The following is a 72,089-nucleotide window of genomic DNA, read 5'->3' on the forward strand; positions in this document are numbered from 1 at the left end:
GCCCTGGCCACATCTGCAGTCCTCATGCCTCCTAGCAGCATGCCTAAGGCACGTTCACGCAGATGAGCAGGGACCCTGGGCATCTTTTTTTGGTGTTTTTCAGAGTCCGTAGAAAGGCCTCTTTAGTGTCCTAAGTTTTCATAACTGTGACCTTAATTGCCTACCGTCTGTAAGCTGTTAGTGTCTTAACGACCGTTCCACAGGTGCATGTTCATTAATTGTTTATGGTTCATTGAACAAGCATGGGAAACAGTGTTTAAACCCTTTACAATGAAGATCTGTGAAGTTATTTGGATTTTTATGAATTATCTTTGAAAGACAGGGTCCTGAAAAAGGGACGTTTATATACATTCATGCTACACACACACACATCACAACTTCTGCTACCAGACTCGTATTATAGTTGCTAAATACTGCACAATTTGGACTATTGGACTATAAATTCCTGTATTATACTTAAAGTGCCTTCAGAAAGTATTCACACCCTTTGACTTTATCTACATTTTGTTGTGTTACAGCCTGCATTTAAAAATGATTAATGTCTCTGGCCTACACACAATACCACATAATGTCAAAGTGTAATTATGTTTTTAGAGATTTTTACAAATTATTATAAATGAAAAGCTGAAATGTCTTGGGTCAATAAGTATTCAACCCCTTCATTATGGCAAGCCTAAATAAGTTGAGGAGAAATATGTTGCTTACCAAGTCACATAATAAGTTACATGGACTCACGCTGAATAACTACCTTATCTCTGTACCACAGACATACAATTATCTGTGAAGTCACTCGGTCGAGCAGTGAATTTCAAACACAGATTCAACCACAAAGACGAGGGAGGTTTTCCAATGCCTCGCAAAGAAAGGCACCTATTGGTAGATGGGTAAATAAAAAGGTGACATTAAATATCCCTTTGAGCCTGGTGAAGTTATTAATTACACTTTGGATGTTGTATCAGTAAACCCAGTCACTACAAAGATGCCGGCGTCCTTCCTAACGGAGTTGCCTCCAACGGTGACTTTAAAACAGTTGCAAAGTTTAATGCATGTGATAGGAGAAAACAGGATGGATCAACAACATTGTAGTGAAAAGAAGGAAGCCTGTAATGAATAAAACATATTCCAAAACATGCATCCTGTTTGCAATAAGGCACTAAATTAAAACTTGTCCTGAATAAAAAGTGTTATGTTTGGGGCAAATCCAACACAACACATCACTGAGTACCACTCCTCATATGTTCAAGCATGGTGGTGGCTGCCTCAGGTTATGGGTATGCTTGTCTAGTAATGATGAACAACCAACTTGACAGAGCTTGAAGAATTTTTAAAAGAATAATGTGCAAATGTTGTACAAACCAGGTATGCAAAGACTTACCCAGAAATACTCAGAGCTGTAATCACTGCCAAATGTGATCATAACATGTATTGACTCAGGGGTGTGAATACTTATGTAAATTAGATATTTCTGTATTTCATTTTCAATACATTAGCAAAAAAAAATCTAAAAACATGTTTAAATGGGTGAGAAAAATCAATTTAATCAATTTTGAATTCAGGCTTTAACCCAACAAAAAGTGGAATAAGTCAAAGTGTATGAATACTTTCTGAAGGGACTGTATGCTAAAATGTTTATTCTATTCTACTGAGCCATTTACTTTATGTTCGTATTCTTATCGTTTATTATTTCTTACTGTTGTTGCATTGTCAAGAAGGAACCTGCAAGTATGCATTTCATTGGACGGTGTATACCATATCTACATACGAATAATAAAACTTGAAACATACCTATTAGTGGGACCAAGTGGCGCAGCGGTCTAAGGCACTGCATCGGAGTGCTAGAGGCGTCACTACAGATTCGAGTTCGATCCCGGACTGTATCACAACCGGCCATGATCTGGTGTCCCATAGGGCGGCTCACAATTGGCCCAGCGTCGTTTGGGTTAGGGGAGTCTTTGGCCGGGGTAGGCAGTCATTGTAAATAAGAATTTCTTCTTAACTGACTTGCCTAGTTAAATAAAGGTTAAATAAAATGAAAAATAAAAACGTGTATGTATATATAAGTAGCCTTCGGAAAATATTCAGACCCCTTCACTTTTTCCACATTTTGTTACATTACAGACTTATTCTAAAATGGATTAAATAATAAACAATCCTCAGCAATCTATACACAATACCCCATAATGACAAAGTGAAAACAGGTTTTTAGAAAAACAGATACCTCATTGTCCTCTTGCTCAGTTGTGCACTGGGGCCTCCCACTCCTCTTTCTATTCTGGTTAGAGCCAGTTTACGCTGTTCTGTGGAAGGAAGTAGTACACAGCGTTGTATGAGATCTTCAGTTTAGTGGCAATTTCTCGCACCGTCATTTCTCAGAACAAGGATAGACTGATGAGTATCAGGAGAACGTTTTTTGTTTCTGGCCATTTTGAGCCTGTAATCGAACCCACAAGTGCTGATGCTCCAGATACTCAACTAGTCTAAAGAAGGCCAGTTTTATTGCTTCTTTAATCAGAACAACAGTTTTCAGCTGTGCTAACATAATTGCAAAAGGAATTTCTAATGATCAATTAACCTTTTAAAATGAGAAACTTGGATTAGCTAACACAACGTGCCATTGGAACACAGGAGTGATGGTTGCTGATAATGGGCCTCTGTACACATATGTAGATATTCCATAAAGATCAGCCGTTTCTAGCTATAATAATCATTTACAACATTAACAATGTCTACACAGTATTTCTGATCAATTTGATGTTATTTTAATGGACAAAAAATTTGCTTTTCTTTCGAAAACAAGGACATTTCTAAGTGACCCCAAACTTTTGAATGGTAGTGTATATAAATAAAATTAAAATATAGGACAAAACACACATCACAACAAGAGAGACAACACAAGACTACATAAAGATAGAGCTAAGACAACAACATAGCAAGGCAGCAACACATGACAACACAACATGGCAGCAGAACAACATGGTAGCAGCGCAAAACATGGTACAAGCATTATTGGGCACAGATAACAGCACAAAGGGCAAGAAGGTAGAGACAGCAATACATCACACAAAGCAGCCACAACTGTCAGTAAGAGTGTCCATGGCTGAGTCTTTGAATGAAGAGATTGAGATAAAACTGTCCAGTTTGAGTGTTTGTTGCAGCTCGTTCCAGTCGCAAGCTGCAGCGAACTGAAAAGATGAGCGAACCAGGGATGTGTGTGTTTGGGGACCTTTAACAGAATGTGACTGGCAGAATAGGTGTTGTATGTGGAGGATAAGGTTTGAGGGTTTTATTAGTAAGCATCAACCAGTGGGTCTTGCAATGGGTATACAGAGGAGTATAGAGTGCAGTGTCCTATAAGGAGTGTTGGTGGAAAATCTGATGGCCGAATTGTAAATAACATTTAGCCGCTCGAGAGCACCCTCACCCTTTACTTAAAAATGATGTCTCCGTAATCTAGCATGGGTAGGATGGTCATCTGAATTAGGGTTAGTTTGGCAGCTGGGGTGAAAGAGGAACGATTACGATAGAGGAATCCAAGTCTAGATTTAACTTTAGCCTGCAGCTTTAATATGTGCTGAGAGAAGGACAGTGTACCGTCTAGCCATACTCACAAGTACTTGTATGAGGTGACTACCTCAAGCTCTAAACCCTCAGAGGTATTAATCACATCTGTGGGGAGAGGGGCATTCTTCTTACCAAACCACATGACCTTTGTTTTGGAGGTGTTCAGAACAAGATTAAGGGTAGAGAAAGCTTGTTGAACACTAAGAAAGCTTTGTTGTAGAGAGTTTAACACAAAATCCGGGGAGGAGCCAGCTGAGTATAAGACTATCATCTGCATATAAATGGATGAGAGAGCTTCCTACTGCCTGAGCTATGTTGTTGATGTAAATTGAGAAGAGCGTGGTGCCTAGGATTGAGCTTTGGTGTACTCCCTTTGCCGACAGGCAGTGGCTGAGACAGCAGATGTTCTGACTTTATACACTGCACTCTTTGATAGAAATGGTTAGCAAACCAGGCCAAAGACCCCTCAGACACCAATACTCCTTAGCTGGCCCACGAGAATGGAATGGTCTACCATTCAAAGTGCAAAAATTCCCAAAATATAATTCAACCCCCTAACATATGGAGTCTTAGCATGAATTAAAAAGTGCTTATATTTGTTTCCTGAAAGCTCTATAGACAAGTCAGTAAAAATAGCAGCACAACATTGATTAGAATCAAGGGCAATGGTAACGTCATTGAGGACCTTTAAGGTTGCAGTGACACATCCATAACCTGAGCGGATACCAGATTGCATACCAGAGAGAATAACATAGACATCAAGAAAGCCAGTCAGTTGATTATTGACAAGTTTTTCCAACACTTTTGATAAACTGGGCCAAATAGAAGGCCTATAACAGTTAGGATCAGCTTAATCTCCCACTTTAAATAAAGGACGAACTGTGGCTGCCTTCCAAGCAATGGGAACCTCCCCAGGAAGGAGAGACAGGTTTAAAAGGTTGAAGATAGGCTTGGCGATGATAGGGGCAGCAACCAAGAAAGGGTCTAAACCATCTGATCCAGATGGTTTTTTGGGGTCAAGTTTCAGGAGCTCCTTTAGTACATTGGACTCAGTGACCACCTGCAGGGATAAACTTTGTTGTGGGCAGGGGAAAAAGCGGGAGAACCGTCAGGGCTAGTCGCATTAGAAGGCATGGGAGATGAGGAAATGTTGGACGGGCAAGGAGGCATGGCTGAGTCAAATAGGAATCCTGACTTAATGAAGTGGTGATTAAAGTGCTCAGCCATGTGCTTCTCGTCAGTAACAACCACATCATCAACATTAAGGGACATGGGCAGCTGTGCGGAAGAGGGTTTATTCTCCAGGTCTTTAACTGCTTTCCAGAACTTCTTGGTTAGACCCACAAAGAGAGAACTGCTCCTTAAAGTAAATAACTTTGGCTTTCTGGATAGCCTGAGTGCAGTTATTTCTCAATTGTCTGAACGAGAGCCAGTCAGCCTGAGTATGCGTGTGCCGAGCCTTTCGCCAAATGCAATTCTTGAGGTGGAGTAACTCTGCAAGATCACGGTCGAACCAGGTGCTGAACTTTTAAAAAAATCTCAATTTCTTTATGGAGGCGTGTTTGTTAACAATACCACTGAAAATATCAAAAAAGGAAGTCCAAGCTTCTTCGACAGAGGGGATCAAGCTGATTCTATACCATTTTACAGATCCCACAGTTGACAGTGCATGTCAGAGCAAAAACCAAGCCATGAGGTTGAAGGAATGGTCCGTAGAGCTCCGAGACAGGATTGTGTCAAGGCACAGACCTGGGGAAGAGTACCAAAAAATGTCTGCAGCATTGAAGGTCCCCAAGAAAACAATGGCCGCCATCATTTTGAGATTAGAGAAGCTTCCAGAAGGACAACCATTCTGCAGCACTCCACCAATCAGTGCTTTAATGTAGAGTGGCCAGACGGATGCCACTCCTCAGTGAAAGGCACATGACAGGCCACTTGGAGGTTGCCAAAAAGCACTTAAAGGACTCTCAGACCATGAAAAACAAGATTCTCTGCTGTGCCAAGCTTGTAGCATCATACTTAATTAAGGATCGGCGTCCCGTCAACGGACAGTTGTAAATCATTCAGCGCGTTATGTCAAGATTGCTGATTTTAGAGTAACAACAAATGTCTGTACATAGAAGTGTCTTATATCGGCTGAAAGCTTAAATTCTTGTTAATATAACTGCACTGTACAATTTACAGTAGCTATTACCGAGGGGAAAAAATGCCATGCTATTGTTTGAGGAGAGCTCCTAACAACAAAACTGTTTTTTCACCAAGATAGGTTTGATAAATCCACCTCTGAAGGTGAAATGTGTACTTACATTCTGAAATATTGCTCTGATTTATCATCCAAAGGGTCCCAGAGATAACATTAAGTGTCGTTTTGTTAGATAAAATCATTTTTCATATCCTAAAAAGGTCCATATAGCATGCACGATTGATTTTGTATTTCCACTCGTTCAATTTGCAAAGAAAGGAATCTGTGAAAATCTCACCCTAAACGTTGTTTCAAAGAGACAAATCATGTTCGTATCTATTCCTCTGAGATCCTAGAAGGTAACAAGACTTCACTTATTCATTAGGGGTATAGTATATCCTATAGGACATCATATTTGGTCAGAGAGCGACACCTTCATGGCACGCCGATGACACGGGCGGCCATCACTTGAACGACTGTATCTTTATCAAACAAAGCTAGCTAGATAGCCAATGCGCTGGGCTTCACGGGAGTATCCGTAAACCATGTATAAGTCGTAAAATGTAGCTTCTAACCTTGTACGACAGCATGCCTTTTTATTTTGGACATTATGAGGATATTCAGAGTTCTGAAGTTATGAAAACTGGTTGTTTTACAAATGTTGAACTTATAATATGGCTACTAATACTTGGAAAGCTAAATCAAAGTCCAAGTATACAGATTTGACAATATTCTTGCAGAAAAATGGAATATGAATGCGAATGTCTCCTTCACGGTTTGCACTAATGTACCTGGGGACTTCAAGTTATCCATCTGAAACTTTGCACATACACTGCTGCCATCTTGTGGACACTATCGGACTTACAACCAGAGTGATGGCTATGATTGTATCCGGCGCAGACAGAGATGGCCGCCTCGCTTCGCGTTCTTCGCGTTCTTCGTTTTTTTAACTTCTCTAGGATATGTGGGACGCTACCATCCCACTTGGCCAATAGCCAGGGAAAATGTAGAGCGCCAAATTCAAAAAAATTATATAAAATCAAACTTTCATTAAATCACACATGTAAGATACCAAATTAAAGCTACACTCGTTGTGAATCCAGCCACCATGTCAGATTTCAAAAAGGCTTTTCGGCGAAAGCATAAGATGCTATTATTTGATGATAGCACAATGTCAACAAAGAGAGAGTAGCATATTTCAACCCTGCCGGCGCTACTCAAAACGCAGATATAAAATATAAAACATGCATTACCTTTGACAAGATTCTTTTGTTGGCACTCCAATATGTCCCATAAACATCACAAATGGTCCTTTTGTTCGATTAATTCCGTCCATATATATCCAAATTGTCCATTTATTTGGCGCGGTTGATCCAGAAAAAAACAGCTTCCAATTTGCGCAAAGTCACTATAAAATATCTCAAAAATTACCTCTAAACTTTGCCAAAACATTTCAAAGTACTTTTGTAATACAACTTAAGGTATTTGTAAACGTTAATAATCGATCAAATTGAAGACGGGTCTATCTGTTTTCAATACAGGAGAGCAACAAACTAACTCTACTTTTTTTAGTCTTGCGCAACTCTCAAACAGTACACATGACGTTACACTGCTTCCTGATGGCCTTCTTCTTCATTGCACAAATGAATAACCTCAACCTATTTCCTAAGACTGGTGACATCTAGTGGAAGCGGTGGGAACTGAAAACAGAGTGATTAGAAATCCAGTATTCCAATGAAACTCATTGAACAGACAGTGACTTAAATTTTTATTTTATTTTTATGGTTAGTCCTCTGGGTTTTGCCTGCTACATAAGTTCTGTTATACTTACAGATATGATTCAAACAGTTTTAGAAACTTCAGAGTGTTTTCTATCCAAATCTACTAATAATATGCATATCTTATATTCTGGGGATGAGTAGAAGGAAGTTGAAATTGGGCACGCTATTTATCCAATAGTGAATTTGCTGCCCCCTATACTAGAGAGGTTTTAATGTATTTCTTACACTGTTACCCCAGGAAATCTTAAGACTTATTACATACAGCCGGGAGGAACTATTGGATATAAGAGCAACGTCAACTTACCAACATTACGACCAGGAATACGACTTTCCCGAAACGGATCATCTGTTTGGTCCACCACCCAGGACAATGGATCTGATTGGGGACGGAGCGGTCTTCTGGTCAGGCTCTGTAGACGGGCACATTACCCACCGCTCCCGAGTATACTACTAGCCAATGTCCAGTCTCTTGACAACAAGGCAGACGAAATCCGAGCAAGAGTTGCCTTCCAGAGAGACATCAGAGATTGTAACATTCTCTGTTTCACGGAAACATGGCTCACTCGGGATACGTTATCAGAGTCGGTACAGCCACCTGGTTTCTTCACGCGTCGCGCCGACAGAAACAAACATCTCTCTGGTAAGAAGAAGGGAGGGGGTGTATGCCTTATGAATAACAAGTTGTGGTGTGGTCATAACAACATACAGGAACTCAAGTCCTTTTGTTCACTTGACCTATAATTCCTTACAATCAAATGCATTATCAATAGCATTATCTACCAAGAGAATTCTCTTCGATTATAATCACAGTCGTGTACATCCCCCCCAAGCAGACACCTCGACTGCCCTGAAAGAACTTCATTGGACACTATGTAAACTGGAAACCACATATCCTGAGGCTGCATTTATTGTCGCTGGGGATTTTAACAAGGCTAATCTGAAAACAAGGCTCCCTAAATTATATCAGCATATCGAATGCGCGATCCGGGCTGAAAAAATTCTGGATCATTGTTAGTCTAACTTCCGCGACGCATACAAAGCCCTCCCTCGCCCTCCTTTCGGCAAATCTGACCACGACTCCATTTTGTTGCTCCCAGCCTACAGACAGAAACTAAAACAGGAAACGCCCGTGCTCAGGTCTGTTCAACACTGGTCCGACCAATATGATTCCACGCTTCAAGATTGCTTCGATCACGTGGACAGGGATATGTTCCGGATAGCGTAGGACAACAAATTTGATGTATACGCTGATTCAGTGAGCGAGTTTATTAGCAAGTGCATCCGTGATGTTGTAGCCACGGCGACAATTAAAACCTTCCCCAACCAGAAACCGTGGATTGATGGCAGCATTCGCGCAAAACTGAAAGCACGAACCACTGCTTTTAATCAGAGTAAGGCAACCGGAAACATGACCGAATACAAACAGTGTAGCTATTCCTTCCGCAAGGCAATCAAACAAGCTAAGCTTCAGTATAGAGACAAAGTAGAGTTGCAATTCAACGACTCAGACACGAGAGGTATGTGGCAGGGTCTACAGTCAATCACGGACTACAAAAAGACAACCAGCCACGTGGCGGACCACGATGTGTTGCTCCCCGACAAACTAAACAACTTCTTTGCTCGCTTTGAGGACAATACAGTGCCACCGACACGGCCCGCTACCAAATCCTGCAGACTCTCCACCGCAGCCAATGTGAGTAAAACATTTAAATGCGTTAACCCTGCCAGCCCAGACGGCATCCCTAGCCGTGTCCTCAGAGCATGCGCAGACCAGCTGGCTGGTGTGTTTACGGACATATTCAATCAATTCCTATCCCAGTCTGCTGTTCCCACATGCTTCAATAGGGCCACCATTGTTCCTGTTCCCAAGAAGGCTAAGGTAACTGAGCTAAACGACTATCGCCCCGTAGCACTCACTTCCGTCATCATGAAGTGCTTTGAGAGACTAGTCAAGGATCATATCACCTCCACCCTACCTGACACCCTAGATACACTCCAATTTGCTTACCGCCCCAATAGGTCCACAGACGACGCAATCACACTGCACACTGCCCTAACCCATCTGGACAAGAGGAATACCTATGTAAGAATGCTGTTCATCGACTACAGATCAGGATTTAACACCATAGTACCTTCCAAACTCGTCATTAACCTGTCTAGGATAGGGGTTCCGCTAGCGGAACTCCTCCCACATTCCACTGAAAAGGCAGAGCGGGAAATTCAAAAATATAAAAAAATATTTTTTGAAATATTTAACTTTCACACATTAACAAGTCCAATACAGCATTTGAAAGATAAACATACAATACAGCATTTGAAAGATAAACATCTTGTGAATCCAGCCAACATGTCCGATTTTTTAAATGTATTACAGCAAAAACACCACGTATATTTATGTTAGCTCACCACCAAATACAAAAGAGGACAGACATTTTTCACAGCACCGGTAGCATGCAGGTAGCATGCACAAAGCCAACCTAACTAACCTAGAACCAACCTAACTAACCTAGAAACAACTCCCTCAGATGACAGTCCTATAACATGTTACACAATAAATCTATGTTTTGTTCAAAAAATGTGCATATTTGAGCTATAAATCCGTTTTACATTACTGCTACCATCATAGCTACAGTCAGAAATAGCACGGGAGTAGCCAGAGTAAGTACAGACACCAACGTCAACTACCTAATTACACATCATAAAACATTTCAGAAAAATATATGGTGGATAGCAAATGAAAGACAAAGATCTTGTGAATATAGCCAATATTTCCGATTTTTAAAATGTTTTACAGCGAAAACACCACGTATATTTATGTTAGCTCACCACCAAATACAAAAGACAGACAGACATTTTTCACAGCACCGGTAGCATGCAGGTAGCATGCACAAAGCCAACCTAACTAACCTAGAACCAACCTAACTAACCTAGAAACAACTCCCTCAGATGACAGTCCTATAACATGTTACACAATAAATCTATGTTTTGTTCAAAAAATGTGCATATTTGAGCTATAAATCAGTTTTACATTACTGCTACCATCATAGCTACAGTCAGAAATAGCACGGGAGTAGCCAGAGTAAATACAGACACCAACGTCAACTACCTAATTACTCATCATAAAACATTTCAGAGAAATATATGGTGGATAGCAAATGAAAGACAAAGATCTTGTGAATACAGCCAATATTTCCGATTTTTGAAGTGTTTTACAGCGAAAACACAATATATCGTTATATTAGCTTACTACAATAGCTATCACACAACAGCATTGATTCAAGGCAAACGGTAGCGATAGCACAGTTCGACAGATATATGAAATAGCATCCCAAATTGGGTCCTTATCTTTGTTGATCTTCCATCAGAATGTTGTACAAGGGGTCCTTTGTTCAGAACCGTCTTTGTTTGGATCCAGAACGAACTATTTCCCTCTTGAATTAGCAAGCACACTGGCCGTGCGGCGCTAACCTCTCCTTCTTGAACAAATTCCTCCAACGCATCACGTCTAAAGTCCCGAATAAATTTCAATAATATAATTAAACTATATTGAAAAAACATACTTTAGGATGATATTGTGACATGTATCAAATAAAATCGAAGCCGGAGATCATATTCACCTATAACGACGGTTTTCCAGGAGGCGATTCCAGGTCCAACTTCGCGCCTTCCAAAAAAAAATAATGGCGGACCTCTCACTCCAAGAGGTTGTATTCAATCCCAGAACGAGATAATCAAGTCATTTCTGCTCTCACTTCCGCATGACACCCAGGGGAAGGTGTATGACGTGTTTCTACAGTCATAAGTGACATGCCCTTTTATAGACAAGCTCTTGAAGAGAGACCTCGCTTTTGGAAATCTCACTTCCGGATAGGAAATGGGCTGTAAAAAGAGTTCTGTTTCACTTAGAGAAATAATTCAAACTGTTTTAGAAACTAGAGAGTGTTTTCTATCCAATATTAATAATAATATGCATATTGTACGAGCAAGAATTGAGTACGAGGCCGTTTAAATTGGATACGATTTTCCCCAAAAGTGAAAACAGCACCCCCTGTCCTTAAGAATTAAGCTCGAGACCCTGGGTCTCGACCCCGCCCTGTGCAACTGGGTCCTGGACTTTCTGACGGGCCGCCCCCAGGAGGTAAGGGTAGGAAACAACATCTCCACCCTGCTGATCCTCAACACTGGAGCCTCACAAGGGTGTGTTCTCAGCCCTCTCCTGTACTCCCTGTTCACCCATGACTGCGTGGCCATGCACGCCTCCAACTCAATCATCAAGTTTGCAGACGACACTACAGTGGTAGGCTTGATTACCAACAACGATGAGACGGCCTACAGGGAGGAGGTGAGGGCTCTCAGAGTGTGGTGTCAGGAAAATATCCTCACACTCAACGTCAACAAAACAAAGGAGATCATCGTGGACTTCAGGAAACAGCAGAGGGAGCACCCCCCTATCCACATCGATGGGGCAGTAGTGGAGAAGGTGGAAAGTTTTAAGTTCCTCGGCATACACATCACGGACAAACTGAAATGGTCCACCCACACAGACAGCCTGGTGAAGAATGGGCAACAGCGCCTCTTCAACCTCAGGAGGCTGAAGAAATTTGGCTTGTCACCAAAAACACTCACAAACTTTTACAGATGCATAATCGAGAGCATCCTGCCGGGCTGTATCACCGCCTAGTACGGCAACTGCTCCGCCCACAACCGCAAGGCTCTCCAGAGGGTAGTGAGGTCTGCACAACGCATAGTCCATTTTAGAATAAGGCTCTAATGTAACAAAATGTGGAAATAGTCAAGGGATCAGAATACTTTCACAAATGCACTGTACATTTGAGTTGTCAACGAACGCAAATTTAAAGTGAAATAAACAAATATGTTAACCATCTCATTGGATTTAGGGTAGAAATGGGTGAAAAAAATATCCAATCACTTTGATTCAATGTCATCACATTGAATTGTATTGTTGAAATGACATTGATTCAACCAGTTTGTGCCCAGTGGGTTTCTATTCTGAGTTGTATTGTTTTACTTGTGCACTAAAGTGCGGACAGAGTGGAATCATGTTAATTCCTGTGAGTCAGAACTTTCCAAAGAAAGGCATCCTTCTATGGAACTCCTGTCTAAAAAATCAGTCAGTTGTGTATTGCATTTCCTGCAGTTAAAAGTGCAATATGGAGAAATTGTCATTTCCTGGTTGCTAAAATTCTAATAGTTCACCTTATTTCAGTTTCTGTGACAAAACAAGTGTAGAGAATCATTGTACCATGTAAACCGCTGCACTAACCCAAAATATAGTATTTTATTTTTAGCTGTTTAAAGCTGGTATAAAAAACGAAAGTAAAAGATAAAAAAACTGAACTTAAAAACAGGATGCATAGAAATAGTGCACATAGAACAGATCTACCGCTTCATAGACTTTAATGTGAAGATCTATAACTCACGTTTCTATGTGAATTTGGTCTGTCATCTTAAAGTTACATATTGCAGCTTTAAGCTGAAACTTAGCACACTCTGACATAATGGACTTTATACAGTAAATTGCACATTATATTGGACTATTTGTTTCGAAAGGAATACTTTGGGATTTTGGCAATGGATCCCTTTATCTACTTCCCCAGAGTCAAATGAACTCATGGATACCATTTTTCTCTGCATCCAGTATGAAGGAAGTTCATTTCACGAGCCAATGCTAACTAGCGTTAGCGCAATGACTAGAAGTTTATGGTATCTATTAGCATACTAGCAGTTTCCATATACTTCCAGTCATTGCGCTAATGCTAGTTAGCAATTGCGCTAATGCTAGTTATCAACTTCCTTCAAATTGCACGCAGAGACATACAAATGGTATCCACAAGTTCATCTGACTCCAGGGAAGTAGATATTAAAGTGCTTCATTGCCAAAATCCTGGAGGGAAAAAATATGGATAGATTTCAGAGTGATACCCGTAATAAGCAGATTGCTGAAGGTGACCAGAGAGAGAGAGAGAGAGAGTGAGGGAGGAAAAGAGAGAGAGAGAGGACATAGAGAGAAACTGGGACAAAGAGGCACAACTTTGGGACTTCTAACTGCACAAAGTAGACCCCCACCCCCACTGGAGCCTAAGGGGCCATAAACTTGCACTTCACACCTCTGTTGCCAGGCCAGGTTGCTAGGATTGCCTTATTCAACTGTGGGGTCAGCCAATCACAGCCAGTCATCTGGGGTCACAGATACCCAATTCCTGCCACTTTCTCTCAGTCTTCAGCAAGCAGTGGCAGAGTGAGGAGCTCTCTTATAAACCTCTGCCCTGCACACCAACAGCTGGGCCACAACCAACTAATCTTTTTCCTGAAGCCCTGGACTCTGACAACACACGCTAGTGTTAGTGGGTGCGTCCATGATATAGTAAGTGGACTTTGCTGGGTGTGGGTGTATTGAAAACTGCTTGTTTATGTTTAGGCCAGCCAGTAGGTCTACGGGAGTGTAGTCATTATGGAAACCGTTTACCGTTTAAGAACCAAATGGAAGCAAACAAAGCCAAACGAGTTTCTATTAGACAAATTCAGGTAGGTCCATCCCTGTTTCATTCTGCTTGCTTCCGCTTAAGGTACAATTCAAACTACAGAATTATAAATATTTAACTTTCACTCAGGAGGAGTTCTGTCTCCTAGATATTAACGTACTTTGGTGCGAAAAGTGCAAATCAATCCCAGAACAACAGCAAAGGACCTTGTGAAGATGCTGGGGGAAACAGGTAGAAAAGCATCTATATCCACAGTAAAACAAGTCCTATATCGACATAACCTGAAAGGCCGCTCAGCAAGGAAGAAGCCACTGCTCCAAAACCGCCATAAAAAAGCCAGACCACGGTTTGCAACTGCATATGGGGACAAAGATCATACTTTTTGGAGAAATGTCCTCTGGTCTGATGAAACAAAAATAGAACTGTTTGGCCATAATGACCATTGTTATGTTTGGAGCAAAAAGGGGGAGGCTTGCAATCCGAAGAACACCATCCCAGCTGTGAAGCATGGGGGTGGCAGCATCATGTTGTGGAGGTGCTTTGCTGCAGGAGGGACTGGTGCACTTCACAAAATAGATGGCATCATGAGGGTAGACAATTATGTGGATATATTGAAGCAACATCTCAGTACATCAGTCAGGAAGTTAAAGCTTGGTCGCAAATGGGTCTTCCAAATGGACAATGATCCCAAGCATACTTCCAAAGTTGTGGCTTAAGGACAGCAAAGTCAAGGTATTGGAGGGGCCATCACAAAGCCCTGACCTGAATCCTACAGAAAATTTGTGGGCAGAACTGAAAAAGCGTGTGCGAGCAAGGAGGCCTACAAACCTGACTCAGTTACAGCAGCTCTGTCAAGAGGAATGGGCCAAAATTCACCCAACTTATTGTGGGAAGCTTGTGGAAGGCTACCTGAAACATTTGACCCAAGTTAAACAATTTAAAGGCAATGCTACCAAATACTAATTGAGTGTATGTAAACTTCTGACCCACTGGGAATGTCATGAAAGAAATTAAAGCTGAAATAAATTATTCTCTCTACTAATGGGACCCCATTTAAATTTCAGGGGACACCACATGGGTCCCCGGACCCATGTTTGGGTACCACTGTGACCTCTATCTGCTTGCTTCCTCTCTCTGTGTCTTCTCTGCCTCCTCCTGCATTGCAGCCTGCCTCAGCATCACCACTGTCTGCCTCACCACTGTCTGTGTCACTACTCTCTGTAAAACAGTTTTTTTTTCAATTGATTTTTATATACTTGAGAATAATATTGAATTGTCTTTTTTATTTAAATTGTCTTTATATTTCAATAAATGTTAGGTCCCACATGCTGTCCCAAAACATAATGGCATAAAAGTGCATTCTAACAGTGTAAAAGGCCCTTAGTTGACTCTAATAATTTGTTTCTCTTCACATAGGTATAGAATACAACATTTTAATCTGTTATTTAAGATAAAAAAATTCTCTCCGGGGTCCCTATATATATTTCAGGGGACCCCTCAAGCTAGGAAACCCTGTACTACTAACCTCTCTCTCTCTGCTTGCATCCTCTCTCTGTGTCTTCTTTGCCTCCTGCATTGCAGCCTGCCTCACCACTGTGTCTCACTACTCTCTGTAGCTAGGTTTCCATCCAAATGGCGACAGATTTTCATGAGAATATTTTAAAATCTGCATTAAAACAATATGCACATGTGTGTGATGACGTACTGCACATAAAAATACTGTTTACAGTTAAATTCCCATGTAACGAATAAAAAATACAAGTTAAATAGGTTTCCATTGCATTTTCAACTCTACTGATGGTTTTCGTGAAAAAATGGTGCTATATAGCGAGTGTGCCCACTCTGGTATTGGCGCGTGTGTTCTAGCCAACAGTGCGGCAGATAAAGTACTCTATCTGCATGTTGTTAGCTAGAGCGCACATATAGCCGTAATGAGATTATCATGGACAAAAGAGTGAGATGGGTATAGAATACAACATTTTAATACAGTATGTTTGATAAGATAAATAATTCTCATAAAGATGGCACCAGAGAAGAAGGCTGACGTTTTAGGTGTTCCTATCCAATTGTGTTTTTTTGTTTGTTTCTTTGCGTTGTTTGTAACTTATTTTGTAACTTATTTTGTACATAATGTTGCTGCTACCGTCTCTTATGACCGAAATTAACTTCTGGACATCAGAACTGCGAGTACTCACCACAAACTGGCAGAATCCTTTTTTTCCTTTAACAAGTCCGACGAGCCTGACGTGAATGACTTACTGCTTTCCCGGGAACAGGCTCAGATCCCTGTCGTTTGCGTGAAGTGAAGGCGAAGAAAAAGGGGCCAGAGGGCGGGCTGCCTTCTGAAAATTTGTAGACGATCGAATAAACCCCCACTGACTTCCATTTTGCTAGACAACGTGCAATCTTTGGAAAATAAAATCGATGACCTACGCGGAAGATTAAACTACCAATGGAACATTCAAAACTGTAATATCTTATGCTTCACGGAGTCATGGCTGAACGACGACATTATCAACATACAGCGCGCTGGTTATACGCTGTATCGGCAGGATAGAACAGCGGAATCTGGTAAGACAAGGGGCGGAGCACAATGTATTTTTGTAAATAACAGCTGGTGCACGATATCTAAGGAAGCCTCGAGGTTTTGCTCGACTGAGGTAGAGTATCTCAAGATAAGCTGTAGACCAGACTATCTACCTAGAGAGTTTTCATCTGTATTTTTTCGTAGCTGTCTACATACCACCACAGACCGATGCTGGCACTAAGGGCGCCCTCAATGAGCTGTATTCCGCCATAAGCAAACAGGAAAATGCTCACCCAGAGGCGGCGTTCCTCGTGGCCTGGGACTTAAATGCAGGGAAACTTAAATCGGTCTTACCAAATGTCTATCAGCATGTTAAATGTGCAACCATAGGGGAAAAAAACTCTGGACCACCTTCACTCCACACACAGAGACGCATGCAAAGCTCTCCCTCACCCTCCATTTGGCAAATCTGACCATAATTCTATCCTCCTGATTTCTGCTTACAAGCAAAAAATTCAAGCAGGAAGCACCAGTGACTCGATCAATAAAAAAGTGGTCAGATGAAGCAGATGCTAAACTACAGGACTGTTTTGCTAGCACAGCCTGGAACATGTTCCGGGATTCCTCCGATGGCATTGAGGAGTCCACCACATCAGTCATTGGCTTCATCAATAAGTGCATCGATGACGTCGTCCACACAGTGACCGTACGCACATACCCCAACCAGAAGCTGTGGATTACAGGCAACACCCGCACTGAGCTAAAGGCTAGAGCTGCCGCTTTCAAGGAACAGGATTCTAACCCGGAAGCTTATAAGAAATCCTGCTATGCCCTCCGACGAACCATCAAACAGGCAAAGCGTCAATACAGGACTAAGATTGAATCGTACTACACCGGCTCTGATGCTCGTCGGATGTTGCAGGGCTTGCAAACCATTACAGACTGCACAGGGAAGCACAGCTGAGAGCTGCCCAGTGACTCAAGCCTACCAGATGAGCTAAACTACTTCTATGCTCGCTTTGAGGAAACTAACACTGAAACATGCATGAGAGGACCAGCTGTTCCGGACGACTGTGTGATCACACTTTCCGCAGCCGATGCGAGTAAGACCTTTAAACAGGTCAATATTCACAAGGCCGCAGGGCCAGATGGATTACCAGGACGTGTACTACGAGCATGCGCTGACCAACTGGCAAGTGTCTTCACTGACATTTTCAATCTCTCTCTGTCCGAGTCTGTAATACCAACATGTTTTAAGTAGACCACCATAGTCCCTGTGCCCAAGAACACTAAGGTAACCTGCCTAAATGACTACCGACCCGTAGCACTCACGTCTGTAGCCATGAAGTGCTTTGAAAGGCTGGTCATGGCTCACATCAATGCCATTATCCCAGAAACCCTAGACTCCAATTTGCGTACCGCCTCAACAGATCCACAGATAATGCAATATATATTGCACTCCACACTGCCCTTTCCCACCTGGACAAAAGGAACACCTATGTGAGAATGCTGTTCATTGACTACAGCTCAGCATTCAACACCATAGTGCCCTCAAAGCTCAACACTAAGCTAAGGACCCTTGGACTAAACACCTCCCTCTGCAACTGGATCCTGGACTTCCTGACGGGCGGCCCCCAGGTGGTAAGGGTAGGTAACAACACATCCGCCACGCTGATCCTCAACACAGGGGCCCCTCAGGGGTGCATGCTCAGTCCCCTCCTGTACTCCCTGTTCACTCATGACTGCATGGCCAGTCACGACTCCAACACCATCATTAAGTTTGCCCATGACACAACAGTGGTAGGCCTGATTACCGACAACGACGAGACAGCCTATAGGGAGGAGGTCAGAGACCTGGTCATGTGGTGCCAGGACAACAACCTCTCCCTCAACGTGATCAAGACAAAGGAGATAATTGTGAACTACAGAAGAAAGAGGACAGACCACGCCCCCATTCTCATTGACGGGGCTGTAGTGGAGCAGGTTGAGAGCTTCAAATTCCTTGGTGTCCACATCACCAACAAACTAACATGATCCAAGCACACCAAGACAGTCGTGAAGAGGGCACGACAAAACCTATTCCCCTTCATGAGACTGAAAAGATTTGGCATGGGTCCTCATATCCTCAAAAGGTTCTACAGCTGCACCATCGAGAGCATCGTGACTGGTTGCGTCACTGCCTGGTATGGCAACTGCTCAGCCTCCGACCGCAAGGCAATACAGAGGGTAGTGTGTACGGCCCAGTACATCACTGGGACAAAGCTTCCTACCGTCCAGGACCTCTATACCGGCGGTGTCAGAGGAAGGCCTTAAATATTTTCAAAGACTCCAACCACCCTAGTCATAGACTGTTCTCTCTGTTACCGCACGGCAAGCGGTACCGGAGTGCCAAGTCTAGGTCCAGGAGGCTTCTAAACAGCTTCTACCTCCAAGCCACTCCTGAACATCTAATCAAATGGCTACCCAGACTTTTTGCATTGCCCCCCCCCCCCCCCCCCCCCCCTTTACACCATTGCTGCTTTCTGTTGTTATCATCTATGCATAGCCACTTTAATAACTCTACCTACATGTACATATTACTTCAATTACCTCGACTAACTGGTGCCCCCGCACATTGACTCTGTACCGGTACCCCCCTGTACATCGTCTCGCTATTGTTATTTTACTGCTGCTCTTTAAAACCTTTTCTCAATAGGGGGTGCTGTTTTCACTTTGTAAAAATTTCGTTCCCAAATTAAACTGCCTCGTACTCAATTCTTGCTCGTACAATATGCATATTATTATTACTATTGGATAGAAAACACTCTCTAGTTTCTAAAACCGTTTGAATTATATCTGTGAGTAAAACAGAACTCAAGTTGGAGCAATTTTCCTGTGAGGAAGTGAGAAATCTGAAATCAGGCAGGCTGTTCTGAGGTCAGTTTATTAATTTGCATGTCTTCTATTGGTCGAGATGCACTGCATACGCCTTCCCCTAGATGTCAGCAAATAGTGAGAATTGGAATGGAGTTGCTAGGCAGATCTGAGGCCATATAAAGGGTCTGGGAACGTGGGGTCCAGTCTTTTCATCATTCGCCATGACGCAAGACAGACCTCAGGATTGCGTTCTGGAAAGCTCCCGTTATAGGCCTTAGATATATCCGGCTCTGATTTTATTCGATATAGGTGTTAAAGACATCATAATGTTGTTATTTTAAACCGAGTTATATCAGTTTATATCAGTATATTGCGATTTTTGGATATTTCTTAGTGCTGCGTTATAGTGAGTTGGACACGTCTTCGCCACATGGCTAATGTTTACTGCTAATTCCAAAGTTGAAGGCGACAATCTACAACCGAGCAACGATTCCTCTGGACAAAGGACAACTTGCCCAAGATTCTGATGGGAGCTCATCAAAAAGTAAGAAGTATTTATGATGTTAATTCGTTGTTCTGTTGAAAAATGTTGACCTACTATTCCGCCATTAATTTCGGTGCGGTCTCGCTTTATGTCCTAGTAACGTTAATTTTAAAAATCTAACACAGCGGTTGCATTAAGAACTAATGTATCTTTCATTTGCTGTCCAACCTGTATTTTTTTAGTCAAGTTTATGATTAGTTACTGATTAGATTAGGTGCCTCTCCCAAGATTTCTCCCGACATTTTGTTGGCAGCTTGGCTACTATTCTCATTGTATAACCACGATTTGTGCCGCTAAATATGCACATTTTCGAACAAACTCTATATGTATTGTGTAATATGATGTTATAGGACTGTCATCTGAAGAAGTTTGAGAAGGTTAGTGAAAAAATTTATATCTTTTGCTGGTTTATTCATTATCGCTATTGTTGGCTTGAATCAATGCTGTTGTGTGGTTGGCTATTGTAGTAAGCTAATATAATGCTATATTGTGTTTTCGCTGTAAAACACTTAAAAAATATGAAATATTGGCTGGATTCACAAGATCTTTGTCTTTCATTTGCTGTACGCTGTGTATTTTTCATAAATGTTTTATGATGAGTATTTAGGTAATTCACGTTGGTCTCTGTAGTTATTCTAGTTGCTTTGGTGAGAGTTGTGATGGTGGCTGCAATGTAAAACTATGATTTATACCTGAAATATGCACATTTTTCTAACAAAACATATGCTATACAATAAATATGTTATCAGACTGTCATCTGATGAAGTTGTTTCTTGGTTAGTGACTATTTATATCTTTATTTGGTCGAAATTGTGATAGCTACCTATGCAGGAAAAAAATGGTGGGAAAAAAAAGTTGTGTCTTTTGCTATCGTGGTTAGCTAATAGAAATACATATTGTGTCTTCCCTGTAAAACATTTTAAAAATCAGAAATGATGGCTGGATTCACAAGATGTGTATCTTTCATCTGGTGTCTTGGACTTGTGATTTAATGATATTTAGATGCTAGTATTTACTTGTGACGCTATGCTAGGCTATGCTAGTCAGCTTTTTTACTGATGGGGGTGCTCCCGGATCCGGGATTGTGATGAAGTAGAAGTTAATTACTTGTTACTGTTATTTCTCTCTGTTTTTAAACTGCATTGTTGGTTAGGGGCTCGTAAATAAGCATTTCACTAAGGTGACACCTGTTGTATTTGGCGCATGTGACAAATAAAATGTAATTATTATTTTTTTTAAACATTTTATATGTCAAATGGCAGCCAAGCATCGATGAACATGTCACCAGAATAAGACCCTCAATGTTTATTGGAAAGGAGCATCTAGCTCATCATCTAGCACTTTCACCACCTTGTAAAGTTAATCATAACTTATTTCATCTTTAGCCTTATAAGACGTCTCGTAGTGGGAGGACCACACGTCATCACGTGACTCCAAGTTTACTTCGATATGATGGTTATTATATCAATATTTGCACATTAAAAGCATTTCCACTGACATTTCTCGCATAATTAATTTCACCCACACAAAAAGATACTACCTTGTCTGGCTATTTTGTTTTTGTCAACATTTGTAAATTTTAACAAAAATGTACTGTTTCCATCAGACATGCCATTAAAAAATTTTTTATCCGGCATGTACTTTACTCGCATAAAACGATTGGATGGAAACCTGGATAGTAAAGCAAATTTATTCTGTTATGAGAATCTTTTGTTAAGATTATAGCTATCTTAATTTCAGTCAACTGCTCCTGCTTAGGTCAGGCTCCTTTTAAAGTTAGGTTCTAACTTCATCCTTCTAGCCAGCTAGTTATAGCTAATGTTAGCTAGCTATCTGGCTAACAGTAGCTAGAGCCCTTGCACTAGCTAGCTAGCTAGCCACCTGACTGAAATATATATATATTTTTTGAGGGATGTCTGTTGACAAGGCAGGAGTCGATGGACATTTTGCCAGCTTTGGCCTGGGCTGAGGTAGTTTGTTTCACGTCTCGGCCTGTGCCGTGGGCAGTTTTCTGTTGGTGAATGAATGCGCTGCTAACAATGCAAATCTGGGGGTATTAGGCAAACATTTGTATTTGTATTTACTATGGATCCCCATTACTCTTCCTGGGGTCCAGCAAACTTAAGGCAGTTTATACCATTTTAAAAACATTACAATACATTCACCGATTTCACAACAGACTGTGTGCCCTCAGGCCCCTACTCTACCATTACCACGTATCTACAGTACTAAACCCATGTGTATGTATAGTACGTATCTTATCGTATATGTGTGTGTGTGTGTGTGTGTGTGTATGCATGTGTCTGTGCCAATGTTTGTGTTGCTTCACAGTTCCCGCTGTTCCATAAGGTGTTTTTTATCAGTTTTTAAAAAATCTAATTTTACTGCTTGCGTCAGTTACTTGATATGGAATAGAGTTCCATGTAGTCATGGCTCTATGTAGTACTGTGTGCCTCCCATAGTATAGTCTCTTCTAGACTTGGGGACTGTGAAGAGACCTCTTGTGGCATGTCTTGTGGGGTATGCATGGGTGTCCGAGCTGTGTGCCAGTAGTTTAGACAGACAGCTCGGTGCATTCAACCTCTCATAAATAAAAGTAGTGATGAAGTCATTCTCTCCTCTACTTTCAGCCAGGAGAGATTGACATGCATATTATTAATATTAGCTCTCTGTGTACATCCAAGGGCCAGCCTTGCTGCCCTGTTCTGAGCCAATTGAAATTTTCCTAAGTCCTTTTTTGTGGCACCTGACCACATGACTGAACAGTAGTCAAGGTGCGACAAACTAGAGCCTGTAGGACCTGCCTTGTTGATAGTGTTGTTAAGAAGGCAGAGCATCGCTTTATTAAAGACAGACTTCTCCCCATCTTAGCTAATACTGCATCAATATGTTTTGACCATGACAGTTTACAATCTAGTGTTACTCAACCTGCTCAATTTCCACATTATTTATTACAAGATTTAGTTGAGGTTTAGGGTTTAGTGAGTGTATTGTTCCAAACACAATGCTTTTAGTTTTTAAAATATTTAGGGCTAACTTATTCCTTGCCACCCACTCTGAAACTAACTGCAGCTCTTTGAGTGTTGCAGTCATTTCAGTCGCTTTAGTATAACAAGCATAATGGAATCATGATTCCATTCGTTGACAGAGGCAGGTGTAATTAGAACTCAGATCAATAATATTAGCGTTCAGACCATTGATAAATGCTCGGAACGCAATAATATGTGGGTAAACGATAATTAACTAAATAAAAAGGTGAGTAAATTCAATTTCACAAATAAAAAGGGGCATAAATGGCATTTACTCTTCCACTAAGTCCCTGGCTGCAACTACCAAACACTTGCTCTGTCTAATTTGTAGACATACTGTATCAACTGTATTAAATTGTACCTTTTTCAATTACACAAATGAACACCCATCAAAATAAAGTTATTTCTTCTCTTTCTTGTGATGTACAGTAAGTGTCGAGACGGTGTGTTAATCTTAGACGAAGCTTTAGCGTTCTTATAGATTCAACTGAAAGCCAATGTATCCCACAAAACCCATTTTTTTTGACAGATCATTACTTAAACATTTCCGAGGTCGTAACGTTAACAGGAAAAAATGACAGCAAAAGTATGAAAGAGTCGCAGGAGTAAAATGAAAGTAATCAGTCCAGCAAGATTTAACTGACAAGTGGATTTGGCACCCCTAAACACAGGAAAAGACAGATCCTCAGGTGGGCAAGGCATGCATGTTATTTTTATCATGCCTCAGTTTATCGATACATCACACCAGTTTATTGAGTTTGGTTGTTGTACAGTCAAATCTTTAATGTTATCAAACTAGTCTAGAAGCTGGCCATATTTGTAATGAGTGCGCTGAGAGTTGGGAAGCAAGTACAGGAGGTGAGTGTTTTTAAAAAATAAACAAAACACTTCACACAACTCAAACAACACACCGACATGAAATAGAGTCAATAACACCTGAGGAAAGAACCAAGGGGAGTGACAGATATAGGGAAGATAATCAAGGAGGTGATGGAGTCCAGGTAAGTGTCATGTGGCGCTGGTGCGCTTGACGATGGTGACAGGTGTGCGGGATAATCAGCAGCCTGATGACCTAGGTGACCGATGACCGAGGCCGGAGAGGGAGTATACGTGACATATTGAACGTATAGGTCAGAATCCTCAAGGAAATTGACAAGGGGATTTAAATGGAGGCTTAAAGGCAAAATCCTTAATTTGTTGGGGGGAAAAATCTGCCCTGCCACTTGGTTTGCTCCAAAGCAATGGGATGAGGATGGAGAAATGTCACCACACTTAAATTCATAAATGGAGCTATGGTTGTAATAACTGGCACGCAAGGACTAAACATATTTTTATGCTATACATTGTTTATTTACAAATGCATTGTTTGCAAACAATCCCAATGTCAGCTCTGTCCCAGCAGGAGCCATGATTCCTGTGACGGAGTTCCGGCAGTTCTCAGAGCAGCAGCCACAGTTCCGGGTTCTGAAGCCCTGGTGGGATGTGTTCACAGACTACCTCTCTGTGGTCATGCTAATGATCGGGGTGTTCGGATGCACCCTACAGGTTAGTGCACAGACTACCTCTCTGTGTGTGGTCATGCTAATGATCTGAGTGTTCGGATGCACCCGACAGGTCAGTAGCATCAGACAGCTTCAAAATCTCTTCCATAAAAGTATGTATGAACAAGCAATTGTTTCTATGAGGTGCATACACATTCTAAACATTTTGTAGCATAAGCCTATACCCAGAGGGCAAAACTGGTTGAAGTTATGTTATGTTTCAGATTTCTGGTTGTAATTATGTAGTTTTAAGTTTTACTCTTGTAGTTCACATAGTCTGCCTTATGTTCTGTGTATAGTACAGTCATGTTTTTATAGCATATATTATGTTTACTTTATCTGCTAGTACCACCTAGATATAATTAGAGATATGTTGAAATGGTTAAATCAAGTCTTTAAAGTGACTTGCTGAATAGCAGATATTAAAATAAATGGTAAATAAGAAGTAATTAGGGTGACAGCTCTAGACCTTTTATTGTGGCCGGGCCTGCAGTGACAAACAACCCAATGTTGGGTTCATGTTAATCTCACCCACCAGCTGGCTCTCTCTGGCGAGACATCTGGTTTCAGAGCGCCTCAGAACGGGGCTTAAATGGCAGTCAATGGCAGGCGTGGAGAAAACATCTGCAGGTTTTAATTGGCTGATCTTTCACTCCAGCACCATCTAGAACCTCCCCCTCTTTGTGGATTTCAATGTGCGAGCATAGCAAAGAATGTGCTAAACAAGGAAGTGAGTTTGGGAAATCAGAAAGTTTTCAAATATAAACTTTATATCCCCGAACTAAGAATCAATTGTGCACTGCAAAAATAGTATGTTTGCTGTGATAGAACATTCATTTTGATGGGTGATTTTCATTTTTTTTTTACGTCCCGTCAATTCAAGCCTGGGGAGGAGGTTAGGTTCATATAAGCAGCAGTCTGGCTGGAGTTTACCAGCGGAAGGGGAAGAAATTTCTGCACTCCACAAACACACAGAAACACACACAGACTGCACCGCGCACCAAAAATGGCCCCCCCACCTGCCCCACCTCCTCTTCATAAACACATGGGGAACACATGGGAAACACACACTGCACCGCACACCAAAAATGGCACCTCGCCTGCCCCACCCCCTCTTCATAAACAAATGGGTTTGTCCAAAATGGCACCCTATTCCCTAAAGTGCACTGGTCAAAAGTAATGCAATAAATACAGAATAGGAGGCCATTTGGAATGTAGTCATGATTCCAGCGGCCCATAACCTGTCACTTCTCTTCACCACTCTGATCAATTGGAGATGGTGGAGCTCGATCTGCTGATTCTGGGCTGCGTCCCAAATTAACCCTATTCCCTAAGTAGTGACCTACTTTTGACCAGTGCCCATAGGGGCTCCATCTATATATAAACCCCTGTAGATTAGAACAAATACTTTTTTGAAACCACCAAACACCATTGATAGGAACTTTGTTAGGGTAGAAATATCCCCTGTTGTCCCCTTGAGCTGAGGGGAAGGATCTCTACAAAAAGACAGAATGAGTGTTTAGAAAAGGTGCTTTCACTGTTTGTTAATTTTGTGCAATTTCAAAACAAGCCTGGCCTCAGAGCCACATGAAACATACAATTGGTATTTCTGAGCACCTCGAAGACATATGATATGCACTAAAGGTTAGTTAGAAAACAACAGTAGGGAGGTTGGTCAGGGAGGATGAAAGCCCTATCTATTGAAAGGTTGCGTGTTCGAGCCACGTCAGGGACAACTAGCATTTTAGCTTCCCCTAACCCTTATTCTAACTTTAACCCAATTCACCTAACCTGCTACATAAATTATCTAAACCTTTGGTGTTTAGGAGAACTAATGACAATGTAAATTCTGCCCGAAACGCTCCTTTGTTGTTAGGACACAACAAGCAACCTGGTCTCAGAGAAAGACGTATGATACTATACGTTCTCCAAGATGTATGTTATATTAACTCATCCAATTCGTATGTTATTGAATGACTGGTTAAGATGTTTGAGACTATACGTCCTCTAATTCGTATGATATTGTACGATCGCTATTCTATTCATAATGTAACCTAACGTAATATTTCATACTAAATGGAGGGAACAGATTCACTTACCACATCTTGCGAATTGCCCTGCGACCAGTGGTTGAAAAAGTACCTAATTGTCATACTTGAGTAAAAGTAAAGATTCATTAATAGAAAATGACTCAAGTAAAAGTGAAAGTCATCCAGTAAAATCCTACTTGAGTAAAAGTAAAAAATATTTGGTTTTAAATATACTTAAGTATCAAAAGTATAAACCATTTTAAATCCCTTTTATTAAGCAAACCAGACAGCACAATTTAATTTTACTGTCAGCCAGGGGCACACTCCAACACTCAGACATAATTTACAAACAAAGCATTCGTGTTTAGTGAGTCCACCAGATCAGATGTAGTAAGGATGACCAGGGATTTTCTCTTTAAGTGCGTGAATTAGACTATTTTCCTGTCCTGCTAAGCATTCAAAATGTAATGAGTATTTTTGGGCGTCAAGGAAAATGTATGGAGTAGAAAGTACATTATTTTCTTTGGAATGTAGTGGAGAAAAAGTAAAAGTTGACAAAAATATAAATAGTAAAGTAAAGTACAGATACTCCCAAAAATTACTTAAGTAAAAAATACTTTAAAGTACTGCTTAAGTACTTTACACCACTGCCTGGGACCAGTTTGTCAAAACACCACCCATGTGATAACTTCCATCCGTTTATATTGGCGAACTGCAGCCTTGTCAAATAAGACAGTGTACTAGCTCTAATTAATACATTTCCTGCCTTTATGGGACTGTGTGTCTGAGTTTAGATTAGTGAAGGTTAACACTGGCTCGGCCAAAGGGACATTATAACAGAGAGAAGCCAATGAATAGCTCTACACACTAGCTACCACATATAGGGAGAGAAGGAGGGAGGGCAGAGAGAGACAGAGCAGGAGAAGGAGTGAGAGTAAGCAAGGGGAGAGAGTGAGAGGGAAAGGGATAGTGAGAGTGAGAGAAAGTGAGCAAGAGGAGAGATTGAGAGAGAGAGATAGAGAGTATATATAGAAAGAAATATTTCTGCTGCTCCTCTCTCCAGAGATTATACCCAGCAGGCCCGACTGTGTTTCTCCTTTCCTGCCCTGTACTGCTGCAGCACAATCATGAGCCTAATTTCCTCTGTCCCATAAACCACACTGATCTGGATCTATGTAAAACCTTTCGAAGCTGAAGAAGAAAAAAATGATATTTTGTTTTCTCACTGTAATTACATCACCACAACTTGGGTCCATGATTCATCTATGATTTCAATAGAAAAAAATATCTATATGTTTTAATTGTTTATAAAAGATGCAATGGCAGGTCAAAGCATAACAAATAATTTTTTTGGTACAGTATTGCATTAGAGTGAGTGTCTCCCTCTTCAGTCTGCGGTTGGCTAAAGCACTAATTGGTTATTTCCTGTCTGAGTCACATCTCTACCAGTGACGTCAGAGCAGAAAATGAGACATGGCCTGGTTTCCTGATAACAATGGAACTTAGGCTTACGAGTGTTTTAACGATGCATCATTCCTACAACAGCTGAAGATGTAACATGCGTTTCCCAAACACCACGTAGAGAGAATGTTCGCTAAATGTGTCGTTAGACCATGTGTCGATACTGATAAGACCAAAAGAAAAGCAGCGCTGCTCTCGAATCAGCTTACTCCATTCAAATTTTCCCATAACATTAGAATTACGCTGCAATACTGATGACGGATCAGCTCCTAGAGCTTACCACATATGGCTTCAAATATTGAGGCAGCTTATAATGCTTACCTAATAAGAATGCGCTAAATTACCGATTGGGCACATCCTTGTGCACATGTTACACATGCAATACACTGAGTCATAAATTATAGACAGTAGCCTATTGTCAAAATAGAACTCAATTGATTGAACATACTGTAGAATTTATTTCAATATGATTGAAATTTATAGGCCCATGTAACCTATATATAACCTGTATGGGATCGGTGTCCCCTCCACAGGACGGTTGAGCTAACATAGGCTAATGTGATTATCATGAGGTTGTAAGTAACAAGAACATTTCCCAGGACATAGACATATCTGATATGGGTAGAAAGCTTAAATTTGTGTTAATCTAACTGCACTATCTAATTTACAGCAGCTATTACAATGAAAGAATACCATGCAATTGTTTGAGGAGAGTGCATAGTTATTGTCAAGGACTTCTGCCGAAGTCGGTCCCTCTCCTTGTTCGGACGGTGTTCGGCGGTCAACGTCACCGATCTTCTAGCCATCACTGATCTATTTTCCATTGGTTTTGTCTTGTCTTCCTTCACATCTGGTTCCAATCCCATCAATTACATGTTGTGTATTTAACCCTCTGTTTCCCATCATATCCTGGTCGGAGATTCTGTAATAGCGTGTGTGTAGGTGGCAGGGAAGTCAGGCGCAGGAGAATCGAACTTGGTATAAATGGACTTGTTTAATAGACTTAACAAAACTCCATAACCAAAATTACAAGATAAATAAAAGTGGGTACAAGAACCCGTCGCGCACCAATACATAATACACGAACATACAAACAAACAATCTCCGACAAGGACATGATGGGAAACAGAGGGTTAAATACACAACATGTAATTGATGGGATTGGAACCAGGTGTGAAGGAAGACAAGACAAAACCAATGGAAAATGAAAAATGGATCAGGGATGGCTAGAAGATCGGTGATGTCGACCGCCGAACACCGCCCGAACAAGGAGAGGGACCGACTTCGGTGGAAGTCGTGACAGTTATGTACCAATTAGGCATATTTGGGCAGTCTAGATACAACATTTTGAACAGAAATGCAATGGTTCCTTGAATCAGTCTAAAACTTTGCACATACACTGCTCCCATCTAGTGGCCAAAATCTAAATTGCGCCTAACCTGGACTAGCACATTATGGCCTTTCTCTTGCATTTCAAAATGATGGGACAAAATAAATATTAAAACACATGTATTATCTTTTACCAGTTTTAATGTGTTATATTCTCCTACATTAATTTCACATTTCTTCAAACTTCAAAGTGTTTCCTTTCAAATGGTATCAAGAATATGCATATCCTTGCTTCAGGTCCTGAGCTACAGGCAGTTAGATTTGGGTACATGTGTAACAGTATAACTTTAAACCGTCCCCTCGCCCCGACACGGGCGCGAACCAGGGACCTTCTGCACACATCAACAACAGTCACCCACGAAGCGTCGTTACCCATCGCTCCACAAAAGCCGCGGCCCTTGCAGAGCAAGGGGAAACCCTACTTCAGGTCTCAGAGCAAGTGACGTAACCGATTGAAATGCTATTAGCGCGTACCCGCTAACTAGCTAGCCATTTCACATCCGTTACACTCACCCCCCTTTCAACCTCCTCCTTTTCCGCAGCAACCAGTGATCCGGGTCAACAGCATCAATGTAACAGTATAACTTTACGTCTGTCCCCTCGCCCCGACACGGGCGCGAACCAGGGACCCTCTGCACACATCAACAACAGTCACCCAAGAAGCATCGTTACCCATCGCTCCACAAAAGACGCGGCCCTTGCAGAGCAAGGGGAAACCCTACTTCAGGTCTCAGAGCAAGTGACGTAACCGATTGAAATGCTATTAGCGCGTACCCGCTAACTAGCTAGCCATTTCACATCCGTTACACATGTATGTCATTTTAGACGGCTTTCATTTGAAGCATATTTGTATCCTTCATTTGGTTGTAATTGAAGTAATCAGCATCATTTTCAGACAGATAAACATCTTGATCTTCTGTGAATAAAGTGACGAAGAAGGCAAAAAAGCATCTAACAATGCACTTAGCTGTAAATAACAAGTGTTTTCAAATGCAACTTTAGTAACTATGGTTTTGGGAAACAGCTCAGAGGTTTAATTATCCTCAGACAAAAGGTTCTAATGATGAACCTTTGGGAAACCAGGCCAGATTATCAGATATTCCCCCCGTTGTTTGTATGATCACTGTATCTAACTAACTTAATGTAATAGACTAGTTTCAAGTTCCAAGTTTTGATGTTGCTGTGTTGCTAGCTTGATTCTTCACAGAAAACCGGGAACATTCCCAGAACATTAGCTAAGGTTCCCATTAAGTTTTAGTTAGGGGTTTATCTAACATTAGGATGATAACTTCCCAATAACATTCAAGGAATGTTTTTGATAACAAAATGTATTTTTCATTCAGATTTTTTTTAAAATGAAATAACATTGTAACAACATCTGTAACAAGCACCACAGAACATTCCCCAAACATGCTCATTAGTTTTTGAGGTAATGTAATAACACAATGCACCAGTAATGTTTTAGAACATACTGCTGCATCAAAAGTTGAGAGCAACTTTCTGTCGACATCAGTCAAATGTTTTCTACAAACATTGTATAATCATCAGCACAACTAGACAGTTTTTGTGTTATGAGAACATTTGTCGTGACCTAACGAATGTTCTGGGATCTTTCACAGAAACAATTTTGGCTTGCGGAGTTATTGTTTGTTCTTTGTTTTCTTTCAGGTGAGGCAGGACAAAATCATCTGCCTTCCCCAAAAAATGACCATGTACAACCAAACAATACTCTTACCAAATAAAACTGCTGTGCAGCCGGATGTGCACGAGATGATGGGCCGGAAAACGAACCTGGACTTCCAGCAGTATAGCTTCATCAACCAGATGTGCTATGAGAAAGCTCTGCACTGGTACGCCAAGTACTTCCCTTACCTAGTCCTCATACACACCCTCATCTTCATGGTGTGTAGCAATTTCTGGTTCAAGTTCCCAGGCTCCAGCTCTAAGATAGAGCATTTCATCTCCATCTTGGGAAAGTGCTTTGATTCCCCTTGGACTACCAGAGCTCTGTCCGAGGTGTCTGGAGAGAACCCAGAGGAGAAGGTATTGTTGGTATGTGTTTGTATGTACTGTATTTATGTATGTATTTACTGTGTGTGGGTGTGTGCATGTGTAAAATTATGTTTTGTCCAGGACTAGGCTCAATCTGTATCCCTGAAAACAGCCCTATATTGGATATATTTTAAATAAAATGCATTAATCCATTCATTCATGAATTAATTCAAGGACATCAAGAAGAGTAGAGCGATCCTCAATGTGTCTGTAGAGGGGAACCTGGACAGCCTGGAGAAGACCCAGTCCCTCAAATCCATCCCAGAGAAGATCGTAGTGGACAAGCCCACAGCCAGCGCCCTGGATAAGAAGGAAGGAGAACAGGCCAAAGCTCTGTTTGAGAAGGTGAAGAAGTTCCGCCTGCACGTCGAAGAGGGGGACATCCTCTATGTTATGTATGTTCGCCAGACTGTTCTCAAAGTGTTCAAGTTCCTCCTCATCATCGCGTATAACAGTGCTTTAGTCTCTGAGGTGCAGATCACAGTGAAGTGCAGTGTGGACATACAGGACATGACGGGATATAAGCATTTCTCCTGTAATCACACCATGGCCCACCTGTTCTCTAAGTTGTCGTACTGTTACCTGTGCTTCGTGGCTGTGTACGGATTCACCTGCCTCTACACTTCCTATTGGCTCTTCTACCGCTCGCTGAAGGAGTACTCCTTTGAATATGTGCGGCAAGAAACGGGAATCGATGACATCCCAGACGTGAAGAATGACTTTGCCTTCATGCTGCACATGATCGACCAGTATGATCCACTGTATTCCAAGAGGTGCAAAACTTTTTCTTTAAATTAGACAATTGTAAATTCTTTCAAGTGATTCAGCTCTTTGTTGTTATTGATAAGTATGTAATGCCTCCAATTGTAAAACAAACTATTCATGTGCCAATGTATAGCTGCCCTCTGCTCCAACCCTTCGAAGGGGTTATTGTGTTACTATTTTTCCTTTAGTTTATTTAGCACATTTTTCAAACTTACTTTTAAATACTCTGCATTGTTGGTTAAGGGCTTGTAAGTAAGCATTTCATGGTAAGGTCTACACTTGTTTTATTTAGTGCATGTGACAAATATGATTTTGATTTGAATAAAGCAGAAGACAAGTTTCCATTGCACATCCTTTTACATTGTTTTTTGGACAATAAAGTAATCTTCTTATTCTCTCTTTCTTTTCTGTCTCTCTCTCAGGTTCGCAGTGTTCCTGTCTGAGGTCAGCGAGAACAAACTGAAACAGCTGAACCTGAACCATGAATGGACGCCAGAGAAGCTGCGTCAGAGACTGCTGACCAACCACAACGACAGACTGGAGCTGCAGCTGTTCATGCTGTCTGGGCTCCCGGACACCATCTTCGAGGTGACAGAGCTCCAGTCCCTGAAGCTAGAGATCATCAACAACGTAACCATCCCAGCTTCCATCGCCCAGCTGGAAAACCTCCAGGAGCTGTCTCTGTATCAGTGTTGCTTAAAGATCCACACCACAGCCACTTCCTTCCTCAAGGAAAAACTCAAGGTAGGCTATTCTGGTAGTCATTTGGTGTGGCATGTTTTTTGTATTTCTCTTGACTTTGTATTCTGTATTCTGTTTTTGTCTCGTACAGTATGTGGGTCAGCATTCCGGGCTCAAATCACCCAGTTTATAATGTAGTATATACTATAGTAATTACTGTAGTGTTTTGCGGACTGTATTGTTTTTGATGACATTATGGTAGTATTTACTGTAGTGTTTTTGGAGTCAAGTATTGTTATGACCCCAATAACTAGCCTATGGATATTGATGCACTCGCTTTGTCTAGAGGTCCTAAGCCTAGTTACAGAGCCTTCAAAAGTTATTCACACCCCTTGTCATTTTCCACATTTTGTTGTTTTACAAAGTGGGATTAAAATTTATTTAATTGTCATATTTTGTCAACGGTCTACACGAAATACCTGATAGAAGAAAAATTCTAACATTTGTAAAAATAAAAATAAAAAGTTAACATTTGCCCATTATTCTTTTCAAAATTCAAGCTCTGACAAATTGGTTGTTGATCATTGTTAGTTAACCACTTTCAGGTCTTGCCATTGATTTGTAAGCAGATTTCAGTCAAAACTGTAACTCGGCCACTGATGAACGTTCTTCTTGGTAAGCAACTACAGTGTAGATTTGGCCTTGTGTTTTAGGTTATTGTCCTGCGAAAGGTCAATTAATCTCCCAGTGTCTGGTGGACAGCAGACTGAACCAGGTTTTCCTCTATGATTTTGCCTGTGCTTAGCTCCATTCTGTTTTTTTTTATCCTGAAAAACTCCACCGTCTTTAACGATTACAAGCATACCCATAACATGATGCAGCCACCGCTATGCTTGAAAACATGGAGATTGGTACTCAGTAATGTCTTGCATTGGATTTGCCCCAAACATAACACTTTTGTATTAAGCACAAAAAGTGAATTGCTTTGCCACATTTTTTGCAGTATTACTTTAGTGCCTTGTTGCAAACAGGATGCATGTTTTGGAAAATGTGTATTCTGTACAGGCTTACTTCTTTTCGTTCTGTCAATTCGATTAGTATTGTGGAGTAACTACAATGTTGTTGAACCATTCTCAGTTTTCTCCTATCACAGCCATTATACTCTGTAACCGTTTTAAAGTCACCATTGAGTGGTTTCCTTCCTCTCCGGCAACTCCGTTAGGAAGGATGCCTGTATCTTTGTAGTGACTGGAGGTATTGATACGCCTATCTAGCAATAGGTGCCCTTTTTTTGCGAGGCATTGGAAAACCTGGCTGGTCTTTGTGGTTGAATCTGTGTTTGAAATTCACTGCTCGTCTGAGGGAACTTACAGATAATTGTAAGTGTGGGGTACAGGGATGAGGTAGTCATTAAAAAATCATGTTAAACACTATTATTGCCATGCAACTTATTTTGTGACTTGTTAAGCACATTTTTACTCATGAAATTATTAAGGCTTGCCATAGCAAAGGGGGTATATACTTATTGACTCAAGACATTTCAGCTTTTCATTTTTTATTAATTTGTAAAAAATGTAAAACATAATTTCACTTTATGGGGTATTGTGTGTATTTCAGTGACCAACACATCTTAATTTAATCAAGTTCATGTTCAGGCTGTAACACAACAAAATGTGAAAAGTCAAGGGGTGTGAATACTTTCTGAAGGCACTGTACATCGTCTGTAACCTGTAGGAATGTGTGCATCTATGTGAGTAATCACCGAATGCGCCTCGGTGTTGAATGTACACTACCTTTCAAAAGTTTGGGGTCACTTAGAAATGTTCTTGTTTTTGAAAGAACATCTCTTTTTTTTTGTCCATTAAAATAACATCAAATTGATCAGAAATACAGTGTAGACATTGCTAATGTTGTAAATGACTATTGTAGCTGGAAACGGCAGATTTTTAATGGATTATCTACATAGGCATACAGAGGCCCATTATCAGCAACCATCACTTCTGTGTTCCAATGGCATGTTGTGTTAGCTAATCCTAGTTATTCATTTTAAAAGGCTAATTGATCATTAGAAATCCCCTTTGCAATCATGTTAGTACAGCTGATAACTGTTCCCCTGATTAAATAAGCAATAAAACTGGCCTTCTTTAGACTAGTTGAGTATCTGGAGCATCAGCATTTGTGGGTTCGATTACAGGCTCAAAATATCCAGAAACAAAGACCTTTCTTCTGAAACTAGTCAGTCTATTCTTGTTCTGAGAAATGAAGGTGCGAGAAATTGCCAAGAAACTGAAGATCTCGTACAACGCTGTGTACTACCTTCAAAGAACAGCGCAAACTGGGTCTAACCAGAATAGAAAGAGGAGTGGGAGGCCCCGGTGAACAACTGAGCAAGAGGACAAGTACATTAGAGTGTCTCGTTTCAGAAACAGACGCCTCACTAGTCCTCAACTGGCAGCTTCATTAAATAGTACCCACAAAACAGCCGTCTCAACGTCAAAAGTGAAGAGGCGACTCAGGGATGCTTTTAAAATTCAACATTTGTGTACAATTTCTACTTAAAATATCAAAGGGACTCAAAAAGGCACTCATTTTATTGGAACAACCCATGTGTATTTTGTCTGCTGTTGTTGACATTTAATTTCTACGCAGGGATTAATGAAGTATCTATCTCTATCTAAGGTGCTCAGGGTGAAGTTTGATGACAGCAGGGAGCTGCCTCATTGGCTGTACCACCTGCGGAATCTAGAGGAGCTCTACCTCATTGGCTCACTGAGTCCTGACGCTTCGAAGAATGTGGGTCTGGAGTCCCTGAGGGAGCTGAAGCATCTGAAGACCCTCTCGATCAAAAGTAACTTTACAAAGATCCCCCAGTCCATCGTAGACGTGTCCAGCCACCTGCAGAGGCTGTACATCTACAATGATGGCACCAAGCTGGTGATGCTCAACAACCTGAAGAAAATGGTGAACTTGACTGAATTGGAGCTGGTGCACTGTGACCTGGAACGCATCCCACATGCTGTCTTTAGCCTCACAAACCTACAGGTATGATATACCATACTATGATTGCCTGATATGATCGTCTACAGTGTCTCAAAACTCTGAGTAGTCAGCCTACAGGTGTGCTTTGCTGTAACTGCCTGCTATGATTGCATACAGTTTCACACAACCCGGGTTGCAAAAAAATATATGTATGGCCAATTGCTGTAATATTGTGGAATGACACTTATAATAAAAATGTTTTACTCTTAACTCTACAGGAGTTGGACCTGAAGGAAAACAACCTGCGCTCCATTGAGGAGATAGTCAGCTGCCAGCACCTCCACAAGCTGACGTGCCTGAAACTCTGGCACAACAGTATCTGCTACATCCCTGAGCACATCAAGAAGCTGGGCAGCCTGGAGCGCCTCTACTTCAGTCATAACAAGGTAGAGATCTTGTCCCCGCACCTGTTCTTATGCAACAAGCTTCGTTACCTGGACCTGTCCAACAACGACATCCGGTTCATTCCGCCGGAGATTGGCGTCCTACAGAGTCTTCAGTATTTCTCTGTCACGTGCAACAAGATCGAGAACCTCCCAGATGAGCTCTTCTTTTGCAAGAAGCTCAAAACCCTCAAGCTGGGCAAGAATACGCTGTCATTGCTCTCACCAAAGATCTCATACCTGGTTCTATTGACACACCTGGAACTGAAGGGCAACCATTTTGAGCTCCTGCCTCCAGAGCTGCGGTTCTGCCGGGCGTTGAAGCGTGGCGGCCTAGTGGTGGAGGACGTCCTGTTTGAAACCTTGCCTTCGGATATCAGAGACAAAATGAAGGCTGAGTGAAATGCCTTACAGAATCTATGCAAAAGGCCCTGCCATACACTAGCGTCCTTTCCAAGGGTTGTACTTGTACATTAAGCTGCCTTACATAAACAGGAGATTGGCTTCTGCCATAAGGGGCCATTCTGGCTTGGACAAGCCAATTTACATGTCTGTGCAAAAATAAAATGCCAATTATGTCTTAATCTGACAATCATAGTCGACCAAAATGGTAGATTTTACTGTATACTTAGCTCATCATGATCAAACTCTAAACACTATACCCTCAGTTCGTAATGGGGAACAGTTATGATATTCATGGGTGTATGTTTTTGAGTATTATGTCTAAGTGTTGCTATATAACAGAAGGAAATGTAGCTTTATGTTGTAATTTAATGGTTCTTAACAATATAATTAGTCACAGGCAAGGTATACTTAGCCCTGGTACCAGCCTATTTGTGCCAGGGGACAACAAATGCCCACTTTCATTGAAGCCACGGAAGTTCATGGCTGACTGCGGTTTTGCAGGCATTGATAGCAAAAAACAGGATCCCCATTATAGTGAATGAATAAATGACAATCTTCGTGGTCAATGCGCTATTGCATCTTCACATAGGAAAGGAATGGTGTCATGTGATGGATGTCTTTGTCCATTCATATATACAGTCATTGATTTGTGCTAACATTCGACTGCTTGTACTCGTAATGTTTTGCATGACATGGAGTGGCAATGAGTGGGATGATAGCATAAACAGATATGGGACCAAGCTAAGGTATACTGTCCATCAGAAGATATCAATTACTAGATTGCTTGTTCTTGTATTGTCGATACTGTTATTTATTACACTGTAATGTATTGTGCAGTTTGTCTAGCACGCTTTTAATTAAACATAAACTGGATAGAATGCAGGCTTATAATCAGAAAGATAGAATGGAAATTGTTAAGAATTCTCTAGTCTGTGGGGTAAAAGTGGGGAGAAGCATTCAAGGACAAATGGCATTCAGACAGGTGTGCCATCTAACCAGCTCTATGGCCAGGTACAAAAACGGGCAGGTTTGAAGGCACCTCCTTTCTATTCCGGCAGAGACGGTAGAGAAGCGAAACATCCCACACCCACATTTTTCCTGATCGAGGCGGGGCCACTCTGGTCTACTTATTGCCCTGACCCTGCGGAAGGGGTGCCCCAGAGACTGTAGGGAAAGGAGATATCTCACTGGCTTTTTTTTTTTTTTTTTCGGGGAGGGTGGAGCGAGTGGGAAGGGGACAATAAGTAGACCAGCGACAGCTGTTCCCTCTTTCATGTGAGTATGCCAGATATTATAGAGGCAGTGAGCTCACACTGGAAAGCATGCTTAAAGTTTACACAATTTACAGTAGCTATTACAGTGAAAGAATACCATGCTATTGTTTGAGGAGAGTGCACAGTTATGAACTTGAAAATGTATCAATAAACCAATTAGGCACATTCGGGCAGACTTGATACATTTTGAACAGAAATCCAATGGTTCATTGGATCAGTCAAAAACTTTGCCCATACACGGCAGGTAGCCTAGGGGCGGCAGGTTAGAGCGTTGGGTCAGTAACCAACAGGTTGCTGGATCAAATCCCAGAGCTTACAAGGTAAAAATCTGTCGTTCTGCCCCTGAACAAGGCAGTTAACCTACTGTTCCCTGTTGGCTGTCATTGTAACTAAGAATTTGTTCTTCACTGAATTGCCTAGTTAAATTAAATAAATACACTGCTGCCATATAGTGGCCAAAATCTAAATTGCGCCTAACCTGGAATAATACATTGTGACCTTTCTCTTGCATTTCAAAGATGGAACACATTTTTTTTATGCATGTTTTTTTTCTTTGTATTATCTTTTACCAGATCTAATGTGTTATATTCTCCTACATTAATTACCCAATTCCACAAATGTAGTGTTTCGTTTCAAATGGTATCAAGAATATGTATATCCATGCTTCAGGTCCTGAGCTACAGGCAGTTCGATTTGGGTATGTCATTTTAGGCAAAAATGGAAAAAAAGGGTCTGATCCTTAAGAGGTGTGTGTGTGCACCACATTTTTTTAAATTATCCTTTAAACTACTACTACTAATTTGATGGTTGTAGCCATCAATTGACCCATTAACAATTACCCATATTAGCAAACCTATTTTATTTTCAACTTCACATTTCTGTAGTATAGGCTACTTCTCGTAATGAACGACATCAGCAAAATGCCTGCGATAAGAAGTTGGTCATTATTAGTGAATGTGCATTATGCATGGTTCTGGTCAAATTTGTAACAACAAGATCATTTTCATAGACAGACTTGAAAGCCAGATCAGTGAGTATTGCAAAAACCCAGGTTAAACTATTTCGATAAAATACTGCATTTATTAGTGGGTCTTATGGTTGTGGAAGGCTTATATTGAGCCTAAATATAATTTTGCAAGCCCTGAATTCATTAGAGTATTGCTGACTGTTTAAAATGCAGTGTATTTTACCGTTAATTGTACAACAAAGCATATTTAGAGAAAACATTTTAAAAAAATTTAAAGATATATCGGGAATCACCCACAAATTAAAAAAAATCGAGATATAATTTTTAGACCATGCCCAGCACTAACTTCAAGTAGTAGAAGAAGAAAATGTACTACTTTAAAATGGAGATGCCCTCAATGGCGCTGCCCATAGTCCACTCTTCAGTACATGACGCACTCACATCAGGCAAGGATGCACAGGATTCTTGGAGGCAGAAAGACCCCATCGTCAACTGCGCCCATTTTTGTTTAGAAGTAATATCTAGATTTACGTCTAAACAAAAACCCTAATTTGGGTTCTTGTATGCTTACAATGTTGTTTTGATTATTGCATGAACAGTCGTTAAGATTATATTTTTTTGTGACCTTTGCAAAAATACCTATTTTGGATCCAGCAGTTGTTACCTTTTGAGCGTTTGCTTATATTATGCTAATTAAGGCCTCTTTTTTGTGGCTATTGCTTTGCTGCTTGAAATCTTTTTGTGAGCTTTATATTGTTTGATTGCCTGCCATATGCTATGCTATGTAGCCACCGCTAGCTTGCTCTAGCTTTTGTCTTCTATGCCACATGCTCTTGCAGCCTCTTTGCCATGAGATTTGTTGCATTGCTGCACTAATTATGTATAGCTTTACTCATTTACATTGTATTTGTATATTGTCATTGCATTGATATTCATATTATATAAGTTAACAGCCACATAATTATGCACATTATTGCGTGTTATTATTTGTACCTTTACTTTTGTAGATAAACCACACATACCTACGTACCAGTAACTCGAGACCTCGGGACTATAAGGTTCTAACTGTCATTTTGGTTAAAATAAATTCAGCAAAAAAAGAAAAGTCCTCTCACTGTCAACTGCCTTTATTTTCAGCAAATTTAACGTGTAAATATTTGTATGAACATAACAAGATTAAACAACTGAGACATAAATTGAACAAGTTCCACAGACATGTGACTAACAGAAATTGAATAATGTGTCCCTGAACAAAGGGGGGATCAAAATCAAAAGTAACAGTCAGTATCTGGTGTGGCCAGCTGCATTAAGTACTGCAGTGCATCTCCTCCTCATGGACTGCACCAGATTTTCCAGTTCTTGCTGTGAGATATTACCCAACTCTTCCACCAAGGCACCTGCAAGTTCCCGGACATTTCTGGGGGGAATAGCACTAGCCCTCACACTCCGATCCAACAGGTCCCAGACGTGCTCAATGGGATTGAGATCCGGGCTCTTCGCTGGCCATGGCAGAACATTCCTGTCCAGACTGACATTCCTGTCTTGCAGGAAATCACGCACAGAACGAGCACTATGGCTGGTGGCATTGTCATGCTGGAGGGTCATGTCAGGATGAGCCTGGGAAGAGGATGTCTTCCCTGTAACGCACAGCATTGAGATTGCCTGCAATGACAACAAGCTCAGTCCGATGATGCTGTGACACATCGCCCCAGACCATGACGGACCCTCCACCTCCAAATCGATCCCGCTCCAGAGTACAGGCCTCGGTGTTACGCTCATTCCTTCGACGATAAACGCGAATCCGACCATCACCCCTGGAGAGACAAATCCGCGACTCATCAGTGAAGAGCACTTTTTGCCAGTCTTGTCTGGTCCAGCGACGGTGGGTTTGTGCCCATAGGCGACGTTGTTGCCGGTGATGTCTGGTGAGGACCTGCCTTACAACAGGCCTACAAGGCCTCAGTTCAGCCTCTCTCAGCCTATTGCGAACAGTCTGAGCACTGATGGAGGGATTGTGCATTCCTGGTGTAACTCTTGCAGTTGTTGTTGCCATCCTGTACCTTTCCCGCAGGTGTGATGTTCGGATGTACCGATCCTGTGCAGGTGTTGTTACACGTGGTCTGCCACTGCGAGGACGATCAGCTGTCCGTCCTGTCTCCCTGTAGCACTGTCTTAGGCGTCTCACAGTACGGACATTGCAATTTGTTGCCCTGGCCACATCTGCAGTCCTCATGCCTCCTCGCAGCATGCCTAAGGCACGTTCACGCAGATGAGCAGGGACCCTGGGCTTCTTTCTTTTGGTGTTTTTCAGAGTCCGTTGAAAGGCCTCTTTAGTGTCCTCAGTTTTCATAACTGTGACCCGAATTGCCTAACGTCTGTAAGCTGTTATTGTCTTAATGACCGTTCCACAGATGCATGTTCATTAATTGTTTATGGTTCATTGAACAAGCATGGGAAACAGTGTTTAAACCCTTTACAATGAAGATCTGTGAAGTTATTTGGATTTTTACGATATATCTTTGAAAGACAGGGTCCTGAAAAAATGATGTTTTTTTTGTTGCTGAGTTTAGTAATTCACATAGAGTTGATATTTTAGAGTTCCTTCACATGTGAGATATGTCAGATTTGTGAAAAAAGTCAATTTACGTTGGAAAAAAAACATCTATCTGCACAAACACCTTTGAACTTGGTGCTAAAAGGTACTAATCTGCAATCCAATCACACAATGCTGGGTTGTCAATAAAAAAATATTGTTTGTAAGGTGATGTACTTTTTGAGTCATGAAAGAGGAAGAAATCACAAAGCAGTTCTAAGATCTGGGACTTTAAAAATAAAATCTCTAAACCATCCATTTTGCAGCTAGAATCTTAGTCTTTGATTTTTCATATTTTTGATTTATTTAAATGTAACTACGCAAGTTGGTAAAGAACAAATTCTTATTTACAACAACGGCCTACCCCAACGACACTGGGTACCATCAGTATTATACACTGCTCAAAAAAATAAAGGGAACACTTAAACAACACAATGTAACTCCAAGTCAATCACACTTCTGTGAAATCAAACTGTCCACTTAGGAAGCAACACTGATTGACAATAAATTTCACATGCTGTTGTGCAAATGGAATAGACAACAGGTGGAAATTATAGGCAATTAGCAAGACACCCCCAATAAAGGAGTGGTTCTGCAGGTGGTGACCACAGACCACTTCTCAGTTCCTATGCTTCCTGGCTGATGTTTTGGTCACTTTTGAATGCTGCCGGTGCTTTCACTCTAGTGGTAGCATGAGACGGAGTCTACAACCCACACAAGTGGCTCAGGTAGTGCAGCTCATCCAGGATGGCACATTAATGCGAGCTGTGGCAAGAAGGTTTGCTGTGTCTGTCAGCGTAGTGTCCAGAGCATGGAGGCGCTACCAGGAGACAGGCCAGTACATCAGGAGACGTGGAGGAGGCCGTAGGAGGGCAACAACCCAGCAGCAGGACCGCTACCTCCGCCTTTGTGCAAGGAGGAGCAGGAGGAGCACTGCCAGAGCCCTGCAAAATGACCTCCAGCAGGCCACAAATGTGCATGTGTCTGCTCAAACGGTCAGAAACAGACTCCATGAGGGTGGTATGAGGGCCCGACGTCCACAGGTGGGGGTTGTGCTTACAGCCCAACACTGTGCAGGACGTTTGGCATTTGCCAGAGAACACCAAGATTGGCAAATTCGCCACTGGCGCCCTGTGCTCTTCACAGATGAAAGCAGGTTCACACTGAGCACATGTGACATACGTGACAGAGTCTGGAGACGCCATGGAGAACGTTCTGCTGCCTACAACATCCTCCAGCATGACCGGTTTGGCGGTGGGTCAGTCATGGTGTGGGGTGGCATTTCTTTGGGGGCCGCACAGCCCTCCATGTGCTCACCAGAGGTAGCCTGACTGCCATTAGGTACCGAGATGAGATCCTCAGACCCCTTGTGAGACCATATGCTGGTGCGGTTGGCCCTGGGTTCCTCCTAATGCAAGACAATGCTAGACCTCATGTGGCTGGAGTTTGTCAGCAGTTCCTGCAAGAGGAAGGCATTGATGCTATGGACTGGCCCGCCCGTTCCCCAGACCTGAATCCAATTGAGCACATCTGGGACATCATGTCTCGCTCCATCCACCAACGCCACGTTGCACCACAGACTGTCCAGGAGTTGGCGGATGCTTTAGTCCAGGTCTGGGAGGAGATCCCTCAGGAGACCATCCGCCACCTCATCAGGAGCATGCCCAGGCGTTGTAGGGAGGTCATACAGGCACGTGGAGGCCACACACACTACTGAGCCTCATTTTGACTTGTTTTAATGACATTACATCAAAGTTGGATCAGCCTGTAGTGTGGTTTTCCACTTTAATTTTGAGTGTGACTCCAAATCCAGACCTCCATGGGTTGATAAATTTGATTTCCATTGATCATTTTTGTGTGATTTTGTTGTCAGCACATTCAACTATGTAAAGAAAAAAGTATTTAATAAGAATATTTCATTCATTCAGATCTAGGATGTGTTATTTTAGTGTTCCTTTTATTTTTTTGAGCAGTGTATGTTGATTCTCAACATAAACAAGAGAGCTCTCATTATTTTTTTGCTCAAAATGGTAGACATAGTGAATGTATGCATGTGTTATATTTTTCTAGTTGCACAACTGTCTGACAAGGATGTAGTCTGTTCACAATAATTCCCATCAAATATATTTTGACACACATGGCTAGGGAAACCCCTTATCACCCAGTAACTTTCCCTCTGACCACATCCGCCTCCTTCCTCAGGCTGATGATATCCGTACCCTGTTGATGTACACAATGCCCTCAGACGCAGAGAAGAAGGATCACCAGCTCATCAAACTGTCCATTCTCGGGACAACATACATTGTTCGATCGGTACATACATTGCTCGATCGGTACTTGATTGGCCCATTTGCCACCTAGCCAAACAGACTGATATTTTAATGCAGAAATCCATTACCTATTGTATTTTAACATTTTGTGTGTATTTCTTAGAAGCTGGCAAGCTAGTGGCGGGCTGTTCTGAGGTTCAAACAGTTTAATTGTGTTTAATATCTGCTTATAATCAGTTATCAGTTATTACACATGAAAAGATTAGCTGTGGAATTTTCCACTCTATTAGGATATTATTGCTTTGTAACTCATGTAAAGTGGAGTGCCTCCTCCACCAGTCCTTTAGGGTTGCAATATTAAATGTAAAACTCTATTCTCTTATAAGCTAAGGTGAAACAACAGACAGTAGACCAGCAGCAGTCGGTATGTAACCTGACACAACTGGAGGTCATGATGGTATTTGTTTAGAACAAGAAAGAAAACAAGTAGTTGGCCACTACGATGCAGAAAACTATATATTTACAGCGGCTCCAGTTCCAAACACAGTAGTTAAGTGCCACTGGAGGTCTTTATGGTGTTGAAGAACTCTTGGAAGTGATCCAGGCTGAGCTTGTGGGTGAGCTTGTTGTTCAGTAGTTGGGGGAGCTGGGCTGTACCAGGCTGTCGTTTGAGCTTGACGAGGCCCTCCCAGCGAGGACACGTAGTCTTATGCCTCAAACAGGAAGGAGTAGAGTACACAGTAGTCATCATGGAAATGACTTGGGTGCCATATACGGAACTGGGTGGAGTCTTATGCAACTGTGTTGACTCCACAGAGCTAATGTTTCAATACAGAAGAAAACAAGGGAGGAGAACTATTAATTGCCTTATCGCTTTACAACTTAGGCCCATAACCTATAGTTAATTATATTGGTTTTGAGTACCACCTTGGCTCATATATCCAGCAGGGCCCTTTCTGAAATGAGATGGGATAAAACTATTAGTTGTTTTAGCGGTGTAATGGCTCAAACTGTATTGTCCCAGATGTTCATTTTGTTACATGTAGGGCTAACATAATACAGAATAATTTAGTTCTTTATTGCACCGCTCTCTGCTTGACACACTGCAAAGTGGGTCAACTATCGTAATCATCTCCTTTGATTTGACATATAAAAATGTCTCCATGTTTTTATTTGTTTAGTTTTGTCAGGTGTACCTCAGTTGGTTGAACATGTTGCTAGCAATGCCAGAGTTGTGGGTTTGAGTCCGGCCGGGACCACACATACCAGATTTAGCTGGTCTTCTCCTCAATTACTCTGCAGCGCCGGTCGAGAGCATCCAGGTGGAGCAAGATTAACAAAACACGGCTATTGTGAACAATGTGCTGGCCATATTTGTTCGAGCTTTGGGTGGGCACTGGGTTAGGCATCCTCACATAAAACAAAACATGATAGCCCTGGCCTATTTCTGTGTGACCGAGTTCATTACACCCCTTTGGGGAAGTGTTTTTTAGATGCCATACACCATAGTCTTTAACAGTTGTTATAGAGGCAGCATATAATAGGCCAGGGCTTTATGTAAGGAATGAATATGATTGAACCCACTCTTACTCTGATGCAGCACTTATTGAATGTTTTGAATAGCAGGACAGAAATCAACTACCTCATGCTGTACTCATGTTGAAAAGACAGGTCTAGGGCCTCCCGGGTGGCACAGTGGTCTAGGGCACTGCATCGCAGCGCCAGCTGCGCCACCAGAGTCTCTGGGTTCGCGCCCAGGCTCTGTCGCAGCTGGCCGCGACCGGGAGGTCCGTGGGGCGCCGTCCGGGTTAGGGAGGGTTTGGCCGGTAGGGATGTCCTTGTCTCATCGTGCTCCAGCGACTCCTGTGGCGGGCCGGGCGCAGTGTGCACTAACCAAGGGGGCCAGGTGCACAGTGTTTCCTCAGACACATTGGTGCGGCTGGCTTCCGAGTTGGAGGCGCTCTGTGTTAAGAAGCAGTGCGGCTTGGTTGGGTTGTGCTTCGGAGGACGCATGGCTTTCGACCTTTGTCTCTCCCGAGCCCGTACGGGAGTTGTAGTGATGAGACAAGATAGTAATTACTAGCGATTGGATACCATGAAAAGGGGGTCAAATTTAGGGGGTTAGAAAGGATGGTCCCCCTACAGGTACAGCAAACACTATGTTGGTTTGACATGAACAATGCTCCTTCTTTTAAAGCCTGAATTACTGTGACAGTAATTTCAGTGGCTCTGAAAATACATTATATTGAGCATCTTATAGAATCGTTGAGTTGGTATATTATACTACTTACATGAATATTTTTATCAACTTCCAGTGCGTGTTTACTGTGAACACTGAGGCTGTATCAACAGTTTCTGACGTTGGTCAAGTAGGCAACTGTGGCTATTTGATCACAATGTAGGCCTTCCAGAATGACCAACCATCAAAAACAATAGATAAAATACATGCATTAAACTTTTTAACATGGAAAAAGCTGTTATTGAAGACAAAAAGCTCTTTACCAGACTAGCTTTTCAAAGATATCTAGATATGTAAACGTTTAGAATTATTGTAGGAAGCAATCACTCGCGATTACTGACAACACATTGTCTATAGCTGGGCTAATAACTCACTAACTAGCAAAGAACATGAACAGGATATGAGGATTGAGCTTTGATCTCAAAACAAACATCTTGGTTATTCTGCACCGGTCTATGTAGAGTATGGTTGAGTTATGCATGTCAATGTAATAGAATCCTACTCCGATGCGTTGTGCCTACAATAAAATATCTTGCATAGTTAGTTTTACATACTAAGTCTTGCATAGTTCGTTTTGTTTCGGTATGTTGCATAGAAAATTGCTAATATTGCGTTGATTCGATCACACAGTAAAGGGAAACGTTGATATTGTTAACGGGGAAAACTAGAAAGTTGAGTCAAGTTCAATCTCGTGCTTCTCTTCGCTGGCTGATATTTGTTCTGCATTCAATCAATCAATCAAGTTTATTTTATATAGCCCTTTGTACATCAGCTAATATCTCGAAGTGCTGTACAGAAACCCAGCCTAAAACCCCAAACAGCTAGTAATGCAGGTGTAGAAGCACATTGCAGTCTCCGGGAGCTGCGCGCAGTTTAGAGGAAACATTGCCTATGACCACATATATATAGTTCAGTAAATAAGCTCCCCAAAAATGCCATATTGTTCGATTTGGTATTGAAGCGTGAAAATTGGCATACTTGTATATTTTTTTACGTTGAACATTACCTGATAGTGCCATTTCAACAAGCCTCAGGTTGGCCTGTAGCTCTCCCTATAGGTCAATAGTGAAAATGCATTTGCCTGCTCTTACAGATCTACATGGTCCCAAATGTATATGGACACATGCTCCTCGAATATCTCACTCCAAAATCATGGGCATTAATATGGAGTTGGTCTCCCCTTTGCTGCTATAAGAGCCGCCACTCTTCTGGGAAGACTTTCCACTAGATGTTGTAACATTGCTGCGGGGACTTGGTTCCATTCAGCCACGAGCATTAGTGAGGTCGGGCACTGATGTTGAACGATTAGGCCTGGCTCGCAGTCGGTGTTCCAATTCATCCAAAAGGTGTTCGATGTGGTTGAGGTCAGGGTTCTGTACATGCCAATCAAGTTCTTCCACACCGATCTTGACAAACTATTTCTAATGGACCACGCTTTGTGCACGGGGGCATTGTCATGCTGAAACAGGAAAGGGCCTTCCCCAAATTGTTGCTACAAAGTTGGAAGCACAGAATCGTCTAGAATGTCATTGTATGCTGTAGTGTTACGATTTCCCTTCACTGGAACTAAGGAGCCTAGTTCGAACCATGAAAAACAGCCCCAGACCATTATTCTTCCTCCACCAAACTTTACAGTTGGCACTATGCATTCATGCAGGTAGCGTTCTCCTGGTATCTACCAAACCCAGATTCGTCCGTCGGACTGGCAGATGGTGAAACGTGATTCATCACTCCAGTGAACGCGTTTCCACTGCTCCAGAGTCCAGTTGTAGCGAGCTTTATACCACTTCAGCCGATACTTGGCATTGCACATGGTGATCTTCGGCTTGTGTGTGGCTGCTCGCCCATGGAAACCCATTTCATGAACGTCCCAACGAACAGTTATTGTGCTGTCATTGCTTATAGAAGCAGTTTGGAACTCGGTAGTGAGTGTTGCAAACGAGGACAGATGATTTTTACGAGCTTCGCGCTTCAGCACTCGGTGGTCCTGTTCTGTGAGCTTCTGTGGCCTACTACTTCGCGGCTGAGCCGTTGTAGCTCTTAGACATTTCCACTTCACAATAACAGCACTTACAGTTGACCGGGGCAGCTCTAGCAGGGCAGAAATTTGACGAACTGACTTGTTGGAAAGGTAGCATCCTATGACGGTGCCATGCTGAAAGTCACTTAGCTCTTCAGTACGGGCCATTCTAATGCCAATGTTTGTCTATAGAGATTGCATGGATGTGTGATTGATTGTATACACCTGTCAGCAGCAGGTGTGTCTGAAATAGCCAAATCCACTAATTCGAAGGGTTGTCCACATACTTTTGGCCATGTAGTGTAGATTAAAATGTTTGTATTGGTTTGGGGAACAACCAAAACCACATGGTCTTTGCGTTTACCTTGATGATCGCAACAATGATGAAAAGCAAGTATTAAATACAAAATTACCTTTTACACTCCAAAAAAGGTATATACATCATCCCTGAAGTCTACTGGTTACAATGATATATAATATATTATATACTGTGTCACTTTGAGGAAATTTGACAGGAAATATGTCACGTACACATCACTATAGATAAAATCCCTTTAGGAATGCATTATATCCAGCAGGGAGATACAGTACCAGTCAAAAATTTGGACACACCTGGTGCCACATCGCAGCAGACCGGGAGAGGCGGCACACAATTGGCCCAGCGCCATTCGGGTTAGGGGAGGGTTTGGCCGACTTGGTTGTCCTTGTCCCATCGCGCTCTAGTGACTCCTGTGGCGGGCTGGGCGCAATGAACGCTGACACGGTCGCCAGGTGTACGGTGTTTCCTACGACACATTGGTGCTGCTGGCTTCCGGGTTAAACGAGCATTGTGTCAAGAAGCAGTTTGGCTTGGCGGGGTAATGTTTCGGAGGATGCATGGCTCTCGACCTTCGCCTCTCCCACATCCGTAAGACTGTAACTACCAATTGGATATCACAAAATGTGGGATTTATTTGGGGGGGGGACACACACCTACTCATTCAAGGGTTTTTCTTTATTTTTACTATTTTCTACATTGTAGAATAATAGTGAAGACACCAAAACTATGAAATAACACATGGAATCATGTAGTAACCAAAAAAGTGTTAAACAAATCAAAATATGTTTTCTATTTGAGATTCTTCAAAGTACACACCATTTGCCTTGATGACGGTTTTGCACATTCTTGGCATTCTCTAAACCTGCTTCATGATGAATGCTTTTCCAACAGTCTTGAAGGAGTTCCCACATATGCTGAGCACTTGTTGGCACTTGTACGGTCCAACTCATCCCAAACCATCTCAAATGGGTTGAGGTCGGGTGATTGTGGAGGCCAGGTCATCTGATGCAGCACTCCATCACTCTCCTTCTTGGTCAAATAGCCCTTACCCAGCTTGGAGGTGTGTTTTGGGTCATTGTCCTGTTGAAAAATAAATGATAGTCACACTAAGCACAAACCAGATGGGATGGCGTATCGCTGCAGAATGCTGTGGTAGCCATGCTGGTTAGTGTGTCTTGAATTCGAAATAAATCACTGACATTGTCACCAGCAAAGCACCTCCACACCATCACACCTCCTCCTCCATGCTTCACAGTGGGAACCACACATCCATTCACCTACTCTGCGTTTCACACAGACATGTTAGAACCAAAAATCACAAATTTGGCCTAATCAGACCAAAGGACAGATTTCCACCGGTCTAATGTCCATTGCTCGTGTTTCTTGGTCCAAGCAAGTCTCTTCTTCTTATTGGTATCCTTTAGTAGTGATTTCTTTGCAGCAATTCAACCACAAAGGCCTGATTCACGCAGTCTCCTCTGAACAGTTGATGTTGAGATGTTTCTGACCTCTGTGTAGTATTTATTTGGGCTGCAATCTCTTCTGCAGTTAACTGTAATGAACTTATCCTCTGCAGCAGAGGTAAGGCTGGGTCTTCCTTTCCTGTGGCGGTCCTCATGAGAGCCAGTTTCATCATAGAGCTTGATGCTTTTTGAGACTGCACTTGAAGAAACATTCAGAGTTCTTGAAATGTTCCGCATTGACTGACCTTCATGTCTTACTGTAATGATGGACTGTTGTTTCTCTTTGCTTCTTTCAGCTGTTCTTGCCGTAATATGGACTTGGTCTTTTACCAAATAGGGCTATCTTCTGTATACCACCCCTACCTTGTCACAACACAACTGATTGGCTAAAGCGCATTAAGAAGGAAAGAAATTCAACAAATTAACTTTTAACAAGGCACACCTGTTAATTGAAATGCATTCCAGCTGACTACCTCATGAAGCTGGTTGAGAGAATGCTAAGTGTGTGCAAAGCTGTCATTAAGGCAAAGGGTGGCTACTTTGATTTGTTTAACACTTTTTTGTTACTACATGATTCCATTTGTGTTATTTCATAGTTTTGATGTCTTCACTATTAGTCTACAATGTATAAAATAGTAAAAATAAATTAAAACCCTTGAATGAGTAGATGTGTCCAAACTTTTGACTGGTACTGTAAGTAACCCATTTGAACAAAATTCCTTTATGATAACACAACATGTCTAAGTATAGTAACAATGCAGATTTAATCTATTACACTGTAGGGCAGCTGTTTTCCAATATGGCCAGCAACCAGTTCCATGGCACCAAATAGGACAGGATTCACATGGCTGTATTTCCATAAATAATTGCTATATAATGCCCAATGACTGCTTAAATGTTTGAGGTGGTGTGGAGAGATATGGCATATATAATTATGTGTCCTTAAAAAAAAAAGTGGAAAATGGTGAGAAAGTGCTCCAAAATCTAACCGGATTACGTATGTATGTAAAACAACATTTAAACTAGAGTGAAATCATTGACAAAAAATGTCAATGATTTCACTCTAGTTTAAGTTTTGTTTTACATTCAAACCCTTAAACATTTTCTTTAATGTTATCTGAAGTCTACTGGTTACAATGATAGATAATATTACATACTCTGTAACTTTTAAGGAATGGGACAGCAAACCTGTCCAGTATATGTCACTATAGGTAAACTCCCATAGGAATGCATTATAATCCAGCAGGGAGATAAGTAACCCAGGGCAGATAAAACTCACCTCTCACTAAATCCAATAGTTTACTATCGCCATCTACCGGCCGTAATTAATCCCTACCACATGAATGTGAACTCCTATTCTTTCCTAGATCCCTTTCATCCTTTTCTTTCCTCCTATCCAAGCTCCCTTTCGTTCCTCCTTTCCTAGCTTCCTTTCTTACTTCATTTAATATTTTCCAAGCTTCCTTTCATTGCATCCTATGATAGCACCCTTTCCTTTCCTCCCCTCCCCAACAGTGCTTTCCTAGCTCCCTTTCTCCCTTTCCTTTCCAAGGTCACCTTATATTTTTTCCTAGCTCCTTTCCTCCTTTCTTAGCTTCTTTTCCTATCTTCATTCCTCATTTCCTTTCTTCCTATACGTTCTAAGCTTCCCTTCCTTGAACCCTTTCCTTCCCTAGCTTCCTTTCCTCCTTTCCTAGCTCCCTTTAATTTCCTCCTTTCCATTCCTCATATCCTCCTTTCCATTCCTCCTATTCTACTTTCCCATTCCTCCTATCCTTTCTGGGATTTGTTTTCTTTCCTCCTTTTCTTTCCTAGCTCCCTTTTCTTCCCTCCTTTTCTAGATCCCTTTCCTTCTTTCCTCTCTAGCTCCATTTTTGCCTTTCCTTTCCTAATTTCCTTTCCTTCCAAATGTTAACTGTCAAGGCTAAGGAGAAGAACCAGATGCAGACAGTTTCGAAGTAACAAAAGTTTATTACAAAAACAGGGGGGCAGGCCAACGACAGGTCAAGGGCAGGCAGAGGTCAGTAGTCCAGAGCAGAGTCCGAAAGGTACAGAACAGCAGGCAGGCTCAGGGAAGGCAGGCTCGGGGAAGGCAGAATGGTCAAAACCCAGGAAAGCTTGAAAACAGGAACTAACGACAGACAGGAGCACAGGAAAAGCCGCTGGTATGCTTGAAGAAACAAAACGAACTGGCAACAAACATACATAGAACACAGGTATAAATACACTGGGGATAATGAGGAAGATGGGCGACACCTGGAGGGGGGTGGAGATAAGCACAAAGACAGGTGAAACAGATCAGGGTGTGACGTTGTCACGCCCTGACCGTAGATTGCTTTGTATGTTTCTATTTTTTGTTTGGTCAGGGTGTGATGTGGGTGGGCATTCTATGTTTGTATGTCTAGGTTTTGTATTTCTATGTTTTGGCCGGGTATGGTTCTTAATCAGGGACAGCCATCTTTCGTTGTCTCTGATTGAGAACCATACTTAGGTAGCCTGTTTTCCCACTGTTAGTTGTGGGTGGTTATTTTCTGTTTAGTGTTGGTTGCACCTTGCAGAACTGTTTCGGCTATTCTTTTTTTGTTATTTTGTATTCAGTGTTCAGTCAGTTAAGCGAATAAAGATGAACACGTACACCGCTGCATTTTGGTCTGACGATTCCTCTTCTTCTTCCGATGAATGCTGTGACAGAACCACCCACCACAAACGGACCAAGCAGCGGGGTAATAGGGAGCAGAGGTTGATGGACTTCTGGACACTGGAGGAAATATTGGACGGCAAGGGACCCTGGGGACAGCCAGGAGAGTATTGCCATCCGAAAGAGGAGCTGAAGGCAGCTAGAGCGGAGCGGCGACACTATGAGGAATTGGCTCGAGGTAACGTGCACGAGAGGCAGCCGCAGAATTTTTTGGGAGGGGGCACACGGGGTATTTGGCGGAGTCAGGTAGGAGACCTGAGCCAACTCCCCGTGCTTACTGTGGCGAGAGAGTGACTTGGCAGGCACCGTGTTATGCGGTGAAGCGCACGGTGTCCCCAGTGCGCACGCATAGCCCGGCCATCTGGCCTCCAGTGCGTCTCCTCGGCCCGGGTTATCCTAAGTCAGCTCTGCGCACTGTGTTTCCAGTGCGTCTGCACAGCCCAGTGCGTCCTGTGCCTGCTCCCCGCACGTGCAGGGCCAAAGTCACCATACAGCCAGGACGGGTTGTGCAGGCTCTTTGCTCGAGACCTCCAGTGCTCCTCCACGGCCCAGTGTATCCGGTGCCTCGGCCAAGGACAAGGCCTCCTGCATGTCTCCCCAGCCTGGTGAGTCCTGTGCCTGTGCTAAGCCCTAACCCTCCTGCATGTCTCCCCAGCCTGGTGAGTCCTGTGCCTGCTCCCAGAGCAGGGCCTGTGTGTCTCTCCACTCCAGTGATGATCCATGGCACGAAGCCTCCAGTGATGATCCATGGCAAGAAGCCTCTAGTGATTATCCATGGCACGAAGCCTCCAGTGATGATCCATGGCACGAAGCCTCCAGTGATGATCCATGGCAAGAAGCCTCCAGTGATGATCCATGGCACGAAGCCTCCAGTGATGATCCATGGCAAGAAGCCTCCAGTGATGATCCATGGCATGAAGCCTCCAGTGATGATCCATGGCAAGAAGGCTCAGGTGGTGATCCATGGCACGAAGCCTCCAGTGATGATCCATGGCACAAAGCCTCCAGTGATGATCCATGGCACAAAGCCTTCAGTGATGATCCATGGCACGAAGCCTCCAGTGATGATCCATGCCTCCAGTGAGGAGTTATGGCACGAGGCCTCCAGCGACGCCCTTCAGTCCGGAGCCTCCAGCGACGCCTTTCAGTCCAGAGCCTCCAGCGACGCCCTCTAGTCCGGAGCCTCCAGCGTCACCCTCTAGTCCGGAGCCTCCAGCGTCGCCCTCTAGTCCGGAGCCTCCAGCGTCGCCCTCTAGCCCGGAGCCTCCAGCGTCGCCCTCTAGTCCGGAGCCTCCAGAGACACCCTCTAATCCGGAGCCTCCAGCGTCGCCCTCCTGTCCGGAGCTGCCAGAGTCTCCCTCCTGTCCGGAGCTGCCAGAGTCGCCCTCCTGTCCGGAGCTGCCAGAGTCTCCCTCCTGTCCGGAGCTGCCAGAGTCTCCCTCCTGTCCGGAGCTGCCAGAGCCGCCCGTCAGTCCGGAGCTGCCAGAGCCGCCCGTCAGTCCGGAGGTGCCACTCACTCCAGACTCGACCATCAGTCCAGTTGCGTCCTCTAGTCCGGGGTCGGCGGTGAGGGTTCCCGCTCCAGAGGCATTACTAAAGTGGGCTGAGCCAGAAGTGGAGCGGTGTCCACGTCCCTCACCAGAACCGCCACCGCGGAGTAATGCTCACCCAGACCCTCCCCTATAGGTTTAGGTTTTGCGGCCGGAGTCCGCACCTTTGGGGGGGGGGGGGTACTGTCACGCCCTGACCGTAGATAGCTTTGTATGTTTCTATATTTTGTTTGGTCAGGGTGTGATGTGGGTGGGCATTCTATGTTTGTATGTCTAGGTTTTGTATTTCTATCTTCAATTCAAACTACAGTTTTTAATGCGGATCAAGTCCAAAGACTGAGATGGCCAAGAATTTTGACCCCTATACATACTTTTGTTCAGAACTTTGTTATCCTGATCGGAACACGAGAACAGAACAGAAACAGTGGTTATGTTCGGAACGAAATGGCTGAAAAATAACTTTGGTTCCAGCCATTTGTTACAATATTCTCACACCGAGGTAAAGACAGTTTCAGACTGGATATTCGACGGATATTCGCTTGTAGTTTTCCTTATGTCCACCAACAGCAGTTAGGGACCGTCAACATTGTGACAAATCACATTTTTCAAATGTCAATAGCTCTTTAACAACTACTCCTAACACTTTCAAAACTGGTTGTAGCTAACCCGATGGCATAGACACACATTGCACACCCTTTAGTTTGTCCATTTTCATCTCACATGGTTTTACATAAATTTTTCAAAATGTAGAATTTCAATGGCTCCTTGGTCATGTGACCTAGTGACTTCAAACAAGGTTCAGAATGTCCACTGACTACCCTTCTATATTGCACACCTTTTAGTTGGTCAGTTTTTTATCTCACATGGTTTTAGACTCATTTTTCCAAATTTTGAATTTCAATAGCTCCTTGGTCATGTGACCTGGTGACTTCAAACAAGGTTCAGAATGTCCACTCGGTCACCCTACACATTGCACACCCTTTAGTTTGTTCATTTTCATCTCACAAGATTCTAAAATCATTTTTCAAAATGTACAATTTCAATAGCTCCTTGGTCATGTGATCTGGTGACTTCAAACAAGTTTCAGAATGTCCACTCAGTGGGCCTACATATTGCACACCCTTTAGTTTGTCAATTTTCATCTCAAATGGTTTTACATGAATTTTTCAACATTTAGAATTTCAATAGCTTCTTGGTCATGTGACCTGGTGACTTCATACAAGTTTCAGAATGTCCACTCAGTGGGCCTACACATTGCACACCCTTTAGTTTGTCCATTTGTATCTCACATGGTTTTCCATGAATTTTTCAAAATGTTGAATTTCAATAGCTCCTTGATCATGTGACCTGGTGACTTCAAACAAGGTTCAGAATGTCCACTCAGTGGGCCTACATATTGCACAACCTTTAGTTTGTCCATTTGCATCTCACAAGATTTTAAAATAATTTTTCAACATTTAGAATTTCAATAGCTCCTTGGTCATGTGACCTAATGTCCGCTGACTACCCTTGCACACTCTTGTTTGTGTACTGTAAAATCACGCAGTGTAACGTACATTTTTCATAGTTTCAAATTTGCAATAGCTCCTTGGTCATGTCAATTACACACCCAAGAAGCATGCAGTGGATATACACCCATATTGCATAACCTCTAGTCATGTATCCTCTATATTGTTGTACATTAAAATTAGTTTGACAATTAAGGGGTTCAGTCCAGTGTTGTGTTTACCCTTTTCTTTCATATTTCTCTACAATAATTGGTAGTTCTAAGTACTTATTTTCCCAGTTTTTTATTTTTCCACAGTATTTAACAGCGGTACACAATAGGAGAGAGACAGATAATATATCCTTTCGTTGTTAATATCAACCATAAAGGAAAATGGCAAAGTACGAGAGTCATTTTATTAATTGTCCAAATCAGGGATGGAGAATGAGCTAGTGAGGTAAGCTGCAGTGGGTTTGCCGGTCAATACATATACTGAACATGTAACCACAGTAATGGTGGCCAGTAAATCAATGAATAAAAATATAATATTGACAAATTAAACAAATTGTAGACCTTTAATCTTTTCCAACATGTCAACAGACACTTAACTTCAATTAAGTACGAAACATTTCACCGTGTTAACTTTCTCTTTATCCCTGGTTGATGTACATGTCCGAGCCTCTTCAGTGTGGATGGGGTATAGCATACATTTTCAACAACAAAGACTGCACTTCCAGTTTGTGTTCTTTACTCTGTTGAACTATTTTATCTTCATTCCTAGGCACAGCACATGGAACCTCAGTTGGCATGCAACACATTCAATCAAAACAAAGTGTAACACGTTACAAATAATATCAAATATCAATGCAGTGTGACGAATTAGCCGTCCGTTGTGTTATATCATAAATTGTCTTACATGCCGTCAATGTTGTCAAAAGATTCTAAACATGTTAAATAAAGTTACTAACCCAGTTAGTCTTTGGGCCACATCCAGGTCCTTTTCAGTGGCACACATGAAGCAGTTGTTGGCTTTGTTGAACTCTGAAATCATAGGCATGAACTGAACATATGGCTGTCCCACACAACTACATACAAATAAAGAATTTACATTTACTTTGAATTAAATGTCATAACCAGACATTTTTAGTATATCCTCAGCCATTTCTTTTCGCAGTTGCTCCATGTGTTTTTGAAGGTTCCATATCAATTTGGGAGGGGATGTTGGGGAAGTTCTGTGCAACTTCCTTGGCCATTACACCAAAAAAATAAAATAGAGTTTTTTACCTAATTGTCACATAACAGCTAACCATTCATTATTGAAAATATAGCTATCAAACCTGCATTACAAAGACCCAACAGCTGAAGGTGTCCTGCTGCATGGTGTGAGTTATTTCCCCTCCTTTGCCCTTTATGTCCGCCCAGCTGTCTTTTCCATGGCAGGATCTTCTCACTTTGAAGTATTCTCTTTTTTATGTAAAAATAATGGAATTATGAATAGTTATAGGCAAATGAATACACAAGCCAAATGTGTATGTTGTTTTCCTTATCACTATAATCTAGTAGTAAGTTATTAGTAGAGATAATTTCCTTTATGCCCTATTCTACACACAGCCTAAATTGTAAGCACTGAACCATTTATAGGACAATAAAAGTATCATATAGGATCCAACCCTATCACAGAGTGAATAAATGTACAGTCGTGGCCAAAAGTTTTGAGAATGACACAAATATTAATTTTCACAAAGTCTGCTGCCTCAGTTTGTATGATGGCAATTTGCATATACTCCAGAATGTTATGAAGAGTGATCAGATGAATTGCAATTAATTGCAAAGTCCCTCTTTGCCATGCAAATTAACTGAATCCCCCCCAAAAATGTACACTACATTTCAGCCCTGCCACAAAAGGACCAGCTGACATCATGTCAGTGATTCTCTCGTTAACACAGGTGTGAGTGTTGACGAGGACAAGGCTGGAGATCACTCTGTCATGCTGATTGAGTTTGAATAACAGACTGGAAGCTTCAAAAGGAGGGTGGTGCTTGGAATCATTGTTCTTCCTCTGTCAATCATGGTTACCTGCAAGGAAACACGTGCCATCATCATTGCTTTGCACAAAAAGGGCTTCACAGGCAAGGATATTGCTGCCAGTAAGATTGCACCTGAATCAACCATTTATCGGATCATCAAGAACTTCAAGGAGAGCAGTTCAATTGTTGTGAAGAAGGCTTCAGGGTGCCCAAGAAAGTCCAGCAAGCGCCAGGACCGTCTCCTAAAGTTGATTCAGCTGTGGGATCGGGGCACCACCAGTACAGAGCTTGCTCAGGAATGGCAGCAGGCAGGTGTGAGTGCATCTGCACGCACACTGAGGCAAAGACTTTTGGAGGATGGCCTGGTGTCAAGAAGGGCAGCAAAGAAGCCACTTCTCTCCAGGAAAAACATCAGGGACAGACTGATATTCTGCAAAAGGTACAGGGATTGGACTGCTGAGGACCGGGGTACTGCCATTTTCTCTGATGAATCCCCTTTCCGATTGTTTGGGTCATCCGGGAAAAAGCTTGTCCGCAGAAGACAAGTTGAGTGCTACCATCAGTCCTGTGTCATGCCAACAGTAAAGCCTCCTGAGACCATTCATGTGTGGGGTTGCTTCTCAGCCAAGGGAGTGGGCTCACTCACAATTTTGCCTAAGAACACAGCCATGAATAAATAATGGTACCACACATCCTCCGAGTGCACCTTCTCCCAACCATCCAGGAACATTTTGGTGACGGACAATGCCTTTTCCAGCATGATGGAGCACCTTGCCATAAGGCAAAAGTGATAACTAAGTGGCTCGGGGAACAAAACATCGATATTTTGGGTCCATGGCCAGGAAACTCCCCAGACCTTAATCCCATTGAGAATTTGTGGTCAATCCCCAAGAGGCTGGTGGACAAAACAAAAACACACAAATTCTGACAAACTCCAAGCATTGATTATGCAAGAATGGGCTGCCATCAGTCAGGATGTGGCCCAGAAGTTAATTGACAGCATGCCAGGGCGGATTGCAGAGGTCTTGAAAAAGAAGGGTCAACACTGCCAATATTGACTCTGCATCATCTTAATGTAATTGTCAATAAAATACTTTGACACTTATGAAATGCTTGTAATTATACTTCAGTATTCCATAGTAACATCTGACAAAAATATCTAAAGACACTGAAGCAGCAAACTTTGTGGAAATTAATATTTGTGTCATTCTCAAAACTTTTGGCCATGACTGTAGAGCGTTTGTAGACTTTAAGAAAAAAATATTAAGTGACAGTTTCATCAGTACCAGCTTAATCTTGCCGCACAGATCCCTTTAGCGGGATCATTTTTGTCAACATCCGCTGAATTGCAGAGCGCCAAATTCAAATTAAATTACAAAAAATATTTAATTTTCATGAAATCACAAGTGCAATATACCAAAACACAGCTTAGCTTGTTGTTAATCCACCTGGCGTGTCAGATTTTGAAAAAAAGCTTTACAGCGAAAGCAAACCAAGCGTTTGTGTGAGGACATCGATCAGAAGACAAAACATTACAAACAGCTAGCAGCAAAGTAGCTTGGTCACGAAAGTCAGAAAAGCAATAAAATGAATCGCTTACCTTTGATGATCTTCGGATGTTTGCACTCACGAGACTCCCAGTTACACAATAAATGTTAGTTTTGTTCGATAAAGATTATTTTTATATCCAAAAACCTCCATTTGGTAGGCGCGTTTTGTTGAGTAATCCACAGGCTCGTGCAGGTCATGACGGGCAGACGAAAATTCCAAATAGTATCCGTAAAGTTCGTAGAAACATGTCAAACGTTTTTTATAATCAATCCTCAGGTTGTTTTTAACCTGTTTGGGCTGCAAGGGGCAGTATTGAGTAGCCTGATAAAATGTGCCCATTTCAAACGGCCTCGTACTCAATTCTTGCTCGTACAATATGCATATTATTATTACTATTGGATAGAAAACACTCTCTAGTTTCTAAAACCGTTTGAATTATTTCTCTGAGTGAAACAGAACTCATTCTGCAGCACTTTTCCTGACCAGGAAGTGGAACGTCTGAAATCGATGCTCTGTTCTTCTTCATGCCTATAAATGGGCACAAGACCTATTAGTATACATACACGTCATACACCTTCCTCTGGTTGTCAAGAGGCTGTGAGAGAAGAAATGAGGTGATTATCTCGATCTGAGTTGGAACACATCATCTTGGAATCTCGTGTCCACCATTTTCGGTACTCTGAATAGCGCGAGCTGGACAGTGTGATTGCCTTTTGTTTAGCTTCCGTTATAGGCGACTACAATCTCCGGCTTTGATTTTATTTGATACATGTCACCATATCATCGTAAAGTATGTTTTTTCAATATGGTTTCATCAGATTATTGAAATTTTTTCGGGAGTTTTGCTGTGTTCCGTTCTCTTCCGTTTGTTGACATGGAGAGTGTCGTGGCACCCGGCTAGCGCGCTTGCTAAATGAAGAGGGAAAGTGTCCGTTCTGAATCCAAACAACGACTGTTCTGGACAAAGGACACCTTGTCCAACATTCTGATGAAAGATCAGCAAAAGTAAGACCCATTTTATGATGTTATTTCATATATCTGCCGTAGTCGCCGGCGCCCAAGTGTTTCTGGCTATTGTGCTAAGCTAATATAACGCTACATTTTGTTTTCGCTGTAAAACACTTGATAAATCGGAAATATTGTCTGGAATCACAAGATGCCTGTCTTTCAATTGCTGTACACTATGTATTTTTCAGAAATGTTTTATGATGAGTATTTAGTTATTTGGCGTTGGTGTCTGTAAGTTTTATGGCTGCTTTCCGATTTATTAAGTGTCTTACAGCGAAAACAAAATGTAGCGTTATATTAGCTTAGCACAATAGCCAGAAACACTTGGGCGCCGACGACTAGTTCACATCTACGACAGATATATGAAATAGCATCATAAAATGTTTCTTACTTTTGCTGATCTTCCATAAGAATGTTGGACAAGGTGTCCTTTGTCCAGAACAGTCGTTGTTTGGATTTAGAACGGCAACTTTCCCTCTTCATTTAGCACGCGCACTAGCCAAGTGGCACGGATCTCTCCATCGTCAACAAAGTCAGAGAACGGAACACGGCAAAACTCCCGAAAAAATTTCAATAATCTGATTAAACTATATTGAAAAAACATACTTTACGATGATATGGTCACATGTATCAAATAAAATCAGAGCCGGAGATAGTAGTCGTCCATAACGGCAGCTAAACAGAAGGCAAACCCACTGTCCACCTCGCGCTCCCAAGGGTACCGGAAATGAGGGACACGTCATACAAAGAGCTTGTATTCCAATTCAGACCAAGATAAACACAAAATTTCTTCTCTCACAGCCTCTTGACATCCAGGGGAAGGTCTATGAAGTGCACGTAGACTCTTACGTATCATGCCCATGTATAGGCAGGAAGAAGAACAGAGCCTCGATTTCAGACTTTCCACTTCCTGGTCAGGAAGTTTGTGCCAAATGAGTTCTGTTTGACTCACAGATATAATTCAAACGGTTTTAGAAACTAGAGAGTGTTTTCTATCCAATAGTAATAATAATATGCATATTGTACGAGCAAGAATTGAGTACGAGGCCGTTTGAAATGGGCACCTTTAACTTTTACCGAACCTCAACCCCGGATCCGGGATCACCCCCCACCCCCCCCCACACTGATTAGCATCGCTAGCATAGCGTCACAATTAAATAGTAGCATCTAAATATCATTAAATCACAAGTCCAAGACACCAAATGAAAGATACAGATCTTGTGAATAAAGCCACCATTTCAGATTTTTAAAATGTTTTACAGGGAAGACAAAATATGTAAATCTATTAGCTAACCCCGTTAGCAAAAGACACCACTTTTCTAACTCTATCAGTTTCTTACTCCATCAGGTGCTATCACCAATTCGGCCAAATAAAGATATTGATAGCCACTAACCAAGAAAAAAACTCATCAGATGACAGTCTGATAACATATTTATTGTATAGGATAGGTTTTGTTAGAAAAATGTGCATATTTCAGGTATAAATCATAGTTTACAATTGCACCCACCATCACAACTCGACTAGAATAAATACACAGAGCAACGTGTATTACCTAATTACTAATCATAAAACATTTCTTAAAAATACACAGCTCACAGCAATGGAAAGACACAGATCTTGTGAATTCAGACAATATTTCAGATGTTTTACAGCGAAAACACAATAAATCGTTATATTAGCATACCACATGTGCAAACGTTACCAGAGCATTGATTCAAGCCAAAGAGAGCGATAACGTAATCATCGCCAAAATATATTAATTTTTTCACTAACCTTCTCAGAATTCTTCCGATGACACTCCTGTAACATCATATTACAACATACATATAGAGTTTGTTCGAAAATGTGCATATTTAGCCATAAAAAACCGTGGTTATACAATGACAATACTAGCAAAACTAGCCTGAAAATGTCGGGCGCCATATTTGACAGTGATCTTGTCTCATGAAAAACTATTCATAAACTTGACTAAAAAAATATAAGTTGGACAGCTATCGAAAGACAAATTAGTTCTTAATGCAATCGCTGAATTACATTTCTAAAATTATCCTTACTGTGCAATACAGGGTTCGCCAAGCGAAGCTATACCAAACAAAATGGCGGAATATGCGTTTAACATTTTTCGACAGAACAACGATTTATCATCTTAAATATTTCTTACTATGAGGTGATCTTCCATCAGAATCTTGGGCAATGTATCCTTTCTTGGGTCTAATCTTCTTTTGGTCGAAAGATGTCCTCTTGTCCGTCGAAATGCCCACTAACGTTCGACCGGTACTGGAAACGTGCCCATCGCTTCAAAGTGCACCACAAAGAAATTCCTCAAAATCGCACTAAACGGATATAAATTGCTATAAAACGGTTCAAATTAACTACCTTATGATGTTTTTAACACCTATAACGAGTAAAAACATGACCGGAGAAATATTACTGGCTAAACAACAGCTTGGAAGGAGGCAAGTCCGATGTCCATCTTGCGTCAGGCGCAGGCAGGAAAAGAAAGCTACTTCCGGTCTTTGGTGTTTTATAGAGGCTCTGATTGCGCAATCGACTCCATTCAAAGCGTCACCACGTACTGACGTCCAGAGGAAGACGTAGGCAGTGTTTGTTTCTCCATAGCATTTACAGGGACTTTACAACCGACCTGGGAACAGGGGCCAAGATTTCTGAAATCTCACTCCCTGTCATGAAAAGTGCTGTAGAAGGAGTTCTGTTTCACTCAGAGACAAAATTCCAACGGCTATAGAAACTAGAGAGTGTTTTCTATCCAATAATAACAATAATATGCATATTGTACGAGCAAGAATTGAGTACTAGGCAGTTTAATCTGTAGAGCAAATTATGCTAATGCGAAACAGCACCCCCTATAGTGGCAAGAAGTTTTAATCAGAGCTACTCAATACTGCCCCTGCAGCCATAAAAAGTTAAAGATAGTGAGGGAGAAATGAGTCTCCAGCTTCAGTGATTTTTGCAATTCATTCCAGTCATTGGCAGCAGAGAACTGGAAGGAAAGGCGGCAAAAGGAGGAATTGGCTTTGGAGGTGACCAGTGAAATATACCCCTGCTGGAGCGAGTGCTACAAGTGGGTGCTGCTATGGTGACCAGTGAGCTGAGATAAGGCGGGGCTTTACCTAGCAAGGACTTATAGATGACCTGGAGCCAGTGGGTTTGGCGACGAATATGAAGCAAGGGCCAGCCAACGAGAGCATACAGGTCGCAGTGGTGGGTAGTATATGAGGCTTTGTTGATGAAACGGATGGCACTGTGATAGACTACATCCAATTTGCTGAGTAGAGTGTTGGAAGCTATTTTGTAAATGACATTGCCAAAGTCAAGGATCGTCAGTTTTACGAGGGTATGTTTGGCAGCATGACTGAAGGATGCTTTGTTGCGAAATAGGAATCCGATTCTAGATTTAATTTAGGATTGGAGATGCTGGAAGGAGAGTTTACAGTCTAATCAGACACTTAGGTATTTGTAGTTGTCCACAAGTCAGAACCGTCCAGAGTAGTGATGCTATGCGGGTGGGCAGATGCGGGCAGCGATCGGTTGAAGAGCATGCATTTAGTTTTAATTGCATTGAAGAGCAGTTGGAGGCCACGGAAGGAGAGTTGTATGGCATTGAAGCTCGTTTGGAGGTTAGTTAACACAGTGTCCAAAGTGCCAGAAGTATACAGAATGTTGTCATTTGCGTAGAGGTGGATCAGAGAATCACCAGCTGCAAGAGCTACATCATTGATGTATACAGAGAAGAGAGTCGGCCCGAGAATTGAACCCTGTGGCATCCCCATAGAGACGGGCAAAGGTCCGGACAACAGGCCCTCCCATTTCACACTGAACTCTATCTGAGAAGCAGTTGGTGAACCAGGCGAGACAGTCATTTGAGAAACCAAGGCTGTTCAGTCTGCCGATAAGAATGCTCTGATTGACAGAGTCAAATGCCTTGGACAGGTCGATGGACATGGCTGCACAGTATTGTCTTTTGTCGATGGCAATTATGATATCGTTTAAGACCTTGAGCGTGGCTGAGGTGCACGCATGACCACCTTGGAAACCAGATTGCATAGCGGAGAAGGTATGGTGGGATTCGAAATGGTTGGTGATCTGTTTGTTAACTTGGCTTTTGAAGACCTTAGAAAGGCAGGGTAGGATAGATATAGGTCTGTAACAGTTTGAGTCTAGAGTGTCTCCCCCTTTGAAGAGGGGGATGACCGCGGCAGCTTTCCAATCTTTGGGGATCTCAGACAATACGAAAGAGAGGTTGAACAGGCTAGTAATAGGGGTTGCAACAATTGCAGCGGATAATTTTAGAAAGAGAGGGTCCAGATTGTCTCGCCCAGCTGATTTGTAGGGGTCCAGATTTTGCAGCTCTTTCAGAACATCAGGTATCTGGATTTGGGTGAAGGAGAAATAGGGGAGGTTTGGGCAAGTTGCTGTGGGGGGTGCAGAGCTGTTGACCGGGGTAGGGGTAGCCAGGTGGAAACCAAGCCCAGCCTTAGAAAAATGCTTATTGAAATTCTCGATAACCGTAGATTTATCGGTGGTGACAGTGTTTCCAAGCCTCAGTGCAGTGGGCAGCTGGGAGGAGGTGCTCTTATTCTCCATGGACTTTACAGTGTCCCAGAACTTTTTGGAGTTTGTGCTACAGGATGTAAATTTCTGTTTGAAAAAGCTAGCCTTAGCTTTCCTAACTGCCTGTGTATATTGCTTCCTAACTTCCCTGAAAAGTTGCATATCGCGGGGGCTATTCGATGCTAATGCAGTACGCCACAGGATGTTTTTGTGCTGGTCAAGGGCAGTCAGGTCTGGAGTGAACCAAGGGCTATATCTGTTCCTGGTTCTACATTTTTTGAATGGGGCATGCTTATTTAAGATGGTGAGGAAAGCACTTTTAAAGAATAACCAGGCATCCTCTACTGACGGAATGAGGTCGATATCTTTCCAGGATACCCAGGCCAGGTCGATTAGAAAGGCCTGCTCGCTGAAGTGTTTTAGGGAGCGTTTGACTGTGATGAGGGGTGGTCGTTTGACCGCGGACCCATTACTGACGCAGGCAATGAGGCAGTGATCGCTGAGATCCTGGTTGAAGACGTTAGAGGTGCATTTAGAGGACAGGTTGGTCAGGATGATATCTATGAGGGTGCCCGAGTTTACGGATTTGGGGTTGTGCCTGGTAGGTTCCATGATAATTTGGGTGAGATTGAGCGCATCTACCTTAGATTGTAGGACGGCCGAGGTGTTAAGCATGTCCCAGTTTAGGTCACTTAACATTACAAACTCTGAAGATAAATGGGGGGCAATTCATTCACATATGGTGTCCAGAGTGCAGCTTGGGTCTGAGGGGGGTCTGTAACAAGCGGCAACAGTGAGAGACTTACTTCTGGAAAGGTGTATTTTTAAAAGTAGAAGCTCGAACTGTTTGGGCACAGACCTGGATAGCATGACAGAACTCTGCAGGCTCTCTGCAGTAGATTGCAACTCCACCCCCTTTGGCAGTTCTGTCTTGGCGGAAAATGTATACACATATATAAAGGCATTTTCCAGCTATGATTTTACCACTCAGAATCCAGAATGGATATGACAATGGGGCCAGCACAGGATGTAATACACCCTTACAACAATCTACTTTTTGTTCTTCTTGACTTGTTATCTGGTAAACTGCTACTATGTGTCAAGAAAAGAGCCCCAATTAGGGGTTAGTGTACTCCAGTAAAAAAGGGCTGGTTTAGATTAAAAACTATTGCCCTGTGTCCCCGTTCATAGGGGCATGAGAGACTAGTCAGTGGTAGAATTGAGTTGGCACTTTATTGGCCCAAACACCCATAGACCCACAAGGTTGAGGTTACTCATGGACAGTAATTAGTATTTTTTTTTTTTTTGCATTGATGCATTGTGTCTTCTAACTGTCCAAGAATAGGATCCAAACTGTTAGGAAGTATTTGTTCCCATAAATACAAAGGAGGATGTCTCTCCTCATACCTCTGGCACTTTAGTCAGACTGCCAGACTGTGCACCACAGAGCCAAACAGGAGAGAATACATACAGGTCAATGGTGCCAATTGAAAGTCAAGGGGTCTGTCTGTGCCTTTTGGATTACTCTCTCTTTACAGAGAACCCCTGTGGTTCAAGTCTGCTCTGCGCATGTTTGAAAGTGACAGAGCCAGCAGCCAAGAGAGTTTTTCACAGTATGTCATAAAAAAAGTATTACACTTATGAATGTATGTTAAATGCTAATATGTATTAGATCCAGTACAATGGAATAACTAAGACCTGAATTTGAATGCAGCGTGTTCCGATTCCTCCTTCTCTTTCTGTTGTCGTGGAAAATTGCAAGATTATGTTATAATGCTTGTATTGCATTATAATGGTTGTTTTATTCGACAGAATAGAGTATTCTGTTAACTATTGCGTGTGTGGTCCACTGAGGATGGGCCTCTATGAGATAGCACTGACAGAGGAGATTTACGATGTCTTTGGGTGATAAAACCTAAAGAGCATTCCAGAGAACATGAAGTAATGTTTGTGTGCTATGAAGTACCAGGAATGAGATTAGAACCTCGTTTTAGGGACCAAACTGAACGATAATTTATAGCGAATGCTATCTGGCTATGGGATACTCCTCTCTATGTTATGCAAACTGCGTTCTAATACTCAACGTAGAAGGATTTGTCTTAATGTACAGTATATGAAAGTGATGCTAATAAAAGGATTCTTTCACGTTATCAAGCTCACAGTGACTTACAAATCACTGCCTATTACTGTGATTAAAAAGAGCATATGAAACAGTGTTTTTCATGAAGCCTACCTGTGTGCCTTCCTTTAAGCACCTCTGTTTGAACACCGCTCCTGTCCTTGATCCATTCCACATACAGCCATTTGTGGATCTTTTCAGTGTCCATGTGAAAGATAGTTATTGCGAGGATGGAACATTTGTTGACTTATACGTTTTTTTTAAAACACCCATGTAAAATGAAGGCCTGCAAAGCTTAGATATTTAAGTCTAATAGCATGAGATGAAAGTAGACAAACATCAGAGTGTGCAATATGAAGGTGTAGTCAGTGGACATTCTGAACCTTGTTTGAGGTCAGTAGGTCACATGACCAATGAGCTATTGAAATTCTACATTTTGAAAAATTCATGGAAAACCATGTGAGATGAAAATGGACAAACTAAAGGGTGTGCAATATAGAAGGGTATAGTCAGTGGACATACGGAACCTTGTTTGACGTCATTAGGTCACACGACCTAGGAGCTTTTGAAACTTTACATTTAGAAAAATTCATGTAAAATCTTGTGAGATGAAAATTGACAAACTAAAGGGTGTGCAATATAGAAGAGTAGTCAGTGGACATTCTGAACCTTGTTTGACGTAAGTATGTCACATGATCAAGGAGCTATTGAAATTTGAATGTAAAAGAAAGTTTGTACTTTGTTCACGCTCCCTAACTATTTCAACTTGGAATACAAGACGCTGCTCACATTTCCACATGTTTATTAGCTTTGGAAAGCAAATTAATGTCTAAATCGTGAAAATAAGACCTGTGCAATGTTGTGCGCAATTTTTCTAACATCATGACACTTATTTGGAGTCTCTGGCTCAAGTGGTTTGAAAGCTATTGAGGTTTGAAAGCGCGAATATCCGTCGAATATCGAACTTGAAACTGTCTTAACCTCGGTTATTCTAACGAGCCCAACACGTAAATCGGCTAGTCCCCGCCCTGACCGCGTCAGTCAGTCAGTCAGTCAGTCAGTAGGCTACAATCTTTGTGCATCACGAACAGACAGGAACATTGAACTAGCTTGCAGTCAGAAATAACGGAAAGCTGAGGACCACGCCAGATCCACAAGGACATGATTGCCGCTGCTGCCCTAAAAAACATCCATCGACAAACCGCTATAGAATCTAGGCTGTCAGACAGATATCACTAGGGTAAGGCACATTTTGTTATTGTATTCTTACATGATTGATGATGAATGTACATGTTATTTTCATAGCGCATATTTCGTTACATTGTATTTCGGTTTAACTGTAAATTAGCCTAGACATTGTTGCCATGTTTGCATAGCAATATAAATATACATTTTAACTTTGGCCTGTCTATAGCCCATGTAACCCGAGCCTCCTGCACTAGCTGACACTGCCTCTGAATAATGCTAATATTGAGTTAGGCATATGCCATGTTCTGTATCTCAATTAGATTTAAACCCACACATAGGCTTTATTATTTTGTTTAAAGGCTAGAAATATGAAACGTGGTGGGAATTTCTCAAGTTTGGATAATGATATCACCTATTCCCTCATCCCCTCCCCCCTCTTCCCGAAAAGGAAAGAAGATGAAAAATGTTTCTTAAATATTATTCTCCATATGAATAACTGGTTAGCAGTATGAGTGCCTATTTATGGAAGGCAGAGAATTCACACCATAAATTAGCCATATACTGTATACCCTAATACTAAACCCTTGAGTTTGTCAGTACCCTGTGGAGAGGGAATGGTTTATGTTTTATACATTTTTGGGGGGGAGGGGGGTCATATTTATCTTAATCTTATCTAGAGATGCAATGTTGTTACCTTCTATTATGTGGTTTGAAGGTGAACTAAGAGAAGTTGGCTCTAAGGTTAGCCGATAGGCTCCGCAGTTTGCAGTATGTAGTTGAAAAGTACTGGTAGTATATGATATTTGGGATTTTCATTGTACAAGTTATTAAAAGATGTCCCAAGTCACTTACTGTTATCATTTAACACCTATTGTTACAATCCCCCCCTATTCTCTCAAAGTGATCCTGGAGTCTAATATTTTCTACATAGTTTTTCCATGGTCCTCCTAACTAATAAACCCATCTTGGACAGGATGTGTTATCCTTGGGACTGACTGGGGACTGGGTGTGATCTATCCAGACATTCATGTCTGTCCCAAATGGAACCCTATTCCCTATATATTGTATCCCGAGAGCACTCTGGTCAAAAGTAGTGCACTATATAGGGTGCCATTTGGGACACAGTCATAGTCTGTTTTGGGCAGGCCCAATAAGTCAGTGTTGGAGATTTGCAGAGTTTCCTGTCAGGAAGAGCCAGGCAAAGGATAAAACGCAGGCGGCCCAGACATCCAGGCCAGCTCACTGAGTTGACAAAGCAAACAACCTATCTAGGCTAGGGAGGAATAATTTTCAAAAAATGATCAAAGGCTATGTACAGTTTTTCCCACTGTAGTTGATTGGAGTTAAACCGATACAGAGTGTTTACTAATGCCTTATACCCATTGGAACTTCATATACATTTGTATTATACAATATACACTGAGGATACAAAACATTAAGAACACCTGCTCTTTCCATGACATTGACTGACCAGGTGAAAGCTATGATCCCTTATTGATGTCACTTGTTAAATCCACTTCAATCAGTGTAGACCAGGAATTCCCAAACTGGGGTACAATGCCATCGGGGGAACACCAAATAAAAATGTGATTCACATTTTTTTTTAAACATTTTCAAACAGTACATTTATATTTTCCACCGGGGCTATACATTTGGGTGAGTGTTCAGCTAAATAACAACACAATGACAAATTGTAATGAATACTCAGGGAGAAAAATGTGTAGATTCACGCGCAGAGCGCGGCAGGTGTTAATTTCACCTTCGCAGAAGGCAGGAATTGTGGTTACAGGTAGGCAATGATCATACACAGGTAGGCAAACAGGCAGGTGAATCAAAACTAGTACTAGTTCTCATTAACCTGTGGTGAGTTATTCACAATTTTTGATGAACATATAAGGTTTAAGATGGCTAAATAAAGAGCAAAATTATTGATTATTATATTATTATTTGTGCCCTGGTCCTATAAGAGCTCTTTGTCACTTCCCACAAGCCGGGTTGTGAGAAAAACTCACACTGATTCTTATGTTTAATAGATGTATCGTAGAGTGTGTGTATGGCAGGCTTACAATGATGGCAAAAAAAAAACATTTGAGAGTGCGCTGACCCCGGTGCTAGAGGGGGTACGCAGTTGGAGGTTGAATGTTTGAAGGGGTATAGGACTATAAAACGTTTGGGAACCACTGGTGTAGATGAAGGGGAGGAGACAGGTTAAATAAGGAGTTTTAAGCTTTGAGACAATTGAGTCATGGACTGTGTTTGTGTGGCATTCAGAGGACATCCAGTCATCTTGATACAACTGTGGGAAGCATTGGTGTCAACATGGGCCAGCATCCCTGTGGAATGCTTTCGACACCTTGTAGAGTCCATGCCCCAACAAATTGAGGCTGTTCTGATTGTAAAAGGGGGGCAACTAAATATTAGGAAGGTGTTCCTAATGTTTGGTATACTCAGTATACATTTGCAATAATACAAGTTAAGTGTCATGTTAAAAATAAATGTATTGAACCTGAACTGTCTTCCATCCTTCATGTCGAGTTACATACATGCATTATTTCCATATCTCAGGAACTCCTCAAGGAAACAATGTGTTCAATTGTATGAAGGACAATAGAGATGAAACTATAGGTCTAGTTTCCACAGTAAAATCAGTATATCTGTGACTTTGAGACAAAGTTTTAGGCTTTCCGACTCTGGTTAAAGATGGTTGTTTGTTTCTAGCACAGCGGTCTATCTAAACAGTGCAGCTGTGTTATTAAAAGTCTCACATATTTAGCTGTAGCTCTCTTGAGATATGTTTTGATAGACTATACACTTGTGTGGTTGTTTAGTGCTGAAGACTGTATATCCTTGAATTTCGAACAAAATTAAAACCATCGACAAACAAACACAGTCAAGTATATCTAACTTCTAGAATATGATACATCTATGAATTATTTAGTTGTGTCCTTATACATACTTATACACATACATATATTTATACGTAAGTAGCCTATATACATACTTATATCATGTAAATGTGACATTTTACAGAGTAACCTATACATGCCAACTAATGAAAATGCTTCCCACTGGGCACAGACGTCAGTTCAACGTCTAGTTTTGTTTTACATTTGATTCAGTTGTCAACTAACGTGAAGTCAAAATGAAATCAACAAAAATGTTAACCATCTTATTAGGGTTGGGTGAAAAGTTGGGTGAAAGTTGTGTGAAAAAAAGACAAAAATTCCTGATAATTCATTACCTTCATGATTTTTTGTAAATGTAATCAGTTTTGATTTAACCAGTTTGTGCCCAGTGGGTTACTATTCTGGTTGTATTGTTTAACATTTTTATTAATGTGCAAACAGAGTAGAATCATACTCATGCTTTGAGAAATAACTTTCCAAAATAAGAGATTATCATAGGAAAAACATATGACATCCTTTTGTCTTAATGTTGAAGAATGTTCCTCTGACTCAGATGTTGTTGATGAGTGTGAGTGTGAGTGTGAGAGAGAGAGAGAGAGAGAGAGAGAGAGAGAGAGAGAGAGAGAGAGAGAGAGAGAGAGAGAGAGAGAGAGAGAGAGAGAGAGAGAGAGAGAGAGAGAGAGAGAGAGAGAGAGAGAGAGAGAGAGAGAGAGAGAGGCGCTTGTAAGGCCTTGATGATGCTACTAGCATGGCTCTATATATTATGTTATGATTCAGTTATCCATCCTAACAGGCAGATTGTTTAGTGTATGTCAGCTATGAAATTTTGATCTAGACCAACTGCCAAAATCATGCCTCGGTTTATTGTTGTACAGTCAAATCATCAACAGTATCACCAGTACGAATTGACACACATGTTCATGTATGGAGGTATAGGTGCAACATGGTTTCTTTTCATGTTTAACAGCATGACAGGAAGCAGAGTTTAATTCACCCAAACCCCACACATAAAGGAAACCTTATTATTCACAGTTCCAGCTAAATGTATTTGAATGTTAAACAAAAATGGCCATATTGGGGCCTGCTGTATTTGGCAGCTATTTTGTTTG

At 41.8% G+C, this 72,089-nt stretch overlaps 2 protein-coding genes across 4 annotated transcripts in view; both read left to right on the top strand.

The window, feature by feature from the left end:
• The first annotated feature begins 24,390 nt into the window (after positions 1 to 24,390).
• On the top strand, positions 24,391 to 37,911 carry LOC120054534 (volume-regulated anion channel subunit LRRC8C-like). Of its 2 annotated transcripts, none has more exons than XM_039001974.1 (6): positions 24,391 to 24,528; positions 31,073 to 31,456; positions 31,643 to 32,229; positions 32,644 to 32,965; positions 35,582 to 35,944; positions 36,160 to 37,911. In XM_039001974.1, the coding sequence occupies exons 1-6, from the start codon at positions 24,391 to 24,393 to the stop codon at positions 36,724 to 36,726; spliced, it is 2,361 nt and encodes a 786-aa protein (XP_038857902.1). In that variant the 3' UTR covers positions 36,727 to 37,911. The 2 variants fall into 2 exon arrangements, with proteins under 2 accessions (XP_038857902.1, XP_038857901.1); XM_039001973.1 differs by having other exon boundaries at positions 31,073 to 31,447; positions 31,631 to 32,229.
• A 30,045-nt stretch (positions 37,912 to 67,956) lies between these two features.
• LOC120054957 (volume-regulated anion channel subunit LRRC8C-like) overlaps positions 67,957 to 72,089 on the top strand; it is a 19,509-nt gene continuing 15,376 nt past the window's right edge. For both annotated transcript variants that reach the window (XM_039002746.1, XM_039002747.1), the window contains exon 1: positions 67,957 to 68,126. The gene's annotated coding sequence lies outside the window, so the exon portion shown is untranslated. The remainder of the gene's footprint in view (positions 68,127 to 72,089) is intronic.

The sequence above is a fragment of the Salvelinus namaycush genome, chromosome 10 (assembly GCF_016432855.1).
Source record: "Salvelinus namaycush isolate Seneca chromosome 10, SaNama_1.0, whole genome shotgun sequence".
Lineage (NCBI taxonomy): Eukaryota > Metazoa > Chordata > Actinopteri > Salmoniformes > Salmonidae > Salvelinus > Salvelinus namaycush.

What these genes read in the sequence shown, in the direction of transcription:
- LOC120054534 (XM_039001973.1), top strand. Translation starts at nt 24,391, where the DNA reads ATGATTCCTGTGACGGAGTTCCGGCAGTTCTCAGAGCAGCAGCCACAG. An exon ending in TGTTCGGATGCACCCTACAG is followed by an intron (nt 24,529 to 31,072) that starts GTTAGTGCACAG and finishes GTTTTCTTTCAG; the next exon opens with GTGAGGCAGGACAAAATCAT. An exon ending in TTAGCCTCACAAACCTACAG is followed by an intron (nt 35,945 to 36,159) that starts GTATGATATACC and finishes TTAACTCTACAG; the next exon opens with GAGTTGGACCTGAAGGAAAA.